The following is a 72,089-nucleotide window of genomic DNA, read 5'->3' as shown; positions in this document are numbered from 1 at the left end:
AATAATGTTTGTTTGTCGTTGTTTGATTTTGCTGTTCGTCTTAATTCGCTTTTTTAATATTGGCATATTCTGATCAATCTAGTGAATCATTTTTTACTCAACTGAGTTATTTTGCATTGGAGACTGTCTTTTCGTTCATATACTATTTTTTTGAAAAATACTTCTTTTTTTTGGGTTTTCTGAAACCCCAAAAAAAAATTTTTGGGTTTTTCTGTCTGTTCCCTTTTTGGTAGACAATTATGCCAAAATTGTTGATCAGCGGGGTCGGAACCTTATGTGCGATCGCACATTACCGAGCCTCCGTGTTTTATAAGGAAGTTCATGTCAAAGAATTCTTGTTTTTTTTTTAAAAAAATTTGGGTAACTTTCTCTCGGCGTAAGAAAATGCAAGTCAACAAGTCTCTAGCAGTTTTTTTCCAAACCCTATAGGATTTTAGAATTGTTATAGTTATAAAAGTTTTCTAACCCACATTTCAAGTTAAAACCGTAAGGTACGAATTAGGCAAAAACATCAAATTTTTTTAATCAAATTCAATAACAAAATTTTAATTTGTTTCCGAAATTTTTGAAGGTCAGTATGTTTATCGCATTGTTGAAGGTTTTAAATCTTTGAACACCCGCTTTAAAAAGGAATATATAAAGACTTATTCAATACTTTTTCAAGACAAGTTTTTAAACGTGTCTCTACGTTTCCTTTCTTTTTTTCCGTACTCTTTGCTAATTTTACTACAACTAAAAAAGCTGGTATCTCCAGTCAACCGGCTGAAAAAATAAACACAAGCAAAATTTTCTACAATAATCTCCTCTACAAAGTGATATATGATGCATTTTATGCTTTGAGAGCATTCTCTGCCACTCACAGAGTTCTGTAAGTCTTCTTATCTTATCCCAATTATCCAAAATAGTAATTAATGATTTCTTATAAATTCTTGTTAATTAGAAGAGCCGACGTAGAAATGTATATGTATGTTGCTTCCTTGTCCTCTGTTGACATATTATTGATCCTGTATTATCTGGCTATGTTTGTACTTAGAAATGGTGTCAACTGGAATTCTTAATTAAGCCAAAATAAATTTTTATAATTTTTGCAACGTTCAGGTCTTATAGATGGCGTTTTATCCTTTAGAATTTTTTTGTATTCAACTGAAATGAGCATAAATTGACTTGGCAAAATGTCATAATCTCTCGCATGGAGGTCGGATAGTTTTATATGGCGGTTATATTTATGCGTTGATAGCATCTATACATCACTTTCAAATCACTGAAGTAATTCACAACAAACTGATGAATTCCCCTCGCTATGTTTGCTCTATTGATTTTTATAACTGAATGTAGACGACTTTATAATGGTCAAATTGATTGCATGAAATCCTGCCTTTCTGTGTTTTCCCTTTAAGCATTTTTCATGACGTCATAAATGTTTAATGAGAACCGATGGCAATTTTCGAGTGTTTTTCCAGCATTTTTATGGAAATTTTGTACTTGAAGTGAAATTGAAAGATTGAACGAGACTAACATAGTTCATATTACATCAGAATGGTATTAATTTATTAATTCGTCCTCAAACCTACGCACACATTTTTTTAGTCAGAAGTTGAACCAGACGCAGCTATACACAGATTCTTCTCTGACCCGGGCCGAGGTGTCAACGCTAAAAAACGCAAAATTATGTAAGATTGGCGTTGAATGCGTAGAATTTATGTAAGATCTACGCTTGAGCGTAGATCTTACATAAATTCTACGCATTCAACGCTAATCTTACATAATTTTGCGTTGAATTTTGGCGTAGATCTTACATATTTAGCGTTGAATTTTAGCGTAGATCTTACATATTTAGCGTTGAATTTAGCGTAGATCTTACATAAATTCAACGCATTCAACGCTAATCTTACATAATTTTGCGTTGAATTTTGGCGTAGATCTTACATATTTAGCGTTGAATTTAGCGTAGATCTTACATATTTAGCGTTGAATTTAGCGTAGATCTTACATAAATTCAACGCATTCAACGCTAATCTTACATAATTTTGCGTTGAATTTTAGCGTAGATCTTACATATTTAGCGTTGAATTTAGCGTAGATCTTACATAAATTCAACGCATTCAACGCTAATCTTACATAATTTTGCGTTGACTTTTGGCGTAGATCTTACATATTTAGCGTTGAATTTTAGCGTAGATCTTACATATTTATCGTTGAATTTAGCGTATATCTTACATAAATTCAACGCATTCAACGCTAATCTTACATAATTTTGCGTTGAATTTTGGCGTAGATCTTACATATTTAGCGTTGAATTTAGCGTAGATCTTACATATTTAGCGTTGAATTTAGCGTAGATCTTACATAAATTCAACGCATTCAACGCTAATCTTACATAATTTTGCGTTGAATTTTAGCGTAGATCTTACATATTTAGCGTTGAATTTAGCGTAGATCTTACATAAATTCAACGCATTCAACGCTAATCTTATATAATTTTGCGTTGAATTTTGGCGTAGATCTTACATATTTAGCGTTGAATTTTAGCGTAGATCTTACATATTTAGCGTTGAATTTAGCGTAGATCTTACATAAATTCAACGCATTCAACGCTAATCTTACATAATTTTGCGTTGAATTTTAGCGTAGATCTTACATATTTAGCGTTGAATTTAGCGTAGATCTTACATAAACTCATTGCATTCAACGCTAATCTTACATAATTTTGCGTTGAATTTTGGCGTAGATCTTACATATTTAGCGTTGAATTTTAGCGTAGATCTTACATATTTAACGTTGAATTTAGCGTAGATCTTACATAAATTCAACGCATTCAACGTTTGAAAGCTAAAAATCATTCAATCTTACAATTACTTTTTGAATTCCGTTTCAGACCACTTTATGATTTCAAAAGTTTTTCAAGTTTTTTTTTTCAAAAAGTCAATTTTTTCGCTGTTTCGATCCCTATACTTCACAGGTGAGAAAAGCAAAGTCAGCAAAAAAACCACTTTTTTGTGCTCTTTTATAGTGCAAAATCCATTTGAGATCATTTTACGATTTCAAATTTTTTCCAAGTTTTTTTTCGAAAAATCAACTTTTTACTGTTTCGACCCCTATGCTGCAAAGGTGAGAAAAGTGAAGTCAGAGAAAAATCATTTTTAATGCTCTTTTATAGTGCAAAATTCAATTGAGACCATTTTACGATTTCAAAACTTTTTCAAGTTTTTTTTCGAAAAATTAATTTTTTTTAACTATTTCGAACCCGATACTCCTAAGGCCTAAGGTGAGAAACAAGAAGTCAGAAAAAATCTTTTTTAGTGCTCTTTTATAGTGCAAAATCCAATTCAGACCGTTTGATGATTTCAAATTTTTCAAGTTTTTTTCGAAAAATTAATTTTCGACCCCTATACTGCACAATTGAGAAAAATGAAGTCAGCAAAAAATAAACATTTGCTCTCTTACGGTGCAAAAACCATTTCAGACCATTTTAGGAATTCAAAAATTTTTCAAAACTTAAAAAAATTTTAAATTTTTCCCAATACTTCTCACATGATAAATGCGTTGAATACGTTGAATTTATGTAAGAGCTCGGCTAAATTCAACGAAAAATATGTAAGATCTAGGCTAAATTCAACGAAATATATGCAAGTTCTACGCTTAATTCAATGCAATATATGTAAGATCTACGCTAAAATCAACGCAAAATATGTAAGATCTACGCTAATTTCAACGCAAAAAATGTAAGATCTACGCTTTATAAGGATTGCGGATCTTAAGGAAACCAAGGTACGGTGGCGCAATGGTAGAAGAGGCGACAAGTAAACAGGAGGTCAGTGGTTCGAGTCCCATACCCAGAGTTCTACGCGTTGATTTTTTGTAAGATCAACGCTAAATTCAACGCAAAAATATGTAAGATCTACGCTAAATTCAACGCTAATTATGTAAGATCTACGCTAAATTCTACGCTAATTATGTAAGATCAACGCTAAATTCAACGCAAAAATATGTAAGATCTACGCTAAATTCAACGCTAATTATGTAAGATCTACGCTAAATTCTACGCTAAATATGTAAGATCTACGCTAAATTCAACGCTAAATGTGTAAGATCAGCGGCAACTAGCGTTGACAAGTTGGAAAATTCACCGCCATTTCTTACATAATTTTGCGTTGAATGCGTTGAATTTTCGTCTTTAAATTCAACGCATTCAACGCAAAATTATGTAAGAAAATTGCGGTGAATTTTCCGACTTGTCAACGCTAGTTGCCGCTGATCTTACATAATTTTGGCCTAATTCCTCGGCCCGGGGAGATAAGATTATGATTTATATTATGGGCCAGTAATGAATCTCTATGAGGACACGCTCCGGGAGGCAGAATAACTCGAAATCATTGATCGATCTTTACCGTATGGTTCAATTGAACCCCACTTGCAGTCAATTTTACAATAAAGACCGGAACGTTGAAAGGGAAACAGAATATTGAGAAATAGCTGATATAGTGTAAAGGGTAAGATAATCTACCTGTACCACTTCTACAGAGACGATCAGGCCTGATTTTTAAAAAAAATCAGATAAGGTCCTGGGCCTGATTCAGAGTCTGATCAGGTCAAATACAAGGCTGCTAAGAGAACACTCCAGAGTTAATCTCTGAGGTTTCCTGTAACGGCTGCTCTCCTATCAAAATCAAGGAAAACTTTACACCGCCCAGTTCGTTTCAGCGGTTTCAAATCTGTCCGGATATTGTGTTTTTGCAGTTAGCTTTTGTGAACTGTATTATCCGCTATAATGTAGAATACCGTTGCATTTCTTGTTGCTCTATTACGCTTGATAACGAATTGCACAGCTTTGCTGTTATAACAAATTGTTTCTCTCAGAATATCAAAATAATTCAAGTCGAAACAATCAGATTTTTGTTGAGTTCTTTGTTAATAACTCAAGTTATAAACCGAATATAAGAATTCCCGTTCCTACAAACTGTAGCCCTATAACTTGATTATAACTATGCAAAGTTTCAACCTGCTGAAGTTAGCAGTTGTAAAACAGGAGGTCTTACCAGTTGCAAATCTGATAATAAAATTTTTCAAAATTCAAAGTTAACAAGTCTCTCTATTGGTTTCAACAACACCAATGTTGAACTAGAGTAGGCTTCGTTAAAGCCAGTAAGAGAAATTGTCTTTATGCTTTGCACAAAGTTTCTCTTACTTAGGAACTTCGTTCCTCAGAAAGGAAGTTTTGAGAATATCAAAATTAATTCTTTTTTCACAAGTCAAAGTAAAGTTAAAACTGTACAATCACTAATATGATATACAGAAACATGACACAGTAACAAGTAATTTACCGCTCAAGAAAATGTGCTTCAATACGCACTGTATGTAAGTTTAACATAACCAAATTTACGAGTTTCTTCTGATTTTTGGTAGTTTTTCAAACTCCTTTTATGCTGCTAGTCACGTGGATTTACATGTCAAATTCAACTGTTGATTGGTTGTAGATAAGAATGTCGACAGAATGTGAACATTTTTCTATAACGCCTTTTTTCACTGTAAATTTGCTGTCATGGGAAGTTTGTTGAACATGTAGAAGTTTTGTTGAATATTCTGTATCAATAACAGGTTGATTCGCAATCCAATCGTAAAGAATCTGATGCAATATTGTTAAGTCGCAGTATTGTTTTGCTAGTGGTTGAGGTAGTTAGAGTTTGGTTTTCATTTCATGTTTGACGATTGCGTACTAATAATAGTTGCTAAATATAAATGTTGAAGAAAGTGAACAAATCCGTATGGCTTCAGTAGAATGTAGCGTTAATTTTTGCTTGTCATGCAATTCTAAATTGAACTGCTTGAAATGACCTTGAAGCGCTATTCATTTTGATTTCTGAGTTGTTAAGCTCAGCTGCAATATCACCGGCCCTGTTTTCCATCGCGAAAACATCTTTTCCAGGTAGTACTGGGGCGATATTTACTACTGGTCTCTTGTACACTCCGTCGTTCGTTTGAACTATCACTGATCTAATCACACCGTCAGACCCATTGATGGTCTCCGTAACTCGACCTAGATTGTAACATCCACGCTTATTGCTGTCTTTGATCAACCAAAAAAGATCGCATTCTTTAAGGGTTTCGTTCGCCGTAGATCACCATTTTGCCGATTACTCAGAGTTGGCAGATATTCGTTACGAAATCTGTCCCATATGAGATTTGCATAGGCTTGAGTTTGTTGAAAGAGCTTTTGATGATCCACAAATTCTTCTGCGCATGGAAGATAGGGTAAGCAAACGCTCTTGTTGCCAAGCAAGACGTGATTGGGGTCAATGCTTCTAAGTCATTCACATCTGAGCTAACTGGAGTCAATGCTCTTGCGTTCAAAGTCTGCTCAAGAATGCACATCGTTGTTGAAAGAGCGTCCTCGGTGACTGATCTGTTCCCCAATACTGCATACATTGCTTTCTTGCAATTTCTCACCAACCGTTCCCATACTCCTCCAAAGTGAGGTGCTGCGGTTGGGTTGAACTTCCATCTGATTCCTCGTTGAACTTGATGTTCTTCAATCCCTTCTTGGTTCCATGCCGGAACGTACTCCGCAAACTCTCTTTCAGCTCCAACAAACTTTGTTCCGTTGTCACTGATGATTGTAATTGGTTTGCCTCCACGAGCAATAAATCTCATTATTGCATTGAGACAACTATCTGTGTCTATTTTGGGTACCCCTTCTATATGCACGGCTCTCATAGTTAGACATGTAAAGAGACAACACCATCGTTTTTCGTTTCTTCGCCCAATCTGCACAATGAAAGAGCCAAAGTAGTCCTATTCAACATTTGTAAAAGCTGTTGAAGCATCGAACCGTTCTTCGGGTAGATCTGCCATTACTGGTGCTATCGTTTGTGCTCTGCCCTTTCTGCAGTTAACGCACCTGTTCTTGATTGATCTTAAGGCGTTCCGTATGCCTAGAATCCATATCTTTTGCTGAACAATGTTTCGTACATGCTCAGTGCCCTCGTGTTGGTTGTCCTTGTGCTCGTTTCGCAAGAATAATTCAACTGCATGATGTTTCCAATGTAGCAAAATTGGATGCTTTGCATTGAATTCCAATTGACTTTTGCCTATTCTGCCTTTGGCTCGAATGATTCCTTCTTCATCTAGAAAAGGGGAGAATTGTATGATTTTGCTGCCTTTTGGAATTTCCTTTTCAGCTTTGAGAGATCTCATCTCTTCACCAAACTGTTCTTGCTGTAGTAGTTTGAAGATTGTTGCTTTTGCTTTTCCTCTTTCTTCAGTGCTGACTACGACTGTCGCTGGTTTGTGTTTGTTCAATGCTCGTTGTACGTATGCCACTCTATTTACTAGTCTGTTAAAATTACTGAATCGTTCCCACTGAATAACAGCTTCTTTCCTTCAGCCTGTATCATGAAGACTGATGAGGGTATATTCTCTTCATCTGATGCAAAGATTAGGTTCACTTGCTCTGGCCATTCGCTTTTTGGTCATTTCAACCAGGCCGGCCCAATGAGCCACTCACTTCGCTTGAGTTCCTCAATGTTGATTGCTCTGGTGCCAATGTCTGCTGGGTTGTTGATACCGCTGACATGTTTCCATTGTGAAACATCAGTTGTATCTAGTATCTCAGCCACTCGATTGGCCACAAACACTTGTTGCTTACGATGGAAACTGTGTATCCACTGCAATACCGTAGTTGAATCTGACCTAAAACTGCAGTAATTTATCTTCATTTCATGTTCCTTGACTATCTGTTCTTTTAACCTCACTGCCATGAGGTTAACCTCACTGCCATAGAAGTCGTCTCATATGAGCACTGAGCGGAGCAAACAATCAGATCGTGTCGAATACTGAAGATACCAGTGACAGAATCTTCCTCTGGGTTATAGGGGTTTCCACTTCCTTGTTGGTACCTCTACACACTTGAAGGCTGTCATCAGTAACGGTCCATTGTAGTCCTAGCATTGAGGATCCCTCCGTACTGGGTTCCACTTCGACTTGCTTCGTATTACTGATTGACTTCAAGTCTTCTGGGATTGATTTGATATCTGCATCGTTGTTGCTTATCCACTTCTTCAATTCAAATCCATGCCTTGAGAGAAGAGGTTGTAGTTGATTGAAGACTTCAATTGCTTCTTCAGGGGTTTCTACCGATTTGATGAAATCGTCCATGTAGAAGTTGTTTTGTATTGCCTTTGTTGCTATTGGATACTCTTCTTTGTTGTCCTGTCCCACTCGCTTGAGAGCATAGTTTGCGTAAGTTGGAGAACTCTTAGCTCCAAATACGTGACGCTGATATTTGTATATCTGAACAGATCCATTTGTTCTTGGACGTCATAAGAACCTCAAGCAACTTCTATCTTGTTCTGGAACTTGCACTTGTAGAAACATCGATTCGATGTCAGCGGTTAGGGCTATTGGTCCTTCACGGAATCTGAATATTGTTCCAATCAAACCATTTAGCAGATCAGGTCCTGCCAGTAGCTTATCATTTAGGCATATGTCTGTGTACTTTGATGCGGCAATGCAAACACGTCTTACTTTGCCAGGCTTGTTCGGGTTTAGCACTGGATGGTGTGGCAAATACCATTCCTTCCCGAAGGTGCCTTTCATTTCGGACTCGTCCAATATCTTTACGAATCCCTTTTCTACATCTGTATCTATTGACTGTTGATGCAAACTCTTCAGGTTTGGGTCCCTTTGGAATCTTTGCTCCAGTGAGTAAAGCTGACCCAAGGCTGAGCTGTAGTTGTTCGGTAGGTTTGACTCTGGTTCACTTCACAGCATTCCCACTTTGTAACGCTCGCCTGTAAACTTCGTCGTACTTTCTAGCATCTTTTGTGCCCGCAGTTCCTTCTTTGACTGACTGACGACGTTGATTTTGGAAGCATAGGTTTCTATGTCCCACTAGGCTTGGATATTCTCAGCCACTTTCACATCTTCAGTGAAGGCGAATTGACAAACATTTTGTCTTCTTTTGCCCGTCATGGGTCCACTGACTACCCATCCTAGCTCTGTTAGAACGGCGAACGGCTCACTTCGTGTTCCTATCTTGTAGTCCAATGGGCGTTTTAGCTCATAAGCATCTTGACCAAGGATGATGCCAACTTCCATCAAGTTGAAGCTTTTGTTGGGTAAAACACACAAGTGATTGAAGCCTTGCTTCTATTTGTTGTAGTTGTAGTTTGTGTTTCCCAAGGAGATTGACGGGTGTGCAAACGCTTCGATTGAATGCACCTTTGAATGTAGTCCCTTTATTTTGAGAGGAACCCTTTCTGTCTTCAGATCCTTCGCTCCATGTGTGCCAGCTATGTTGAGCGTCACATCGCTGCTTTGGGCCCGTAATTTCTCTTGCACACTTTGATCAATGCATGAAACTGTTGATCCACTATCGAGGAAAGCATATGTGTTCAGCCTGTTGCCTTCGCTCTGTATTGAGACAGGAACTATCTGAAGAAAGCAAGTAACTTCGTTACTCTTGTTGATTGTTGCTGCGCTTACATTGACTGCGTGATTACCCTCGTCCATTTGATTTTCTGAGTGTATCAATCGGTTGTGCTTCTTGGTGCATCCATTGATGCCGCACGCATTGACTTCACAACCTTTGATTGCATGTCCTTTGCCTAGACATCAGTAACATAAGCGTTGCCTCCTCACTGCTGCCTACCGATCATTCATACTCATGTTCCTGAATATTAGACAATTCCATATTTTATGAGTGCCATCAGCTAGCGGACAGTGATCACTTTGCGTTTGCTTCGTTTCTTTTACGTTCGAACTTGCACTGAAGTTCGATGTTTTCGAGAACCGTTTGTCTCTATTTGTGCTTCATCGGTCTTCTTCTCTTCGCTCTCCCTTGAAAGCTGAAAACCCTTCGTGCAGGAATGCTATCCTAGATAGCCACTTTCAAACATAATCAGATCAGGCCAATTTTCATCTTTATTATCAACATAGAACCACCACTTCCCTTTGAGAACTTGAGGCAGTTTATCTACTGCCATATACATTGTCGAGCTCGATTGCACATCACCAATCTGATTGTACTCTTTGAGCAAATTCACAAAGTTCGAAACGATAACTGAGAAACTGATCAGACCTGTTGAGTTGTGAGGTTTCACATGACTTGCTTTGCGAAGACTCTCCAGCTGTGCATCAATGATCACATGAGGCATTCCGAATTTCCTCTCCAGAATACTCCATGCAGCACCATAGAACTGTCCAGAATAGCCCATTCCAGAGATTGATGACCTTGCCTGTCAGTAGAGTCTTCAGATGGCTCATCTTCTCTGAGTCTGGTATTGGTCGTTGATCCACTGTAGCAATGAACATACTAGCCCACTCCGGCCATTCGAGGGTTTTCCCATCGAAGTTGTTCAATTTGAGCTTTGGTAGGCTACTGCTACCTCCGTACCCACTGTTGTATCGTAGCAGACCAGCTCTGGGGGAAAACTCCCGGTCTTCAACTCTTGAGGATCGGTCTCGTGAACTGCGATATCGTGAGAAGTGACTTTGCCTTTTCACTTCAGGGGTTACTTCGAAGCGAGCTGTTGATTGATCTGGTGTTAGAAGGTTATCGTTTCTGCTGGCCCAGTCAAAGACATCTCTCTTCTTGGGGTCCAATTGAAGGGTGATTTGTCTCGAGCACTGGTTGATTGGGAACGAGCATCATCGTTCTCTATTGCTGTTCTCTTCACTTTGCGCTCTAGCTCGCGCTCTTCCTCCAGTAGTTGATGCTGGGTTTCCAGTTCCTTCATTTGCATTTCCAGCTCTAGCTTCCTCCACTCAAACCAAGCTTGTTCCAGTCGCATTTTGGTTTCGAATTCGATATCGAATTTTTTCATCCTTTCCTCTCGCCTTTGCTTTGCTGAAGATGTTTCCGAAACATTCTCCGTCTCTTGGCCGCTTGCTGTTGCTCCATGTTGCACTGTTTGAGCAACTGGGTTGTCCGTTGGGTAGTTGTTGTTGCCCTCGCTGTCGTTCATTGCTTGGGCTGCGTTGCTTTGCTCTGCATTCATTTCTGGTTGCGTGCCTTTGCTTATATATGCAAGCCAATGATATTCCAAACTTGCTTTGCACTTTCTTGCTTCTTTCAGATGTTCTTCAACGAAATTAGCTTGATAGGGCACAAGCTTGTTTCAACGCTGCAGTTGCTTGGGTATTTCTTCCTCCAGAAGGTGAACAGTCTGTTGGCTGTTGGTAGAGGACCTTTAGTTTGTTGGGTCGATCTGATTCTTCATTTATTTTGTAGCCAATTCCTGTTTTAGTGTTAACTTCTTTCACTAACTCTTGAAGCTTCTTATCGCACCTCTGAGCTGTTGATTGAAGCTCCTCTCTGCTGGTTGTGGTTGACTTGCCTGGTTGCTGTTTGCTTTTGCTTTGTTGGTTTCCTTTGAACAGGGTTCGCACTTCAATTTCTTTATTGAATTGCACTCTTCTGTTCGCCTCGCTGGCTTATTGGTGTTGATTTGTTTGATTCTCTTTGGGGGTGCCTTTGAAACTCTCATCATCAGATTAGACAGCAGTTTGCCTTCAACTGTCCGGGTCGGCGGAGCAAATGTAACGGCTGCTCTCCTATCAAAGTCAAGGAAAACTTTACACCGCCCAGTTCGCTTCAGCGGTTTCAAATCTGTCCGGATATTGTGTTTTTGCAGTTAGCTTTTGTGAACTGTATTATCCGCTATAATGTAGAATACCGTTGCATTTCTTGTTGCTCTATTACGCTTGATAACTAATTGCACAGCTTTGCTGTTATAACAAACTTGTTTCTCTCAGAATATCAAAATAATTCAAGTCGAAACAATCAAATTTTTGTTGAGTTCTTTGTTAATAACTCAAATTATAAACCGAATATAGGAATTCCCGTTCCTACAAACTGTAGCCCTATAACTTGATTATAACTATGCAAAGTTTCAACCTGCTGCAGTTAGCAGTTGTAAAACAGGAGGTCTTACCAGTTGCAAATCTGATAATAATATTTAACATATTTCAAAATTCAAAGTTAACAAGTCTCTCTATTGGTTTCAACAACACCAATGTTGAACTAGAGTAGGCTTCGTTAAAACCAGTAAAAAAATGACTGTTTTGCTTTGCACAAAGTTTCTCTTACTTAGGAACTTCGTTCCTCAGAAAGAAAGTTTTGAGAATATCAAAGTTAATTCTTTTTTCACGAGTCAAAGTAAAATAAAAATGTACAATCACTAATATGATTTACAAAAACAAGACACAGTAACAAGTAATTTACCGCTCATGAAAATGTGCTTCAATACGCACTGTATGTCAGTTTAATATAACCAAATTTACGAGTTTCTTCTGATTTTGGTAGTTTTTCAAGCTCCTTTTATGCTGCTAGTCACGTGGATTTACATGTCAAATTCAACTGTTGATTGGTTGTAGATAAGAATGTCGACAGAATGGAACATTTTTCCATAACGTCACTTTTTCCCGGTAAATTTGCTGTCATGGGAAGTTTGTTAAACATGTAGAAGTTTTGTCGAATATTTTGTATCAATAACAGGTTGATTCGCAATCCAATCGTAAAGAATCTGATGCAATATTGTTAAGTCGTAGTATTGTTTTGCTAGTGGTTGAGGAAGTTCAAGTTTGATTTTCACTTCATGTATGACGATTGTGTACTAATAATAGTTGCTAAATATAAATGTTGAACAAAGTGAACAAATCCGTATGGCTTCAGTACAATGTAGCATTAAATTTTGCTTGTCATGCAATTCTAGATTGAACTGTTTGGAATGACCTTGAAGTGCTATTCAATTTGGTTTCTGAGTTGTTAAGCTCAACCGCAATACTTCCATTGACAGAGGGAAAAAAGACTTGGGAGTCTCTACCCCGAGAAATTCCAGGTCTTGGGTATCTCTGCCCAAATCTTGGCAACTCTCTGCCGAGACTTGGCCTCTGGAATGTTTTCTAAATCAGGTCTGATAGGCTCGGGGGTTAGGTATGGCTATCTATGCTGATCTAACAATAATGTTCATTCATAAATGCAATGCTTTGTCAAAATTGTGATATTATGTTCCATGCGAAACTATTGTGGAGGTAACAAGGAAAGCACATAACGACAAATGTTTTTCGTTACTTGTGCTTTCTTTAAGAATAAAATTTTAAAACAATTTTGAAAGTAAATTTCATAGGAAATAGTTTAAGAAAGAAAATTTTTGAAGCTCCTTAAGAGGCTTCAGTGAGTGAATATAGATAGAATCACGAATTTTAATTTTACTTACAGAAAAGATCACAACTTCTACTTGAAAAAAATGGTTAAGCACCAAAATTGATAAGTTTGAAACAAGTCTGAAGAAACCTGCTGATAAAATGGTCCCAAACAAAAAAGTTTACAAAATAAGCAATTTGAATCAAAATATTTTATTTGAAAAATTAATGTTAGTTGGAGTAATCGCTCCCAACTCATTTGAATGTTTTAAGCTAATTGAAGCCCCGAAAAACAATTCAAAACTCTCTTTTAGACTAATTGTGTGTTTTGTTGAGAAAGTTTGTTCAATATTACGAAACATTGTCCATTAGATATATCTTCAAACAGAGGTTTGCCTTAAAGATTGTGTTCCCTAATGGTTGAGCTAGCTCCTAAAGTTTTGTTTTGACTAATCAATCAAGGACTGCGTTGTCTGGGTTGCAAACAGGTTTGTCTCGAACTGTTTTGCTTGTTCAGCAATAAAACGCATTGAAGTTTGTTGTCTAGAATTGACATAATTTTAACAAACCTACTGTTTACAGTTACAAAAACGAGGCTCAGTAATGTGCGTTCGCGCATATTGTTCCAACCATGCTCATCCAATTTTTCGGCTTATTTGACTACCAAATGATGAAGGGATAGATAACTTTCAAAACACACAAAACAAACAACAAAATCGATTGGCAATAAACATTATTAACATCCAAAACTCGATTTCTACTTGTACAAAAACTTAATAACAAAGAACAAATAGAGTCTGATATGACCTAAAATCAAAAAATAACTAGTTCTTTGTTAACCACTGGGAAAGATATCAAATCAGTCCTTAATGAGACTCGGTAACATAAAGGCAAAACAAAACAAGAAACGCGGCTCATCAAAAAACAACAAACTTAAAAATTGCGCTCACAAACAAATGGTTCCAAGGTAATGAAAACTAATAGAGATGATTTGAAATCGTTAAATAAGTTTTTATTACGACTTTTCATAGTTCCATTAGATGAGACATCGGGACCTGTCAAAATTAAAATTTTTTCACCCGACTTCAAAAAAGACACAATATACAGAAAAACAAAATACCAAAAAAATAGAGAGAAAATGGTGTCGAAGTTGTTCCGACCCTAATCTTTGCCGTAAGAAAAAGAAATGTTTGATGGTGCGTCTTTTGAATGCCAATGAAGTTTTATGTGACCACTCAATAATGATACTAATAAGCAGACATTAGAAGAGGAAATTTGAAAACAACATTTGTATTTTTCCAAAACAATCAACTTAGAGGTCATGAAAATCGTTAGCTATAATTTGAAGCAAAAAATTAGGTTTTGTCATTCCTATAAACAAAACCCCTTGAAATTTTTTTTGATCTTCTGTGCCATTAACCTGATATGCAAACTCTAATTAATAAAATTATGTAACAATTAGCCAAAAAAAACAGAAGATGCAAAGTTAAAAAATATTTTTTTTAAAAAAGACAAACAATTAATTCGAAATTATTAAAGCAGTCAGTAATAAAAAAGAATATTAAACAATTTCCTTGATTTGTCCAAAGGAAGCCCTTGAGAACATGTCAGTATTTGGAAAATGTTAAAGATTAACAATAATAACGCCAATTACAGACCAAAAACAAAGAAAATCCTATAACCGTTGCCGTACCCGATATAACCACAATCGATTCGTGAAACAGAGAGATATGTTCAATTGCGCATTTTAGACGCCAATTATGAGATAGGTAACCTGTAATTAACGAGAATAGGTAATTAACAGTAAAGACAAAAAAAGTACAGAAGACGCAAAGTCAAGAAATACTTAAAATTTTTGAAGATCTTACTCTTAAGAGTCATAAAAAAATCAGTAATCAGTTCAATTTTGTAACCCAAATGAATATTTGCTCCAATGGAAGCCCTTGAGAACTGTCATGAATCAAAATAGGTCATACGTCTAAAAAAGTTTTCAAAGTTTTGAAAAGTTATCAGCTGTAAAGGAAAAAATTTTAATTGTGTTTTTTCTTTCCCTCAAAGAAAAATCTGAGACATGCCACTGAGGAGCTGAAAAATCTGAGACATGCTACTGAAATCATAAATCTTGAACTAAAATTTAGATATCTCCAAATGCGCCTCTTTTTTACGCTAAAATGTGATATTTGAATAAATCGACTAAGTACCAAATAGAAAAAAAGTAAAAGATGAAGAACTTAAAAAACTTCTTTACTTGTCTTGAATACATTATCTTTAAGGTCATTAAAAGCATCAGCTAACAAATAAGATCAATAAACAGTCTCATCTAGTTGTCCACCACAAGCCACTAAAGTGGTATGTGTCCTTTCAAAAATTTGATAATGTGACAAAACAAGAAAAAAAGAACCTGAAAATGGGGCGAATGTCCACAAATCAAATTTAACTGCGAAACTAGTTGTTTTGAAGCCAGAAAACAATTTCCTGAAACGTAAAGCCGTAATAGAGATTAGAATTTATTTAAGTAAAAGATGCATTTTTTTTGTGATAAAACCAAAATTAGAATTTGACCGAAAAAGGGAGTAAATAGTGGCAAAGCTCTAAAATCACTTGTTTTTTTTAAAACAATTGATTTTAAAGTTAAAACGACAAAAAGCTTTCAACTTAAAAAGTAAACATTACCTGGTAATTGTTTCTGAAGCCAATTGGACCCGTAGTGAGTTGGTATTTCAAATCTAATATTGAGCCTGGATGTGAAATTTTCTATTCTGTAATAAAAAGAGGCAAAAATAATGTTTGAAAAAAGAGAGCCCTTGATTACAATCCCGATTCTTTTTGTTTTTTCGAGTTCAACTATCAGACCAAAACTGGCGCTACTAATTCTGTTCCATCATTAAGACGATACAATAATTCCCAGGGGAGTGGATAAAGATAATTTGACAAAAAGTTCAAAAGCGGCAAAATTTGAAACTTTTCAAAAAGTAAATTAGCCCGCTCATGAGTTCAAGCCAATTGTTTCAGCATTGTCCAGGTGTACACTTCCCACAAATGCAGGCAAATTTGACTAATAAAGTTTTTTTCTCGCAATTATCGATGAAAAAGGGCTGTTCTTTTTTTAAATATGTATCAAAAATTGGTATTCACAAAATTAGATGAAAAATGTCATCAACACTCTTCTATCTTTTGAAAAGAAACCAACAACACTTTTTCAAAGAATTTTAACATATATTAGCAAAACTGAGAAAAATATAGGCAAAAATTTCGGAAAATGTAAAAAAAACAACGAAAATCCGCCTTTTGCTCACAAAACTTTAAATCCTCGTTAATTCACTGAAAAAAGCGGAACTCAAAACAATCTTTTAATTTGCATGATCTACGCTGGACGGGCTTTCTATTGATACAACTCACATCTCTCTATGACGAACATATCGATCAGCTAATACTGACTGAACGAAAAAACTAATTGAGTATATAGTACCTCCCCCCACTAAAGTGGGTCGGAACAGAAATTGCATTGAAACCAAAAAGGAAACGACAAACTTAAATTATAGACCTTGAGTCAGTTAAAAATTCAACAATTAATAACCTAATACAAGTTTGTAACTGAATCGCTAAGTTGAAAATTTTATGGATATAATCTATATCATTTTTTATTCTTTGAAATGTTTTCAGTCAATTGATAATGCCAGTAAAAGAAGTGGATATAAACAACCATTTGTTCTCTAACAAAGTTCTTTGCTTTCCTGCAATTTTAATCTTTTGCTTTTGCTTTTTTTGCCATGTGAAGAAAGTTTAGATTGGTGTATATCCGTGCAAGGATTGGAAACATTTTCGAAAAATATTTTGAGTGCAGCGAATATTATCTGCAATCGAAATGAAAAAAAAGTGTACGCCGTATTGGCCGACAAGGTGGTTAGCCAACAACCAGAAAATGAGAAAGAGATATTTAGCTGACAGTTTACTTAAATTGCATTGGCGGATTAATTCTGAAGTTTAGCAATTGCTAATTTATCAGGGTATGTCGTAAACGGGCAAGTACACGGCACAGATTTTATCAATTAGCGTAACGAATGTCTATCCGTGGTTGCAACCCCCACAAACCCGCCAGGGGTGGGGGTGTGGCCACGGGTGCGGCCAGGGGGGAGGCCTTGTGGAACGCTACCCGACTGCACACCAAAAGACAATGGTCTACCGAACTACTGATTCTTTGACAAACAATGTCCAACTTCAATGGGATTTTTTGACCAATTATGACAAAACTGTCAGCTAAATTTCGCATTTTTCCATGTCGGCTGTCATCTTATCATCTTGTGGACAACTTTTCTTAACACCGTATAAAACGTCTTTTCTCACGAAATTTTGTTCCCATATTATCTTTGCTTGCTATTTTTAACGGTCAAACTGAACCCTCAATCTACAAACCAGCTGACAAAGTTGAAAAAAAGATTAGGACGAAAAGTATTACTGTTAAAACTAAGTGCAATTAAATTTTCGTGGCAAAGTAAAGCTAAACTCTAAAATTTATTGCATTTCGTTCAAGTTTGGACAACTACTATTACGCCTTTCTAACTGGAATCGGGCAATAGCTGGAATTAGTTCCACTTTTTTATGAGTAGATGGTAATGCGTCCATTGTGGATGTGCGTTTCATACGAATTGCGAACCCTGCAAAAGTGTGTGAGTTTTTCTCTCGAACTGGGCCAATATCGAAAGCAATTTGCCTGATAATTTCACGTTTGTGACGCCGCATGCTGCCTCGACGCATTAATCTGTAGAAGTGTTTACGAATTGGTTTCTGACTGTAGAAGTAAACAAAAGGGTTGATTGAGTTGTTGAGGGTTGCTAGGGCTCCACTGATCACCTGGACTTTGAGAAGAATTTCTAAATTTCGGGCACCAAAAAGTAGCGCAAGGAACACTGATACTGGTAATGAGTACGTCACGAATGTTGATCCGACAATCAGTGCGTAGCATTTGATTAGCTTCAAATCGTACCTAAAATTAAACAAAAATTGAATTATTCGCTTAGAACAGGTCATGGGCCAAAACTGATAGCTATCTTGTAAGGTTGTATGATCTTGCAAGTTTATTCTAAAGGGTGCCAGGAACCGGGTTGCTCACAAAACAGCTAAAAGGGAGGAGATAATGAGAAAATTTTTTCTCTCCTCGGTTAGTTTACCAAATTTTAAGCGTGGAATTGGTGAAATAACGATAAAAATTCACAGCGAAAAATTGAATAAAAAAAATAATTGTTGATTTAAAAGTGAAACTAACAGCGGAAACTTAATTTTTTTAATTTACACTTAAAGCAGAATTCAATAGTTGACTCCCTTTTCCACTCTTGTTCCCAATTTTCAACGTTAATTTTTAACGGTGGAAGTAGAGTGGAAAAATTGAGACATAAATGAAATCGAAGTTGAATTCCCTTGTGTGCTCTCATCCTCTCTTATCCCCTATTTTTAAGGGTAAAAAACTGGGCCAATTTTTAATCCCCGAATCTTCAAAATCTTGGATCGTAATGGTTAACTTCCAAAAACCTCCGAGTCATTGGCGATTGCGCTATAATGTGTTTTTATTCCGTTCACAATTACAGGAAGATCTCCTTAGTCTAGACCTCGACCTATCAAAAGACCATGTTTGACCAAAATGGGTACGATTAGACCCAAAATAGCTATCAATAGAACTTTGCCAGACTTTATTCTCACCTGGACTCTGGCACCCTGGATATTTGCTCTACCCAAAATTTACGCTGGAGTTCTGCCCAACAAAAGTTTTGTCAATCTGGAAATAAGCTCGACCCAAAAAAAGTTAAGCTGGAGTTTTGCTACACCAAACTTGAGCTCTGGACTTTTCCTCGACCAAAATTTTTTAGGAGTAAAAATTACGTCGAGCAAAAATCAAATCATAAGTCAAGAAAACGTCTCTTTACATGGGTTTTTTTGACCAGATCAAATCAATTGTCAGGTCATGGGTGGAGCGAAAGTCTTTTTTTTTGAGTCTGCATTTTTGCCTCAAAAATTTTACACGCATCCTTGTTGCTCACTATTGCATAAAATGTAGTCATTTTTTATGCGATTCTGAAAAACCATCAACCTGTCAAAAATATGTTTTTCTAAAAAAATTGATTGTTCATAAATTTGGAAGACCCAAGTTTTGTCACCCTGGACATTTGCTAGACCCAAAAATTTGAGATGGAATTTTGGTGGACAAGAATTGGGTTCTGGAGTTTTCGTTGACCAAAATTTTGGAGTAGAAAAAATTGCTTCGAGCAAAACTCAAATCAAAGTTCAATAAACAGTCTTTTGTTAGTCTTTTTTTCGTTACCCGACTCTCTCAATATTGAAATCTTTTGCAGGTATTGTCATCAACCAACCAAAAAGACGCTGAGCTCTAAAAATTCATTGATACAGTTGTGTTGTTTTTCTTTAAATTAAGACCAATTCTTTCGTAATATGTCTCAAAAATAGATTAGCTGTTAAATGAAATTCAAAAAACAAAATGTTTGCGGTTTAAGTGGATCAAATAAACCTAATTAGACTCAAAAGTGCTAAAAAAGATTTTTACTGGACCCAAAAGTGCAATGAAAAGATCAGGCTCGACCCAAAAATGCTAAAAGAAGACTTTTGCTTAACCTGTGAAAAGACCATGCTGGACCCAAAAGTGTTACGGAAACACTTTTACTCGACTCATGAAAAGAGTTTTGATGGACCTTTGCCAGGAAGCTCGACTGTGTAATTTTGATCATTTTTCACCCCCTACTAGACTATTTGGGTCTTTTCATAAGTCGTGGTCTGGTCTAGGGCTATTATATGATCAACTGGGATATTTTTTCCAGTCATTTTTGCTTTTTGACCCACCAATTTATTTATCGTAAATAGATCTGAGTTGCATCACTAGAAATAATGTCAAGCGTAGAGTACCGAAGAAATCTATTATTTTGAAAGAAAGATCAGCCTGCACGAGGAGTTATTAATGTTTCAAAATATTAAAGACATATAACTTCACATTTTGCTCAATTGTTTTAGTATTTTAAAATTTTTGAAGTTTTAGTAGCCATGAAACCATAACCAAATTTTTATTGGTCTCAACGAGATTTTTCTGTAAAAAACATATTTGTATTTAATTCTAGTTTTTTTTTATTTTCAGAGCGTTTCAAGTGAAACCATTCATTTTTTTCCTTTTGCTCGTTAGTTTCCAACACAGAATATAAGTCAGATCTACATGGCTTCATGGTGCTTGATACTGTTGTCTGTATTGGTCTGTTGGCAACTAAGGATCTTTTGACTGTCAGACTTTGTGTTTTCAAGAAGACTTCAGAGTTTTGCTGTTTAACTTTTTCATTGTTTTGTTGTTGAGTCTCATACATGACTGAGTCTTTTTCAATTTCTGCAAAAACTAAAAAAAGCTAAAAATATCTTTTTCAGTTAGCAGTATAGGGTATTGATTAATGAAACTATTTCTTTCCGTAAAAATAATTTACGAATAGTTGAGTGTTGACTGTTGGTTTTTTTGTAGTTTTTATCGCAGTATGGGTAAGAAAAACTCCCGTTTATTGCCAAATTGTCATAATTGAGCACTTTTGAATGTTCTAAATTCATATAGTTAATCGTTTTTAAGACTGCAACAATTTAAATAATTTTTTGAACCCTTTTCTCAGTTCCGTCTGAAAAATTTGGCTGAATCGATGAAAATATCCCGCTTTGAAGTCCCTGGCAAGAGTGACCTGTGATCGGAGCAAAAACAAACACAAAAGAAGGATTATTGACTTTGAAAAAATGGGGTTTCCATCTCTATCCCAAAGCACAAAAATTTGCACACTACTTTGCATTACTGAGTCTAATAAGTGATCACATCAAGCTCTCAAAAGTCTAATCGGGCGTGATTTCAAACGAACAATTTGATCAAAAACTTATCAACCGCAAAAAAACAGAGTTATATGTTGCCATTTTTTGTAGGAATGTTGAATAAACAATAATGATCGAAAAAAAGCGAAAGCAAGAAGTGCACATTGTAAAATCCGACCATATTTGTTGTATCTTTGTTAATTGATATTCATCGTCTATAAAGCCTAATTCCACATAACGACGGCAAAATTTATCTCTAAAAGCTTAATTTATATATATTTTGATTTGCCTTTTCTATCAATGAAAAAAAAAATTGTGTTCAGCTCAGAAAAAAACTGCGCGCACAAAATCTTGGTTCAGTAGTCTGCCCGGGTTGAGGTATCACTGCTAAAAATCGCTAGAAGAAGTAAGATTTGCGATGAATTTCAATAAAAAGTGTAAGATTTGCGCTCAATGCGATGAATGCGGTGAAAAAACTTCTAAGCAGTGAAAAATATTTATTCACCGCTTATGCGGTGAAAAATATTTTTTTCAGCGCTACCAGGATGCGTTCAAAAAATATTACCACTAAAATTGCAATTCTTACTAATATTCAACGCTAATTTCAACGCTCTTCTTAACGTCACAGAAAAAATCATTAAAAGTACCTGACAGACGGAGCAGAGGAATAAGAAGTTGCTAACATGTACGTACAGAGATGTTCGAAACCGTGTGCATGAGTTTCTTTTTTGCATGAAATCCGACGAGTGCGGCGACAAAAATTTTTCACTTTAATTTTTTGTACATTAAGTACAGGTGCCTGCTAAAATTTATGCCAGGATGCCATTTGAATTGCGCAATTATCAAAGATGAATTGACCGATTATGTTAATTGCGGTACGTGACCCGCAGAGACAAAATCTCAATCCTTCGCAATAAAACTCACATTTATCAGGGAATTTTAAGATTTTGACTTCCAACTCGGTCGCAAAGGGGTGGGCCTTAACACTGCTCTTTTCCCACTTAGGACAACAAATTGGATTGTTATCCATAAAGTCACTTAATCCCACGTCTGACATTTTCTGGAGTTGAACATATCCTAATTCCACATATCGACGGGAACGGCGCAATTTCATGACTTTAAACCAGTTGTCACGCTGTGAATTGTTTGCATTTTTATGACGTCAGAGCCCAGAGTTTACAAAGCTTAGATCTGTGCTTTGAGACACAAAGTTAGATACGTTAGAGGCCTTTTGTAAAAATACATTATCAAGGACGTGTTAGTTTAGCTAAATTGTTCGGCTGTCAATTAGAAGAAAATCCAAGTTCATGAAATGTATCTTTATGCAAAATTTAGGGTATTCGAGAGATTTTCTGTATAAAATGGAATGCGCGTGTTAACCTGTCAAACATTCAGAGCAACCAGATTATAATAGTACTTGTTTTGCAGGGTTATTCCAGTCTAATAACTGTACTGCTCCCTAAAATGCTTAATTTTGAGTGAATTATGACATTCCTACAATAAGTTCAGTTGAACTAACGACAGGGGCAGAATCAGAACTTAAACTGGTCTCTCATTTGAAGCAGAATCCCTTCCCTAATTTCAGGAGCACTAAAATTGTTCATTCTAATAAAAACTTTCAACAAAAACTTGACCAGTTCTAGATATGAACTATTTAACAACGTTCAATTTAATCATGATGATTTAGTTAACTTTAAGAAAGAACAAAAGCATGAACTCTGTCGTCGTCTATAAAACATTCTGGGGACTGGTTGTCTTGTCTCCATTTACCAGCAACTGGTTTGCACTTAGAACCTTGAGCCCCAACAACTTATAGTGAGTATAAAATGGTGTCAGGACAAAATAGCCAACGCCAATATACCCATTGTGATCACCAAGACTACCAAGAATTCATACAAATCATATATGACCTAGTATGATTAGTAAGAATCATATATGACCTAGTACGAAATCAAAGAAAATTGTATGATCGTTGACCCGGGGACAAAAAGCCCGAACATATACCCAATTTTCACCGCGTATTTCTTACATCTTTTTGCGGTGAATCGCGGTGAATTATTTATTTTCCGAAACAAAAAAGCGCCTAAAAAGCCGCGGAAGTCCAATCCTATCCTATTTTTGTAAAAAAAAAACAATGTTCCTATCCCAGACCTAAGTCTTGTGAGAAGAAACTCAGGAAAGCAGATAAAATTTTATTTTCAAAGAAACAACACAAAAAAATTAATAAACACATCACATCGAAAAAACCGATCTAGCACAAGAACACAGCAGGCAACAGACGACTCTCTTCGCTAATCTTCTTTTTTTCATTTTTCTTTGATTTTTTTTTCAAACAGTTTTGTTTCTTTTCATTTTCATCTTGCAAGATTAACAGTATTTTGCAATAATCTTGCAAGATCTTTCAAAATTAACATCCTGTCTCGACTAGGGCGCTAATTAGGGGTGGATTACGGGTGAAACAACGGCCCGGTTTTTTCTGGGTTTTCGAGGGAGTTCAGAAAACTCTTAGGAAAATAAATGTTCTAGCCGAAATCATGTATTACCTAGCTTAAGGGTTATTAATGGGGTTCACCAAGCTTGTACAGGCAATATGGTCGATGAAATGGTTTCTGAAAAGTTTTTGATCAGTGAGGAATGTTTTGGGGATTGAAGCAATATTTTGTGGTGTTCTCCTACACATAGTTGTGATTTTTCCCTGAAAATTTACCTTAGAAAGCGGGGAGATTTTTTTGTTAAAAATGCCACGATATGCGAATGGACAGATAAAAAATTTTTCAATAATCACTGTCTCACAAAAATCTCTCCGTTTGGATACTATTACCTCAAGCAACAGGAACAAATTGAAAAAATTTGCAAATGAATTCGAACTTTAACATAGCTTTGATATTTAATCTTGATTTTCCGACGCCGAATATGAGTTTATCTTTTTAAAAACTGCAATAATTTTTATTTTTTCAGGCGTATTTCTTTTTGTGTGAGAAAAAAGTCAACAAATATTGTGGAAGCAAAAACTATTTGCCACCTTTTAGGCGGAGTTTTTCTACATGAACATGGTTGTTATCAGTCAAAATAATTGCCTAAGTATTGTGACTGGTTTGATCGTAATATTTTTACATGTTTCAAATCAACTTAAATCAGAAGTTTTTAAACATTTTAAAAATTGAAACACGAAAGATGCACAAATTGAACTTGTATACCATAGATTTCGATCAGATTAAGGACAAACAGAATGTTTGAGATATCATAGCAGACAACAATTAAGGTTAAAAGAGGACATCCCAAAATTACGAAACCCAAAATACCAAATTTTAATGTTAATTAGATTCGTTTCGGAATAGTCGGATTATGTCCACTTCAATTGCAGGATGAGTACTAGATACAACTTTTCGCAATCAACGGGTATCAACCTTGGTGTAAAAGTTTTCTGTTTTTCTTGCATTCTTCAAAACTCAAGTTTTCCAAGTTTCACCTAATTTTTTAAACAATTAAATCAACTTCAACTTAATTTTTTGAGTTTCATTATTGTTGTTCTTACTCTTCTTGAAGAGGGGGGAGGAACTTTATACTCAAATGCGTCTTTTTGTTCAGTCAGTTTTGACCGATTGATATATTCATCGTAAGTTCTGAGTGGTATCATTAAAAAGCCCGTCCAGCGTAGAGTATGTGATAAAAAAGAACTTCTAGATTTTCTAAAAAGATTTTCAATTTCGTTTTCTAGAGCGAGCTGTCGATGTTTTATGAAAAAATAATGAAAAAACTAATGTTGAATATTCTGATTTAAATTTTTGTTGGGCTGAAGTATCGGCTAAATACTTCAAAAATTACCATTTTTCATTAAGAATTGCCCGAAAAAAGGTTCTTTAGTTCACTTTATTTAAATTTGCCAGAAGTACACACACAAAAAAACTAAAACACCCTTTGTAATCTACAACTACACAAATGCAGCTAGTGCTATTTCCACTTCAATTGAGAATAATCTACGTTTTTGCCATTTTTTGCCGTTTTTTTGCTAGTTTTACTCTATGATTATCAAAAACGCGGCTTTTTTGATCTTTTAACAAACAAATCATCTAGATTTAAAACTTTCTCAACCATTAAGTGTTCTCCTTGGACAAACAGCAATAACAAGGCTGGTTTTGGCATAATCTTGGAATTTTGAAAACCAAAAATAATTCGAACAGTAATAAGTCGGTCTTTTTAGAAAAAATTTCGATCCTTTTTATGTTAATTAAAGATTAGAACAACTCAAATCAAAGCCCACTGTTGATAGATCCAAATAGATTCCTGGGCAGTTCAAAACTAAGATATCTTAAATTATTACTCGAAAAATTATTGTCATTTTGTCTTTAAAGAATGTTTCATTTTTGAACAAACAATGGTTTATTGAAGTTTGCCACTTTTTTCTCTTAATTTGCTCAACTTGTAGCTTTGTGTCAACAAAGAAAGAATGCTTCTTCTTCTTCCGCTTTTCATAGATTTAATTTTTGTCTTTTTTGCCATTTTATGCGTTAATTTATGGTTATCTGGCTCTGATACTACTAGATTTTACAATATTTTTTTTTACTTTTTAGGCATTGCATCATTTTTCACGTTCTTTCTCGTTTTGTTGCTCAATCACATTATTGACAAATCACATATTACATTATTAGCGTTCAGAATAAGGGACAATTGGACATTTAAAAGTCTTGAATGGCATAAATTAAGATTTTAAGAGCTTCGACACCCCTTTCTCTAGAATTCAGTTGATTTTTTTACATTTGTCTTTAACTATAGTTTTTACTTTGTCTTCTTAGTCGTATGAATTTTCCTGGATAATGACAGGTCTCATTGTCATCCATAGAGGAACAAAGTAGTGACCAAATGGTTGTTGAAAGGTGGATGTGTACAAAATGTTTTTTTAAAGAGTTCGTTATGAAGTTACTGGCTTCGACAACGGTTTTTCCCAAAAAAACTAATTTTTGATTTTTATCTATATTTAACGTTCTTTTTGTCAACGTAAGACATATTCCGAATAATTGCAGGTCTCAAGCGCGTCCTCTATACGAATAGAGGATCCGTTTTTAATTATTTATTTTTCGATTTGTAGCGAATGGCTTTCAATTATTTGAGAATAAGAGTTTTCGAAAAAGACAAAAGTATTAATTAATTTCGCTCATTTGTTCTTTTTTTTCTAATTTTTACATAATGAGAGGCCCTATTCCACATTATTGCCATTCGAGAACGTCTCAATTGAACGGATTTTGAGGGGCAAATTATGGCTTGACGGCTTGGACAGCATTTTCTCGCAAGTTTGACCTAGTACGAAATCAAAGAAAATTGTATGATCGTTGACCCGGGGACAAAAAACCCGAACATATACCCAATTTTCACCGCGTATTTCTTACATCTTTTTGCGGTGAATCGCGGTGAATTATTTATTTTCCGAAACAAAAAAGCGCCTAAAAAGCCGTGGAAGTCCAATCCTATCCTATTTTTGTAAAAAAAAACAATGTTCCTATCCCAGACCTAAGTCTTGTGACAAGAAACTCAGGAAAGCAGATAAAATTTTATTTTCAAAGAAACAACACAAAAAAATTAATAAACACATTACATCGAAAAAACCGATCTAGCACAAGAACACAGCAGGCAACAGACGACTCTCTTCGCTAATCTTCTTTTTTTCATTTTTCTTTGATTTTTTTTTCAAACAGTTTTGTTTCTTTTCATTTTCATCTTGCAAGATTAACAGTATTTTGCAATAATCTTGCAAGATCTTTCAAAATTAACATCCTGTCTCGACTAGGGCGCTAATTAGGGGTGGATTACGGGTGAAACAACGGCCCGGTTTCTTCTGGGTTTTCGAAGGAGTTCAAAAAACTCTTAGGAAAATAAATGTTCTAGCCGACATCATGTATTACCTAGCTTAAGGGTTATCAATGGGGTTCACCAAGCTTGTACAGGCAATATGGTCGATGAAATGGTTTCTGAAAAATTTTTGATCAGTGAGGAATGTTTTGGGGATTGAAGCAATATTTTGTGGTGTTCTCCTACACATAGTTGTGATTTTTCCCTGAAAATTTACCTTAGAAAGCGGGGAGATTTTTTTGTTAAAAATGCCACGATATGCGAATGGACAGATAAAAAATTTTTCAATAATCACTGTCTCACAAAAATCTCTCCGTTAGGATACTATTACCTCAAGCAACAGGAACAAATTGAAAAAATTTGCAAATGAATTCGAACTTTAACATAGATTTGATATTTAATCTTGATTTTCCGACGCCGAATATGAGTTTATCTTTTTAGAAACTGCAATAATTTTTATTTTTTCAGGCGTATTTCTTTTTGTGTGAGAAAAAAGTCAACAAATATTGTAGAAGCAAAAACTATTTGCCACCTTTTAGGCGGAGTTTTTCTACATGAACATGGTTGTTATCAGTCAAAATAATTGCCTAAGTATTGTGACTGGTTTGATCGTAATATTTTTACATGTTTCAAATCAACTTAAATCAGAAGTTTTTAAACATTTTAAAAATTGAAACACGAAAGATGCACAAATTGAACTTGTATACCATAGATTTCGATCAGATTAAGGACAAACAGAATGTTTGAGATATCATAGCAGACAACAATTAAGGTTAAAAGAGGACATCCCAAAATTACGAAACCCAAAATACCAAATTTTAATGTCAATTAGATTCGTTTCGGAATAGTCGGATTATGTCCACTTCAATTGCAGGATGAGTACTAGATACAACTTTTCGCAATCAACGGGTATCAACCTTGGTGTAATTGTTTTCTGTTTTTTTTTTGCATTCTTGAAAACTCAAGTTTTCCAAGTTTCACCTAATTTTTTAAACAATTAAATCAACTTCAACTTAATTTTTTGAGTTTCATTATTGTTGTTCTTACTCTTCTTGAAGAGGGGGGAGGAACTTTATACTCAAATGCGTCTTTTTGTTCAGTCAATTTTGACCGATTGATATATTCATCGTAAGTTCTGAGTGGTATCATTAAAAAGCCCGTCCAGCGTAGAGTATGTGATAAAAAAGAACTTCTAGATTTTCTAAAAAGATTTTCAATTTCGTTTTCTAGAGCGAGCTGTCGATGTTTTATGAAAAAATAAAAAAAAACTAATGTTGAATATTCTGATTTAAATTTTTGTTGGACTGAAGTATCGGCTAAATACTTCAAAAATTACCATTTTTTATTAAGAATTGCCCGAAAAAAGGTTCTTTAGTTCACTTTATTTAAATTTGCCAGAAGTACACACACAAAAACAACTAAAACACCCTTTGTAATCTACAACTACACAAATGCAGCTAGTGCTATTTCCACTTCAATTGAGAATAATCTACGTTTTTGCCATTTTTTGCCGTTTTTTTGCTAGTTTTACTCTATGATTATCAAAAACGCGGCTTTTTTGATCTTTTAACAAACAAATCATCTAGATTTAAAACTTTCTCAACCATTAAGTGTTCTCCTTGGACAAACAGCAATAACAAGGCTGGTTTTGGCATAATCTTGGAATTTTGAAAACCAAAAATAATTCGAACAGTAATAAGTCGGTCTTTTTAGAAAAAATTTCGATCCTTTTTATGTTAATTAAAGATTAGAACAACTCAAATCAAAGCCCACTGTTGATAGATCCAAATAGATTCCTGGGCAGTTCAAAACTAAGATATCTTAAATTATTACTCGAAAAATTATTGTCATTTTGTCTTTAAAGAATGTTTCATTTTTGAACAAACAATGGTTTATTGAAGTTTGCCACTTTTTTCTCTTAATTTGCTCAACTTGTAGCTTTGTGTCAACAAAGAAAGAATGCTTCTTCTTCTTCCGCTTTTCATAGATTTAATTTTTGTCTTTTTTGCCATTTTATGCGTTAATTTATGGTTATCTGGCTCTGATACTACTAGATTTTACAATATTTTTTTTTACTTTTTAGGCATTGCATCATTTTTCACGTTCTTTCTCGTTTTGTTGCTCAATCACATTATTGACAAATCACATATTACATTTTTAGCGTTCAGAATAAGGGACAATTGGACATTTAAAAGTCTTGAATGGCATAAATTAAGATTTTAAGAGCTTCGACACCCCTTTCTCTAGAATTCAGTTGATTTTTTTACATTTGTCTTTAACTATAGTATTTACTTTGTCTTCTTAGTCGTATGAATTTTCCTGGATAATGACAGGTCTCATTGTCATCCATAGAGGAACAAAGTAGTGTCAAAATGGTTGTTGAAAGGTGGATGTGTACAAAATGTTTTTTTAAAGAGTTCGTTATGAAGTTACTGGCTTCGACAACGGTTTTTCCCAAAAAAACTAATTTTTGATTTTTATCTATATTTAACGTTCTTTTTGTCAACGTAAGACATATTCTGAATAATTGCAGGTCTCAAGCGCGTCCTCTATACGAATAGAGGATCCGTTTTTAATTATTTATTTTTCGATTTGTAGCGAATGGCTTTCAATTATTTGAGAATAAGGGTTTTCGAAAAAGACAAAAGTATTAATTAATTTCGCTCATTTGTTCTTTTTTTTCTAATTTCTACATAATGAGAGGCCCTATTCCACATTATTGCCATTCGAGAACGTCTCAATTGAACGGATTTTGAGGGGCAAATTATGGCTTTACGGCTTGGACAGCATTTTCTCGCAAGTTTTAGTTGAATTTTTGTTGGTAGTCTCTATTTGTTGTTTTTTTTTGAAAAAAAAAATTGAATAATGACAGGTCTTAATGCCCTCCTACAGAGTCATATGTGACCATAAATACGTTAGATGTTTTCAATTGCCATCTAATGGTTTTCATTACTTTGAAATTAATGGTTTTTATAAATATAAGCCAATCTCTTAACTCTCTTATCTTTTCTAGTGAAGTACAAATTATTTTGCTTAGTTTCAGTATTATCTGACGCTATTTTGACCTTTTTAATATGTTTTTGTTTTGAAAAGTGACATAAATTTTGGATGAATTTAATGTTGGTTGTTATTGTTGTTTGATTTTGTTGTTCGTCTTGACTTGCTTTCTTAATAATGGCTGATCTCATCAATGTAATGCGGCATTTTTACGCCACTGAGTTTTTTGCGTTGAAGGAGATCTTTTTGTTCATACACATTTTTTTGAAAAATACCTGAATTTTGGGGGGTTTTCTATCTGTTCCTCATTTGGTAGACATTTCTATCTGACACGTTGTCAAAATCTAGAGAGGAAAACGGTGACAAAATCGAATATATTCGATCCAGTATATTTTACATTTTACGGCAATAGGGTCTAATATATAAACCATCTGACAAATTGACATATATGTCTACGTTTCGTGGGAAAAATTGATTGAACAGCAAAAAAATCTTAGTTTTGGAATAATTGAGTTTGTCTCAAGTTTCAGCTACTTTTTTTGAGAAAAATTTTTACCTCCACAAGTGCATTTGTTAACATCTCGCTTAATTTTTGGGTTAATTCCTCTTGTAGCTCTAGAAATTATGCCCACCCCTTTATTTGAATTTTTTAAGATGACTGCAAGGTGCAATATGCTCTAGACGTATATCTTCAATTCTGTATTTTTACTCTGACCAGTACTATGATCATGTCATTTTTTAGACTTTTCATGGTAAAATTCAGAACAAAAAAAGGTTCTCTGAGTTTAGTCTGAAACATTATAAATTTTCAGCCTTAAAATACTCTGAGCCGTAAGAAAATTCATTCTGAGTTTAATCTGTTCCTAATCTGTACATGCTGTATCATCCTATTATCACCGCTTGATTACCCAGATTCGATCGATCACGCAGAAAGCAACTTTTTACGCAAAATAACAACCAACCCAACAAAAACAACAAATGCTGATAATTAGATGAACAATTTATTTCATTTTTTTAGAGTTGTTTGTTGAGATGTAGCATCATAAAGGTATGCTCAACATTGAAAATGGGCAAAAATTGACGTCTCAACCCACTCCAAAGTTAATCATAGCATTAATATGCTTTTTCATGTAGTCACTTTGATAACAAATTTTGCATAAACATGAGACAGTGGCGTAACACACTTATAACGTTTATATGTAGAATCATAAAGTGTTGCTCGCCCTCCACATTGAAAAGCCATTTTTGAGTAAATTTTCTACTTTTGTGGCAAATTTTACATACACATGGCATGGTTGTTTTGAAGTTACTTGAAGGTTAAAATGTCAAGGAACCTTGAAAGTCACAGCGTGATTATGCAAATCAAATCACCATTGGTCAATTTAGCCACACACCTCCTCAGACAATTGAAGAAAAAGCTTTTCAATCTGTTTTCGTTCACGCTAATTAACTTCCGCTTGTAACTGAGCAAAGTAGACAAGTCTAGGGTTTTACCTGAATTATAGAGGAAATGAGAGTGGGGTGCGTGATTCGATGTGATTAAGATCAAATTTCACATCAGGGCCAGTTTTTCTTACACGCGGGTTAATTTTAAGACAGAGAAGTTGAGCTAATGGTACCGGCTACCTTGAAAATGACACAGAAAAAATATTGACGTTTTTTAACGTCTCATTTAATGTTATCTAATTCGTACATATTTAAAAACTTATTAAGTCAAGGAGGCTCGGTAATGTGCGTTCGGACATAATGTTCCGACACCGCTCATCCACGTTTTGATTTAATTGTCTACCAGATGAGGAAGAAATAGAAAAAGTTCACAGCGTTCAGCAGACAACAAATTAATGATGGTTTAGAGAGCCGATGAGACTTGCCATTAATGAGAGTACAGGACAAAACCAAACATTAAAATCCAATAATTGCAATTTTTAGTTAAGGTCAGAAATCGATGTCAATATTTTAGAAAAACGCTCCATAACAAAAAGAAAATGGAATCAGATAAAACTTGAACTAAGCAAAACAACCTGTACTTCATTAGATAAGATATTTGATTCGGTAACAGGTCGACAAAAACGAGCAAAGAGGGCAAATTTCAAAAATACGCTTCGAATTTCGAAAACAACCAATTACAATTTGATTGAAGCCAGTACGTATCAAGTAGGCACATTAATACGGTTAAATTATACCTCATAGGAAGCAAGCGAGAACTGTCCTTATCCGTAATACGTCAGACGACTAAAAAAGAGAACGGCAAAACGACAAATTTCAACAAAATGTAACAAGAAAGCAGTGTTGCAACCGTTAAACTATTCATGAAGAACAAAAAACATTGTCAATTGCGCCTTGTTCAACACCAATTGGGAAAAAACCATTGGGGTGATAATGTGGCAAGGAAACAAAAAAAAACACAGCGAGGGGAAATTCTCAAAAAATCACTGTTTTCTCATGAAAATGTGTAGTGCCAAAGCCAGGAAACAATTCATTGAATATATATAAAAAAATTTGATCATAGTCACCAGAAAGAGGATAAGCTTGCCGTTACAGAGACCAAGTTTAAAAAAATTGACAGAAAAAAAACAAAAGTAACAAAGCTCAAAAATCCACTCGTTTTTTATAAACTATTTTCAAAATTTCAAACAAACCAAGAGCTTTCAACTGAGAACAAACACAAATCATTTTGAAATAACTCAGGAAGCCAGTTTTGCTTCCTATTAGTGGGATCGACTGATTAAGACGACAATAAATATAACAAATACGGACAGAATTCAAAATTTGTTTAAAATTTATCGAAGCCACAATGTTTCAGCCATTAAAACAATCGGATATTGGAAAACATTAATAACTTTAGAGTAAAAAAGCACGTGCTTGATTTCTCGCATAGTTTTATTCGACGTTAAATGCGTCCTATTTGTGAAGATTTTTTGTGAAAAGGACAAAAATAGAATCACAAATATTGAAAAATACCGAAAAATCGTATTGAAAATTCTTATGAAAACAGACTTATGAGCTCTAAAGACATAATTCAAAACATAATCAACAGTAAAGTTTTTTTTGGAACAAAAAAATTGATGAAGTCTATCACTAATGAGGCTAAGTAACTTGTCGACGACAAAGAGAACAAAATTTGGGAAGTACAAAACTATATTCTTTAAATAAAATTAATTACAGGTCATTAAAACTCTTAGCTACAAATTGAAATCAAAAACTAGATTCTTTCAGCATCCGTAGAAACATTTAAAGCTTTTGATTGTCAACTATCAGCCGTACAACAAAAAAGAACGACAATTAGCGAGAACAATTGAAAATAACTCTATTGAAATTTTCAAGAGAACCGTTTTGCAGCCGTTAAAACAATAAACTTTTCACTGAAAGCTTTTAAATTATTATTTACGCATTTTTTCTATGCCAAGTGATGATTCGTAATGCGATTTTTTGAAAAGGTAACAAATATCTACCTCAAATATTGCAAAAATGCCAAAATCACAAAACGTTTATGAAATTTTGTGGCGAGAAAGCCAAGAAACCATTAGTTAAAAACAATACCACTATCAAGAATGAGAGACAAAGCTACATGTGGAGAAAAAAAGATTTAAAAAATGTTCACTGACATTTTTTTTAAAAATGTTGTTAATGTCAAAACAGACAAAATTTTGAAAAAGAGCGCCCTCAAATGTAATCCGTATAGTTCTTGATTATATGAATCCAAGATGATTCCTTACCTAGCGCTGAATTTGCTGCTCTTCCAACACAAACTTTTAATTATTCCGTTTAGTTAGAAAATGAATCAATTAGAAAAAAATAATTCAATAAACCAAAAATAAAAAATTTCTTTTGTATAAGTATTGTTTTTTTTTTAAATATTGATTAATTCAAGAAGACTCCTTTGGAAAACAAAAGTAGAACTAGTTTTCTTGAAATTTTGAACGGTTGTGACAGCAGATGTTAGGTCTATACTTCTGACATACTTCAACAAATTGAGATGAAAAAAGCGTACTTGGAGCCACTTTTCACACAGAAAAGTCTCAAAATCGATAAAGTTAGCAGGAATATCAGCAAAATTGTCGGAAAATTGGTTAAAAATGTGGAAAAACTGATTAAAAACAACGGAATTTTGTCGACTATTCACAAAATTAAACCTCGAGAAATCTTTGTACAAAATTAATTTTTTTGAATTCTACATTCAACGCTGGACCGGTTTTCTAATGATATCAGTCTCAACTCCCTACGAAGAAATATTCGATCGGAAAAAATTGACTGAACAAAAAAAACATATGAGTATATAGTCCCCCCCCCCCAAAAAAAATAGGTCGGAACAAAAGTAGGGATTTGCAAAATTGCACAAAATAAAGCGTGAAATTTTGAAATTTTTAGTGTATGAGCAGTGCAAAGAATGTGGTGCCCAATATTGGAAAAAAACAAACGGTTCCAAATGTGTTTTCCAAGTTATCCATCAGAAGTGCATTAGCACTAATATACAAATTTAGTGTTTTTTCGTAGAACCCACTGTGGCTAATCCAAACATTATTTTCAGTTGTTTCTCAGCTGAATTTAATTACCGATAATTTTTTTTCAACCACACTTTTATAGACTGTGGCTATAAAAAAGTACCAGATGACACGCCAAAAATCTGTTTGAGGGTCAAACTAATTCTCATATTTTTCTAAATTGCTAAAATTTGACAATTAATTTTGTTTTCCGTATCGAATACTTAATGACAAGATGCCATAGCAAAAGATTTACAGCTATTCTGCGCAAACATGCGCCTCCATTTTGCAATCAAAATACATTTCATCGTGTATACCTTTTCTTTGCAATATTTAGCATGAAAAAAACACTTGACTTTGTTAAATACGGTTAATTGATAATATAAAAAAAAACTAAAAAAGAAAAATGAAACAAACTTTTGATAAAAACAACGTTCTCTTAATTCTTGATATTATAAATTACCCAGTCAATAAATTCAAAAAAAAAATTGAAAACTACAAAAACAATCAATAGAACACAGTCTAATATCTAATAGGTACTGATACTTCTAAAGCTTGTTAGCAACGATATTTTTTCCCTTGAAAAACTCTGGCATAATTGAAATACAGTTCTTTCACAAATGAGCAAAAAGAATCAAAATTAATGGAAAAAGAATTTTCTTGCGAAACCAAGATAAGAAGATATCAATTTCGGTTCTTATAACATCATTTTATTACAAATTTGAATAAACCAGTGTTTTACCCAACAAAGCTGATTTATTTTAAAAGGAATTAATAATTTAAATTACGATGCACAACCAGCTGGTTCTCACTTGAATGTTTTTTATGTGAAAATTAGTCTCATTTCTTTACTACTTAGTTTAGGTTGCTCATAGTGATATAACAAGCATGCCTTAGGCCCATAAGTGAGATGTAACGTCAAGTTTTTTGTAATTTTTTCTCAAAAAAATCAATCGTATTTAAAAAATGCAATAGGAACTTCGGTCTCAAGGTGTTGTTCAATGTTAGCCAAACGGTTTTGGTAACGCCTCCTATCCATAGGGATGTTATAACAACATGATATTTTTTTTTGAGTCTATACTAAAAAATTGTTACTTAACACAGGTGTATGTCGGAAACGCTAAGTTTTCTATTGTTTTTATGTAGAAAAAAGTCTCATTTCTTTACTACTAATTGTAGGCTGATAAAAATTATATGAAAAGCATGCGTTAGTCTAATATTGGTCATGAACCAAGAAAATTTGCCATAAGTGATATATAACGTCAAGTTTTGCGATCTTGACAATCTTTTCTCAAAAAGTCAATTGTATTTAAAAGTTTAACAGGACCTTCTGTGTCAAGGAGTTGTTTAATGTTACCCATACTGTTTTGGCAGTGCCACGTGGACATCAAGTTTTTCTGGGCGTCTTCGTTTAAATATTGGTGAGTGAAATTTTTTTTTAAATCAGTTTTTTGTTAAATATCCATCCCTTTTGTGCCCTTACAGGGAACTTCTCCTATAAGCTGTATTTTAATTGTGTTTTGCTTTGCTATTGTGATGTGTTATAAAATTTCCTTGCCTATCCGGGATTATAGAAGTTAGCTATACATACATATATTTATATATATATATATATATATATATATATGTCTTGGAAAAAAGAGCGTCCATTTTTGCATATTCTCTAAGAAAAACAGTTAAAGTGCTTTCCCTTGTATTTCAAAAAGCTCACAAAGACTCACGAAAACCAAGAATATTTAAATGCCTCCTCTCTGTTGTTATGGAGAAGTGGTAATCATAGAACTTCCATATTATGGAAAAGTTGTGGTCATAAAACTTCCATTCATGGAAAAGTTTAGTCATAGAACTTTTATTTATGGCAATGTAATCGTTTTACCAATTTAAAAGCAACAAACACACTTGCAAACTTTTCGACGCGGTCTGCCATTTATAGTTGGAATAAATTGCCTAAGACGCTGAAATTTCAAGGAAACTAGAAAAAATATTAGTTAGTCATTTTAACAGTATAAATTAGATCCTGATTTCCAATTCTTGGTATGACTTTATGCTCAAAACATTCTGATTTTCTGCGTATTGGTATTATTATCGTTGATTAACAAACAAATGTGTCTGCTGCGTTAGACACACCGGGTTTATCACCCAGAGTATTTCAGTACTGAGCTAATATAAATCCAGAACTGTATATATTCATTTTTATACTTGTACATTCTAAGTTCATGTCAAAATATAGGTAATGCTTAATTTAAACTAATTTCAATCTGTGAATTACTATTATCGTGCAACTATCAGCCTAAACAACATTTCTGTATATTTATTATCAGCCTATATAACATTCTGTTTATTACCGGTTTCAGCACTGATTTGGCATCACTTGCCAGGCACATTCACGAAATAATTATGCAATTTAATTAATTAATTTGTTAAAAAATTTAACAGTATAATGTCATTAAAATACTATTCCGGTTTGTGTAATTTTGCTGCAATTAAATACTCTCGGAACCTGAATATTTTCTTAGGCCGGATCAATTATTTTTGGACGTGAACGGTTCGGTAATGGACATTTGCTCCTGTAATTTCTTGCGTTTGAAAAACATAAGGTTTTGACCGTTTTCTTCTATAAATACTGATCAAAACCGATATTTCTTATGATTATTCTTGAGACAAAGTCTCAACTAGGGTACTTACGTCACACTTGAATATCGTCTCTGTTTCCGTCTATAACTGGCCGCTTCCTCTTCATCAATAACCCCGTCATGTTTCAAGGCGCCTAGGTTGTGCACACTGCTTATCAACTGTTTGTTCCTCTGATCAAATTCCTGAAGTTGTTCACGTGCGGTTTTGAAGACTGAGTAGAAAAGGATGGCGACTGTAACTGCAGACACGAGAAGGTATGATGCGAAGAATGAGATGAAAAATGTCGGGAATATTCGCTGGCAGTAGAAAATGTTAACCAGAGGAATGAATAGAATCGATGGCACCAACCTAGAGATAAAGAGAAAACACTTTCTTTGCAGGTATTATTGAGATATAAAAATTGTTAATAGTATTTTGGCCCCGTGTTGGCCCCGTGTTGGTGTTGTAAAAGTTGTAGATACAGAGAGCTGCAACTTTCAATTCATTTCCGCATCTACAGCTCTTTTTACATTAAAATACTTCATAGGACATAAAGAATGTTTCTTGGTACTTTTCACTAATTAAAAAAAGACAAAATGTTTAGAAAAGTTCATAAACTTATATTATCAAGCTATGATTGATGTATAAATAAGCATATCACAGTTAACTTTTTATCAAAAAAATTGTAGCAAATTTTTTACCGCAAAAAAAAGCTTGTAGTAAAAAGCAAAAAACTCAAAAATATGTGCATATGTATATCAATCCCAGTGTCAATGGAACTCAATTGGGAAAATCAAATTTATCGAAACTTTTTGAGCAAATACAAAACTCTGCCCCTGGTTCATTTTTTTTGAAACTTGCATTGTTTTAGCTGGGATATAAAAATTCAGTCATTAAAATCGGGCAACTAAAACATCAGAAAATGAAGCCTCAAAAATCATTGTGGCTGCTGCTGAGACAAACATCGTCTTAGAACAATTCGATTGTAGTTTCTCAATGTATAGCAAAGTTGCTTATAGTCAAGATAACTATAGAATCCTTTAAATGAAAAAAAAATGAAACGGCTTCAAATTTATGCTATCAGTCTTCAAATAGACAAAAAATTGCTTTAAAATTTCAAACTGTTACAAACTTTCATCAAAAAGTAATATGCAGCTTTTTGAACTTCTAAAATTACTGTATGATATTAACCAAATTTTGAAAGAAGGACTCTCTCGTCGCGGAATAAGAAAACCTTAGTTTTTCCCGGAATGCAAAAATGCTAACTGGACTTTGTTCAGCAAAATGAAAATTTTTACGGTATCTCAATTTTGGACACAATCCAGACCATTGTTTTTCTGCTTTTTTTCTCACATTAAATCAGAAAGTTTGAACAACTTGAAAAATTGAGAGAAACAAATTGTTGGAGGCAAATTTGATTTCTGCTTCCAGATTCTATGTTCAATAAGGGTCAAAATAAACCACTCTAATTTTTATTCTGTTTAAAAAGAGACAACAATGTCTACTGTTAGACTATTCAATCCCGTAAGTATATTGTGATCATAAGATGGAGCTTGAGTTGATAGCTCAATATAAGAGTGCATGGCAAGACTCTCGCATAGTGGACCAGTTGGCGCACTGGAGGGCACTGGATTGCAATAAATTAAGAGATTGTGGGTTGTAGCCCACAAGGTTCCGAAACTTTACACTCCCTACAATAGTGTTACCATTGAATCAACATAACGGGCAAAACGATGCTCTAATATTTGTTTTCTTAAAAGTAAACATTGTCACTCATAAGTTTAGTCCTTGGAATCAAATTTGAGCATTAAAATTTTGCTCAACATGCTTGCAGCAAAAACCGTAGAGAAAAACAACTTTCTTTTTACTGGGGCATCCATCTTAGATCAAAAGAAAAAAACATTACATGCTCATAAGAAGCTGAAATGTTGAAAACGCTGACTATGAGCTTCTTGAATAACATCAAGTCATACTTTGTTCTACTTTATTGCACAGCAATTCTTTTAACCCCGCACACACAGCGTATCATTTAAATCCTGTATCATTTCACCCCTATATGATTTCCTCCCTCCAATTTCAGTCAACATTAAAAGCATGAATCGTCATAATTAAGCGGATAACTTAATCCAATGTTTAGTTGAGATAATTTCATATCGTCCCACAGGCCGGTGAGGCATGGGCAAGCAATTAGTTTACTGATTTAATAGTCCTTATTTTATACAAGATTAAGGTCGCGGTAAACTGATAGTAGGGTGGGGTTAAATAAATTGGGTGAAAAGAGGGACACTGTCATTCTTCAACAGTTTTATATTGAATGCTTTCTGTCGTTGAATCAGTGTTATTTCTTGCCAAAAATAGTAACGTAAGACAACTGGCATGTCCACATAAAAGTGATGACAATTTAGTTTACCGTTGTTGTTGAGTACTATAAATGAATAGATAATGCAGTCCGAAACGAGCAAAAAAAATTATATCCTTTTATATAGGCAGAAAAAGAAGTTAATGCGATTTCCGCCAGCCTATACACTTGAACAAATAAACAACAACAAACTTTCCGCAACTGGACCAAATATTAAAGTGAAATATATTCAGCGGATTTAAAAGCAGAAGGAAAGATGGTAAAGCCAAATTCCTGCTTCACTTTGTCTGTTGTAATTACGCAAGATTTGTAGGCCAGATGAAAAAGTGGATATCCTTCCTTCTCCATTTTCTCCAAAAAAACTGATAGAAAGCGGTAAAATTTCTAAATAATGCTGGCCCACTGAGCTGGTGGGATACCGGAGAATCGGAAATCTATCATCTCTTTCAGTTGCTTTCTTAATTTCCATCAAGCTGCCAACTTTGCAAAATAATTATTTGAAGTATTTTACGAATTTGAACATTTTTTGATAAATATCGAAACTTTTCCCCAAAAAATGGGTCTTGAAGGTACGATTATAATGGACCAATAACAATATATACTTATTTTTGTTCTTTTTCTTTTTCAGCGCCAGCTCCTGTGGTTTTTCTAAAGTTATCACCTTTTCAAATCAAGTTTTAAAAACGCAAAAAAATCCTTCCAAATCGTGGCGTGATAGCCGAGAGGTAAGGTATGCGATCCATATGACAATGATCGATAGTTTGATCCCCTGCCTCCATTAAGTTGATGGAGTGAGAATCGAGATCTCACGTATTCTCAGCTCCAAGTTGACAGTAGCCTGACCAATACTGGCGGCAACGATTGTACCACGTTTAAATTTCAGACGCTAAAAATTGACCATAGTCACCAATAAAGAAAAAGCTCACAAAATGAACAGTCTGAAATGCGGGAAACAACTGCTAATGCCCCGCAGACTAAAAACTGAATGCTTCTCCGCTGCAACAAATGAGGAAAAAAATGATAAATATTAACATTATAAAAAATGATTTTTGAGTTAAGATTGGGAAATAGAATAGAACGCATGTTAATAGAAAACAATGCCTTGCTTTATTTGCAAAATTGTGCAGAAGACAAAAACAATTTTGGGGACAAAAAACAAACCCCGTCAATAATGATTGACAACAATGAGCTTAGCAATAATATTTAACTTCTAATTAGGCGAGCTAAATATAAGGAAAAATGTTTGCAGCTTTGACGCTTTTAACATAATTAGACATCCTGTCGACAAAAATAAACTCATAGATATAATGTAATATCTAAAAATGATTTTAGTTTGTAATCCTTTTTTCGTAGATTTATGCTATACCATTACTGATTATGGCAGAAAAGACGGTTCTCTATTGTTGCAAAATATTACGATGAATTTGAATTTTGCCCGTTTGACTTTGTATGAAAATTTCGTTGAGTTTCGGTGTTAAAAAGTAAGTCTTTTTTTTCTTAAATAGTAAATATATTTTCTTGGGGAAATCTAGGCACCGTTACAAAAAAATCGATTGCAAATAAAACACAAAATGTTGTTTAAAGCTTATTACTTTCATCGATAAGAAAAATTCGATAAACTCATGGACTTTTGTTGACCTTTGCAAAATTGATCAATTGCGTTTGACTAAAACAATTGTTAGCAGTATTCCGATACAACCATATTGCGTGAACAAGTTTTGAAATAAGTGTCATAAAAATCAACAGTATCTGTTGTAACTATTTTCCGGAGCGCAAAAAGTTTTCCTGAATGCCATCATCAAGTGCAGCGATATAATGATCAGAAACGTGAAAAGAGTAACTCATAGTGAATGTGGGCAAATGGTCTTCATCAATCAAAAAATTTCTTTACAGATCGATCTTATTTTCTTGGATCCGAAAAACAATCAGTTAAAGTGAAAAAGAAACGAAAAAAGTTAGAAGCTGAATTCCAGCAACTTGTACCGTACTGGTGACAATTAAATCAGATATAGAGAAGTCAGGAGGTTAGTGTACTAAATTAACAGCTTAAAATATTTAAAAAGTGAAACTTTAACCCTAGCAGATTTTTTTGCAAAAATAACAATAAGTAAACAATTTCCTGCAAATGGTTGTCTATCATTATGACTGGTCGCTATCAGCAAATTATCAACCACATATGGCCAGAATAACCTTAAATTTTTTTTGGGTTTTAGATGGGTTTTTGAGCCTTAAAAAATTTACAACAACGGTACATTTCAATTTCAAATTTGACTTGTGTTCATTTTTCTGTATAGTTTTTCCATCATGCTATTATTAATATCCCTAGTCAAAAACCGACGGTTTTCCTGCAAGATTAGCACTAAAGTTTGGCAAGATGATACATATAATCACACCAGGGTCCCATCAGATTCCAACAATATCATTCAAAATAATCGTTTGCCAGATAACCATCCTTGAAAAACGCTTGCCAGATAACCATCCTTTTAAAACAATGAAACTTAAAGTTGATACCAAATTATTTAGCTGCGTTTAGGATAGTTGGTGCCATTTTTATCAATGTGCCACACCAAAAGTATCACAATTCAGCTCTTCTAATGTGAAGAGCCTCAAAAATAAAACGATTAGTGAGTTACTTTGAGCAAGAACTTTGTCTATGTCACAGTTTAAATAGACACAGATATTCCACATTCCTCCACAATATTCAAACCAAAATGGCTGCTGCCATAGAAAATTTCAATGTTCTATGGAAAATTTTTATCGACTAATTTTTTTAAAAAAGAGTTAGTTCCAATATATATAGTGTTTCAAAATAATTTCCAATTTTTGACGCACGCGTTCCTGTCTCTACTCTGTAGACAATTGATGCGGACTGGTCAATGGTGAAAGACACAAACATCTTGCAAGACCGTCGCAAGAATGATGCAGGATAACCGTCATCCTAAAATACCTTGCAAGCTAAGTCAGGGGAAGGGTTTTGGGAAGTTAAAGTTAACCTCCAAAGACTGCTAAGAGAACTTTAATCTACCACTTAAATTTGCAGTTTTTCAACGTTTAACCACGTATGAACAACAAAAAAAGATAACTAAGGACAAACATTTCTACAAGTAAATAGTTAGTGACGTCTTTTTTGAGACCTATAATATATAAGGCCCAAGGATATTGTAGAGATGATAGAGGTTCTGAGGCTAAAATAGCGTAAAACTGTGTTCCATTGAATCAAACCGCAGTTAATTTTTTTGTGAAAATTTAATTTGCCCTTTTTTGTTGTTCACTAAAAAATTTTGATGCCAGACACAGCTAGAACAACCTAACTTAAACAGTCGAAATTACCTAGATTGATAAATACCTTGTACATCACTGAAAATTGTATTTAACAACTACATATACGGTCGAGGAAAAATTTTGAAGAGAAAAGTGATTTTTTTCGGATAAGGAGACTAAGGTTATAAACTGACCATAAGATGAGTAGTCTAAGTTATTTTTATAGAAAATTCTTCAACTACACAAATGCCTTCGAAAAGAACTTTTGCGCAATCATTTAATCAAGTTTCATTAGTTTCTAGAAAATTTATCAGTGTTGATGAACTGAGGAAGAACGTTTACCATTAATTTTGAACTTAGAGGACTTCATATTCTGAAACACAAACTTGAAAACTCTAATTTCAGCCAGCAGTGGGGCAGTAGTTGAAAACCATTTCCAATTCTTTGAGCAATAAGCTGTTTTCTTAATTTTTGGAACAAAATTTCAGGAAAAGCAATTCTATCTAAAAGCTGAAAATTTGGAAATAAAGTTTACGGCAAAACGACAAATATCTTCGGCACTAATATACAATTGAATCATCTTTATCAAAATTTGAGATTTGATGTCATGCGATGAATAAAATCAACGGTAATTTTTAATTTGTTATCCTCTAGCAGTAATTGCTTCTGTAATTACGTGACAAATGTACTGAACGTCAAGAGTACGTTAGCGCCCCTAATTTTGTGAAGTAAGAATTCTTTTTTTGACACAATATTACTCCACCTTTCAATCAAATTTCGTAGAAAATTTTTACACCATTGACGCCCTACACTAGACCATCTACCTACATATGAAATTCACATACAACGCAACGTCCACTTACCGGAAATCACAATGTAAATTCGATGATCGCCTTCCAAGTTTCACAATAAAACGATAGTTGTCAAAATATAAAAATTTATTCACATCTTTTCTCTAATGTTTAACTCAAGTGCAAACTTGATCACAGTTGAACAAAACTGAAGACATATCACATCTGGCGACATCTTTCGTTTTACTTTGAAACGTGGATGGAGCTTACTGAACGGCAAAAGTAATTAGCACCCCCATTTTCATGAAGTAAAAAATCAATTTTTGAGGCTTTAGTACCCCATTTTGAAATCAAATTTCGAAGACAATTTTTACACCATTGAACTCTAGTTCTCTCATCTACCTATTAAATTCAGAAAAAAAACACATTGTTCACACTTACCAATAATAACAATGTAGTGTTCATGAACTTCTTCCAAGTTTCACAAGAAAAAGAAAGGTGTCAGGATAGCAATTTTTCTTCACATCATTTCTGCCTCTAATGTTTAACGCAAATGCAAACTCAATCACAGTTGAACAAACGTGAAAACATAATACATATTGAGAGGATTTTCTTTTGACTGAGAAACTGGGATAAAGTTCATCAACTATACATTAGGATTTCCGGAAAATTGTATTTTATCTTAATTTAATAGGTCGACGAGAAGACTAGTGTATGGGATCAATGGTGTAAAAAAGTTTTCTAAAGGTGATTTGGAATTAGAGTACTAAAGCTTCAAAAATAGAAGTTTTAGTTCGTGAAAATAGGGGGCGCTAACTTACTTTCGCATTGAGATAATTGAGATAATTGGTAAGTGAGATAATTGGTTAGTGAATTTTGCGTTAGATCTGCGTTTCATAGGTATGCGAGGGGACTAGTGTAGGTTATGAATGATGTAAAAATTGCTTTCCACGTGTGATCTTAAGATGGTGTAATATTGTCCCAAAAATTGAATTTTTATTTTGTGACAATAGGGGCTGCTAACTTACTTTTGCCGTTTAATAAATTATTCGAGTTTCACAGGTAGGCAGGACCACTGTCGTAGGGGATCGATGGTTTAAAAAAACTTTTCCAAAGTCTGATTATACGTTAGAGTAATTTTGAATCAATAATTGAACTTCTACTTCGTAAAACTAGGGGATGCTAACTTACTTTTGACGTTCAGTATATTTCTCATTATTATGAAGGTGATGATATATAGATGAAATTGACAACAAAGCACCTATTCTTATAGGTCAATTCATGAGTAGCAAAACGCTTGACAATTTTTTTCATGACTCTGGTTTCGGAACTCATGAACCAAATCTTTCGTTATAAGGATTTTGTGTGTTACTCCCCTGCATAGGTGATAATAGTTTTATATCTTGATTTTCGCCCTGAGTTCATGATAGAACTGGGGCAATTTAAACATAAGCATAATTTTGCTTGCCAGTACTGTGCAAGTATTCATAACACCACTTCAGAATTCATGCACACGACTTGAGCAACACGCGCAAATTGATTCTCAAACCGAAACCCATTTTTCAAATAATTTTGAGTTGAAAATTGGGATTCACAAACACTTTGCATCAAGCCATGCTGATACTTAACTTTTCTAAATGCTCTTTCGCAGGTGGCATTTCGAAATGATTTTGTTTCAAAACGTTTCAAAACGAATTCTTGACATTTTGTTTTTGAATTCCGGAAAAATTTTATGCAACTTTAAGACTCGACTAGACTTTTCAAAAACTTGGAATTAGACTTGTCTTGGTCAAATCCTGCTGAGTATATAAAGGTGACGTAAAACTAGCCCTTAATCCCAGTACTGCATTGGATCAGCAAGAAGTCTTGCTTAGAACTGAAAATTACTTGGCATTATTCAGGGATAGCCTTGTAAGTGTTGTAAGAATTAGCTATAACAGTTTATAGCTTATATATACACCAAGATGAAAAAATCAACTATAGACAGCCGCATTCTAGGGGGGGGGGGGGGGGGGGGGGGGGGAATCAGTTCCAAAAAAACTAACTGAAACCATTGCCTATTTTTATAACCACAATTTTTCCAGTTCATGATCAAACATCAGTTTATGTTGACTTCAGTCATTTTCGAATCGGTTCAATAATAAACGCAAAAGCGCTTAATACATTGAGAAGGCTGTGCTCGGTACAGTTTGACATTTTCAGTAAAAATGATTGAAAATTTTCAGTTCATGGCGGAAAGTGTTTTTATGGTTAATTATAGGTTTGGTGGTTTCAGACTTTCCTTTCAATATAATTTTATAACCCTATTGGCAAAAATTTCGATATGTCTCTCAATCACTTCGCTTTAAATTGGACATTTTTAAACCAATTGTCTGCGTCAATACTGAAGTTGATGCTATATTTACTGGAGGACGTCTGTGGAGCCAAACGGGCGCAGAGCAGAATGCCATAAAATGAGATTTTAAGCTGAATATTTCGAAACTCATTACTTTAGAGGCATTTTTTGTGAACAAAAATAATAATTACAGCGTACCGAAGGTCTATCAGTGGTCGCAACAATCCCCCCTCCGGGGGGGGGGGGGTTGCGGCCATGGGAAAGCCGAGTGGCGCGGAACCCGACCGCACACCATAGATAATCCAGCGACAACTAATTAAATCGCCATTGGTCGTACTTTAATTTGAACCATTCAGATTAATTGGCCAATCAAATTTAAGCATTCAGCTCTATATTCTCATTTTTTCGCATTCGGCTTTGCGCCCATTCGGCTCAAATTCCCAGCTCCGCATATACTATTATACAATACATTATAGTAAATCATCCTATAATAAAAAAAATTAAAGCAAGTAATTATAATTGGCATTATCTTTTATTATGCTTTTGGTAGCAATAAATTTTGCAAATTAGAGCAATAATAATTGTAATCAATTTGGTAGGCGCGCTGTTTCGGCCCCATTTTTAAAGGTGTCTTTAGCTACAAACGCATTGACAAAAAGCAATAATTGCTAGTGAAGTGTGTGTGAAAAATAGAGCCGTTTCTTTTAATCAATGACCCTTTTTAACTTCAATTTTTTATTTGCTTTCCGTCTGTCGCTTCAGAAGCTAAGACAACCCAACCACCCCCTTGCACCCCCCCATCCTTTCTCTCCTACCCACCTAGAGTCTGTGCGCAGCATAAACGTCTCAGTCTCGCCTGGATTGATTGAAGGATATTTGTTGTTTACTGCAAATGGTTAGATCAAATAAACAATTGCTGCGAAAGAACAGGGAAAATGGTTATACAAAATGAAAGGAGCGTTTAAAAATTGATTACAAGTAAAAATAGGAGTCTGATATTCCAGATAAGTCCTCTGAGTTGAAACAGAGAAGCCTCATTTCAGCATATACTTTCATCCTTTTGATTCAAAGTTAGCGGAACCGTCATATATTGCTTTGACTTCATGTTGAAAACACATTTAGGAAAGCAAAAATTGCAGGTTTCAAAACCACACTTCTTTTCCCCTCGTCAATTTTTATCGTCATACAAAAAGTAAACAATTTTTGAAAATTTTTTAAATTTTTTTGAAGGGTTTTAAAAAATTTTGTGAAAGTGTAGAAATATTTTCATCAAAAACTCTGTGAAATGTAGCGACAAACTTTCCGTTCAAAGTTGATCATTTTTAAGCGTTGCCAACAATTAATGCTGAAACAAAACATTCAGGGTGGGGTTAGGAAGATAATCGTACCTACTAGATCGATCAACACAAGCACGATTAACAGCCACGTATACCAGGGCTTTTCCCCCAAAATAGCCTAACTATCTTATCGAAATAGTCAGCGATATCAGTCCATATCATAAACTAAATTACTCGAAACATCAACATGCATCCCTCTCTTGAAAAACACACCCATATTTTAAAATACCAGATCTATTTAAAACGCCAGATTTTCCTACATGCAGTGATGGATTTCAAACTTGAAATATTCATGTTACCAGCAAGGTTACAAGACTCCTGCATAAATCAACTCAATACACTGACTTATATCTCGAGCCGTAGCGATTAGTGCCAGATTTTCTCAAAGACTTCTATATTTTCCATAATACAATACATATTATTTGACAAAAATTCATTAATCAATTGATGATCACTTAATTGACAAAAATTACGGAAAAATTGAATAAAACATAATTTAGTTTAAGAGAAATTCTTCAGCTCGGAAGAAGTGCAGATGATTCACGAATTCAACAGACTTGTCGGCATTATGTAAAACTAAATTATCATAGAAATGACATGCTTTAATGACCTTTTTTCCAATTTAAACAAAATTGTTTTTTTAAGTTTTTTGCAGCGTGTGCCAATTTAGTCAATTCTTCCAATATTTTCATCATAAATTGCAAGCGAAGGAAAGAATGTACAAGACGAACAAACCAGCCTCATCATTGACTGTGAAATTTTTCACGTATTATTTGAAAATTGAAAAGCTAAGTTTTAAATCAGTGTTCATTTACTACATTTCAAAGACTCTTCTGTACTCCATGGAATATACTAAATAAATTAGAGGGAAAACCGAGATAATAAAATGTTAGCTCACAGTACATGAGCAGTTAAATATAATTGTTCCCCTTTCACATTAAACAATGGAAAAGGACAAGTTTTTTTTCGGCGGAGAATGAATAATTCGTAAAATTTTCATCGTGAAAGTTTTTCAACGTACAGAAAAATCACTAAATTGATTTCTAAAATCACTAAATTGAGGCCTTTTCAAAAAGGCTGAACAATTTTTATCATGAATTAAAATTGGTTTACAAGTTTCAAGAAGGAGTACAAAAACGTTCAACAAAAATGTTTGGTCTGAGTAGATTATGTGACAAACTGAACGACAACGTCAACATCTTTTTTATTTTGTTCTTTCAACAGAATAAACAATTCGATGAATCAATCGGGTGAAAAATAATTGCCAGATTGAAAAGTTAGAAGACAAGAAACTCCAAATTTATTGATCGAGTGCCTGACAACTGCTAATATTTTACAAAAGACACTCTTTCAGTTCACTAGTATGCAATGCAAAAACTCTAACAAGATGCTACAAGTGTTCACTGAACTGGTACGGTTCTCTAGAAAACAAAATTAGAAGCTAACAGATTCTTGACGACAACATTAATTCAAAAAGGATTCAAAAGTTGGAGCATAAAGCAATTTATTTCCGTACCCAAATCCTAGTGTGTTTCAGTACTGGGCCAGTACAAATGCAATTCATCATCATTACGGAATCCTAGACCAATTCATGTCACTTTTTTGACTTGTCAGACTTGCGTTCAGTCTGATGTTACAATGGTCAAACTTGGGCCAAGTGCAAAAATAAAATTTTGTACGTGAGATTGAACCCAGCATCTCCCGCTCCCTAGACGTTTGTTCTTCTTTCTGCGACTGTTGAATTTTGTTTTTTGCGCCGTTAATATACGCTTGAGAGAAGCAACTTTCAAGCGAGAAAGCGAGTAAAATATATTCCATCGCAAACTTGCATTTAAAATTGCCTAGTACAGTTTTACACCTGGAGTTTGGAACGGGTTGCTCTAGAATGTATAAATTATGATCTGAGCTATCTGCTGTTGTTTTTTGTCACTAACTCAATTTACGATGATTGACAAAAATTCTGAGTGTAGTGACAATGGAAGAGTGAAATTGCCATCAGTAACGCCAGAGAATTAAGAATAGAGTACACCAAAGGAACTGAGTGGCTACAATTTTAATTTCTCTGTTCCTGATACCTAATTTTTTTTTTGCGAAACCAAAAAAAATGCAATATGTGTTTCTAGAACTCTATATCTAAACTATATTAATTTAAATTAAAAGCTCATTGAAGATTTGTTGTCAGTGCGCAGTAAGCAATAAATTTAAAATGAAACGCAAAAACTGACCAAAAAGGCTGATAAGTGAGAATTTTGTAATTATATATACTGCACCAAATAAATAACAAAATCTCAGAAAAAATCTAATGATGACAAAAAAGATAAAGTATTAGTTCAAGCATTAATGTACTACCATCTCTGTCAAGTTGTTGCTCAAAGATCTGAGCTGTCCCCTTCTGTACTTTATGAACTAACTTTTATTGTCTTTAGGAAAATGGACTAGCATCTTGTTACTCCCATTTTAATCGTTTGTAGCATAATCAAATTGGGCAGGGCTAAAAAATTGAGCAAGTACAACAAAATTTCAATGAAAAGCAGTCAGTAATTTTCGGTAGCCTAAGTAGAATTATTAATAGGCTGTACAGAAAATATGGCACCACATTGTCATGGTTAATCATGATTGAAAAAAATTTTAGAATCAAAATAATTTTAAGGCTTTTTGACAAATTTGTTTACCTGATGTCATTGCTTGGAATGACAAATGACTCTTTCTGTTTAAATTTCCCGAGTAACACGAGAAATGTTTAATAACAAGAATAAATGGTTAAATTTGGTGTTTCAATATTTTGTAGGAACTTGTTAAAAAAATTGTTGAAAATTGACTATTCGATATTTTTGTTGTTTGTAGTTTGAAATACCCAAATTATTTTTGGGTCTCAGTTTTTTTGCCATAATTACAATATGATGAATCAAGATACAAAAAAAATGTCACATCAAATTTTATAAAATACATACTCTGTTACATGGTATCGATTAGATTAATTCTGGTTTATGCTCAACTCATTGCCGTTTGGTCTGGCAAAGCGAGGCAGAACTGAGCTTAGGTTAGATTGGTTCAATTTTTCTTGTTTGGATGGGTCTGGGAGTTAAATCAGCCACCTAATTTTGGAAAAGTCTGTTTACTATCAGTATTGCTTGCAATGATTGATTCAACCCTCCATTGTTTGGAGGTTAAAAATTTTACGTTGACCTGATTTAATTAGTTTGTTGATTTGCAAAACTTCCCGGGAGACATCAGAGTGATATCATTGAAAACTTGAATGAATACTTGAGTAGACGTTTACTAGCTTTTGTATCTCTAAGAAAAGTTGGAAATCTTCGTGCTTGAGATAAACAGAGAATTTTAGTTTATTCAAAGTTTTTAGACTTTACTTTGTTCTGAAATTTCCAATTAGCTTGTCTATCAAAATATAATAAATAATTGGGTCCATTAGTTTTTCAAACAAGGTACTTGAATTAAAGAAATAGATATCCATTGTTGTGATCACCAGCTGGATATGTAATTGAAGACAGGCCTTTATAATAATTTTGTTGAAAATTTACGTTATTGATTTACTTGAGAGCATTTATATTTTCAGGTGGGTTTTTCAAATCGGTTCTGTATATCTGTGATTGAACACTCTCACTAAGACATCTTTAACAATGTGAAACGGAAGTGGTTTCTGAAGATTATGATTTGCCGTGTTAATCAAGAAAACATTTTTTCAATAAAAACGTTTTGAAATCCCTGAGATTTATTCCAAAATTTTAGTTTATCTTTTCAGCTCTCGATCAGCAAAGGGAAACTATAATCAATTCTAATTTCCAACGTCCGTTGATTAAAATAAAAATCGGTGCATTGTTTTTTTTATTTTGCAAGTAGTCCGTTCAATTTCAGATTTTCACAAATAAAATATCTGAATGTTCTCTACCTTTTATCAAAACGGATAGATATCAATCCCATAATTATGGTGAAATTTTTTATGATTCTTATTCCATTGCCTTTTGCTATTGTGTTGACAAATATTGAGGTTGTTGATGAAACGGCTCTCTAACTGAAACTGGGTGCTGGGAAAAGCAAAGTTGTTATTGCACTAGTGTTTTCTTTCAAAATTTGAACCATTATTTTACATATAACATTTTTCAACCTTATAGCACAATTGCTGTCCCCGGAATCAAAATGTTTTTCTAGTCTCGGTGATAGAAAGGCGTTCAAAAACATCTTTTCACTCAATTGTTCCAAAAAATAGACTCCGATTGAAATCTGAATTCTCAAAAATTACAACTTCGACTTTATGATTTTTTACAGTAGTTTTGATCAAAATTTTTTGTAATTGTGCAGTTTTCAGATTGCAACTAATTGTTTTGTAACCAACAATCAGAGCTCTCAAATTATTTTCCAAATGCTTAGCTTAAAAAAATCGAAACAGCACCGGTTCCGCCTCGCGTCCATTAGGGCACGTTTTGTTGGACTATGTATATATATATATATATATATATATATATATATATATATACATATATATATATATATATATATATATATATATATATATATATATGAAGTCTTAGCAGTCATACATCGACCATTTATGAGTTCTTGGTAATCATACAAGGACTCATATGACTAGCTGGGTTCCATGCAAGGATTGTACTGGGAAATACGTTATGATCTCTATGACGTCATACATGATCATTGTATGACTACACAGAATGTGCAACCCGCTTCATCTTAAAAACCTTGTATTTTGTTTATTTGTCAACCGGGAAGCCACTAAATGGTGTAAATGTTAGCCCAAAAGGAAATTTTTAATGTTCCAAAACTATTTAGAGCTCGTAGATCTGGTTAAAACATGTTAAAGTTTATTCAGTTCAGGCAGAAATTGTAACAATAAACCGATATTTAGGTTCTCGATCTTTGTAGTACTAGGTTATCGATATATTCATTGTAGAGAGTTTTGAGCAGTATTATTAAATAGTCCGTCCAGCGTAGAATATGGAATGAAAAGTTTTTTAAATAAATTTTGTTCTCTAGAGCGAGCTATCGACGTTTAAACTTTGGAGAATATCGAGACTGATTTGCGTTATTTTTATTCGCATTTTCCGGATTTTTGCCCATAAATTAGTAAATTTTGCTGAATTGTGTTAATCATTTTAACAATAGTGTTGTCGACTTGATTTTAAAGAACAAAAAGTATTGTTGACAATTCGACCTTACTTCAACTTCCAACGGTAGTGCTCTGGAAATAAAGTCTTGCCGTTTTTTGCTAACTTTTTTCGATAATTATCAAAAACGCAGCATTTATTTTGACTTTCTTTCACTGAAACTTTATTCATATATTTTTCATAACATTAGATTATCTTATTGAACGAACAGCAATAGCAAGGCTAGTTGTGACTCAACCTTGGACTGTTACTATCCAAAAATAAATCGTATTGTAATCAGTCGGTCAGTTTTTTTAGAAAAGAATTCGATCTCTTTCTAAGTTAGTTGAAAAACAAAACAATTCAAATCAAAGCTCTTGGCGATAGGACCAATTGGCTTCTTAAATTTTCCCAAATTAATGTATCTAAATTTTTACATAGCACTTGGTCTCTTTGACTAAAAACAGTAGATTTTTAAACAAACAATGAATAATCGAACTTTGTCAATATTTTTCTCTCAATATGGTCAAATTGTAGTTTATTGTTGGCAGAAAAAGAATGCTTCTTTTTTCTGCTGAATTAAAATTTAATCTCATATGCGTTTTTATTTCTTAAGTTATGGTTTTCTGGCCTTGATACTACTAGATTTCACAAAAAATTTTAATTGTTAGGCATTTGCCGAATTTTCACGCTTTTTTCTCGTTATCTCACATTATTACGTAATTAGCAGTTCACACATCACATTATTGTAGTCCAAGATAAGGCATAATTGACAATATCGAATCTTTCAAAGGTAAAGATAATGGATTTTACGCCTCCGACACCACTTTCTCGAGGAATTTATATTCTTTTTTTTTTACTTTTGTCCTAAACTGTCGTTTTTACTTTGTGTTTTAATTGTATTAATTTTTCTGGAGAATGACAGACCCTATTGCTTTTTTGATGAAGAAATAGATGATCCGAGATTCTGATTTGAGTAGATAGCTGACGGCTTTCATGACTCTGAAAACAATTGTTTGAAAAAAAAAAACATTTTCTAAATTCCCTTTTTTTATATTTGTTACTTAGTCTTGTTAAATACGGATGAGATCTGACACTATTGGTGGCGCGAAAAAGCGCAGGTGTTCAAATTTTAAAGTGCATAAAAAATTCGCAATGACATTACTGGCTTCGACATGAGTTTTTGCAAAAAAAAGTAATTTTTTTTCTTTATTTGACATTCTTTTCGTAAAGATAAGACAACTTTTGAATAATTACAGGTCTCAATGATTTCCTTCGCATGGAAAAACGAACATATTTAATTATTTAAATGTGTAGCTAATGAGTTTTATGACTTTGAAAATTATTGTTTTCGAGAAACATAAAATTATTTCTTAATTTTTCCTTTTTGTCAACTTTCTACCTGGCCTCATTAATGAGGGAGGTCACATACCACATTATTGGCAATCAAAAAGATTTTGAGAGGAAGAATAGGGCTTCACGGCTTCCACAGCGTTTTTTAACAAGTTTCATTTGAATTTTTATTTGCTGTCTTTATTTGTTGTTCTTTTTGTAACAGCAAAAGTTGAATAAAGACAGGCCTTAATGCCTTCCTATATAGGCATCAGTGATATTAAAACAATTGGATATCTCCAGATAATATCTAATGGTTATAATTACTTTGAAATTAAATTAAAAAAAATTTATTAACTTATTAAGCGAAATTATTAACTTTGCTGTTTTTGTTTTTTTTTGTCTAATTGTAACCGAGCCTCATTATGGGCTAGTCCCATTTTTTCTCTAGTATTGTAAAAGGTAGTTTTGTTCAGTTTAAGTTTTATCTCACGCTATCTTGACTTTTTAAATAATTTTTGTTTTAAAAATGGACATAGAGTTTTCGATTCAAATAATGATTGTTGTTGTTGTCTGATTTTGTTTTTCGACCTGCCTTGCTTTCATAATTATGACAGATCTCATCAATCTAAGGCGGCATTTTTTTACTCCAATGAAGTATTTGCGTTGTAGGCGATATTTTTGTTCGTACACCATTTTTTTGAAATACTTGAACTTTTGGTGCTTTTCTATCTGTTCCTCATTTGGTAGACAATTGTGCCAAAAATGTGGATGAGCGGGGTCGGAACTTCATTGGCGAACGCACATTGCCGAGCCTCCTTTTTTATCTGACAAAATTTAATTAATTTTCGCAAACTCACGGGTTAGAACATTAATTGCAAACACAGATTAGCAATCCTAATCGTTATTATGCCCGCCAATACGCAAAAGGTAAAGCTGTCATATTAAAAGTTTTCTACTAACCAAGACGCAAGTATGAGGACATTTTTCCATCGATACATAAAGTCGTGATAATGTAAAGGAACACAAATGAACAAACATCTCTCGCCTGCTATAGCACAAACTTGGGTGATGCTGAGGGCGGGCAGGACCATTCCTACGCTTTCCACAGCACAGGGAACAGAACTAGTAAACGACTCATCATAGAGACGTGAAGTAATGAAAAACAAATCATAAAATAAGGAAAAAGTATCAGTAATTGCCAAGTTAAACAGAAATAAATTTGCGTGTGTGTTCATAAGTGGAAATTTGAAAAATAAAATAAATAATAAAATATTTGAGGTTAAACCACAAATCGCAATTACAATTCTGGTTATATCAATTGCAAAAATAAAACCATCTTCAATTAAAGGTTCGGATATATTCTGTTCCATAACTGTTTCTTATAATTTTTGTAAGTAAATTTTGAATTTCAATTTTCAAGGGCAAAACAGACGTTGTGATTAAAAATTGATTCTTAAGACAAGCGAATGTTGCTTGAGTGCAAAAATATCTTCTAGATTTGAGGAATAAACAAATTCTCAGGAGAAAATTTGACAGCCTTTATTTAATACCTGCTTTTTGCACCAATCGAAGCGTAACAAGGATTGTATGCGGTATGCAATATACGCGAGGGGACGAAAAGCCATTTGAAATACAAAATACATTCGTATTTTTTTTTCCCTAATTACCAGCAAAATATATAAAACAAAAATGTTGCGGTGAATTTCAGTAAAAAAAAGTCTGAGCTGCTTTTTATCTACACAGACAGCGCTCTAAATACTTTCAAAGTAGGTAAAGGATGTTGTCAACATCAAAAATAAACAAAATTTAAAATTTGATAACAATATGGGAAGAACGCTGCTCGTTTTTATGAATTATTTATACATAAGAGAGGAAAAAGAGTTTTGAAGTGGATTTGAGGGCAAAAATAACATTTCCTATTTAAAGTAAACAAAGAAATGAATACAAGAATGTTTTTGTTCATAATTCAACGAAATGTAAACAAAAATTAGTTGCTTTAATTAGCGGCTTTTAACAATTTTTCACAATACATTCAAAAAAATTATTCATTTGCTTTTTTGTCAAATTAGTTTTGGAAAAAAAACTCAAGATTATGTAAAACCCTTTTTGAAAGAAATTCAAAACGGTCGTTCAATAAAAAATTCGGTTAGTTCTTATCGATTAGAAATATGAATGAATCAGCTTAAAAATTTACATAAAATTCACCAAGTTTGAAATATATGAACGATATTTAAATTGATGTGATTAAAAAATGCGATTTGTTTACAAAAAAAGGCGTTTATATGTCAAAATGACACAAGTGAACAAATAAGCGAGTGATATAAATTGAACAATTTTTCTTTTCAAATTCGCAATTTTTCAGATTGATTTTTTAGATTGCTCACTTCTTAGTTGGAATTTTTTGCGACAAAGAAATTTTGATTTGCCCAAAATGGGATAATATAAAATTATTACCCAGGGAGCAATTACTGTATAAATTCAGCTTAACTGTCTTTCTAGAAAAAAAAGGTATTATGCATTGTAAAATACATTTTATATTGGAAAAGGTCTGAAAAAAATTCAAAGCAGCATAAACATGTAAACCACAATCAGGTTATTCCTTTGAGCCAGTTTAAATTATTGTGTTGTTTGTCTGCTTGTGTGGGAAAAAGAAAAGATTGCAATACCTGTAGTTGTTTACAATGTCCGCTCAAGGAAAAACGGTTTCAAATAACCCTAGGCTAAAAAGGGTTTTGGGCAAATCACAAACAGTATTTGTGTTTGTTTTCACAAAATGTTCTTTAAAAGATGCTACTAGCAATTACAGGGTCAAAAGGGAGCAACCAGATTTTCGTCTATAACAACTATATAGAGGGCAAAAAGTAACAAATTCCTTTTTGTTTATTCTTGTTTATTTCTGGACATAAACAGTTCAGCTTGGTCGCTTAGATTGTTCAACCTTGGCGTAACAAATCAGCAAAGCTGAGAGAAAAACAAATTCTGTATGGTAAGAAAAACAAATTGCTTTTTTGGAGAATAATTTCTCAAAGGAAAAGAAACTGCCTTTAAATTGATATACGGCGCCTTTCAAATCGAAATAAATCTAAATTTCGCTCGTTAGTCAAATTAAGTAAACAAATGTGACTTCACCATAAAAACAGTATATTTTAGATTGAATTTAGCCTGATTTATTGCTCGATATGGCTTCGCGTGCTGTGTACGGCGGCACTTTTGGCTGTTTTTTTCAAAACAATTTCTTTTAGATTTAGAATTAGCAGCCGCTTTTTGATTGCGAAACTTGGCAAATAACTTTTCAGGAAATTAAACGAGGGATTATTTTGGTTCAAATCAAAAACTAAAATAATCGGTTCATTTTGGAAAAACTTTCCCTGACAAAGCAAAAAATGAACTGATTTTGAATTTAGTACATATATATATATATATATATATATATATATATATATATATATATATATATATTTATATATATATAGCAAAATATCGTAAACTTTTTTTAAATAAACCTGTTATGGTATTTTTTTAAATAAACCTGTTATGGTATAAATAATTGGTTATGAAATATAAGTTTTTCTAAAAAACTAACTGTTCAGTTAAAATTTACAAAAAAAATATATTTTCATCTTAAATTTGATTGAACTTTAAAAAATGTCTAGTTAATTTACTTATTCATCTGTAAACTTTCAAAATCTGATTCAAACTAATATCCGTTTTTTTGCTCTACTAATAAAGTAGGTTCTGACATATATTTGCCATAGGTAGGTTAACAATAAAAGAGCTAAATAAGTTTTTCCCACACTGAATTCAACCAATGTTTATTATTAGCTCGTCCAGATTCCTGAACTCAATTTCGTAATTCCTTTTCCATTCGGCCAGTCACAGTTTGGACGCTTTTTGCGAGCAGATCAGCGTATAAAATTGATTTAAAAAATGAAATCGAAAAACCACAATTTTGCTGGATCAATTTTCAAATGGTGAAAGCAACTGTCACAAAGTTTGAGCTAATAAATTGGGCTGGTTAATCTTAATGAATAAATTTAGGAAATCTGAATGAAGAAAATATTAGATCTGGACTTGGGCTTAGCTACATTTAAAAATGAATTCTACTAAAGACTGTGGCGATCAGTCTAACAGATAGGCAAGCAAGCCGATTTTTGAATAAGAGGCCAAGTAAGCCAAATTTTTTGGCGATAGACGTATTAATAGTTGTCCCTGGTGGCCAGATAGCAATCAAGTTGACTTGAGCGATCACCATAAACATCTGGCGAAACAGACAAAGACATAAGAAAATTCTGAAAAATAGATAATTCTGATTAGTTTGCGATGGTTGACACTTAGTTCAAAAATGTAAAAAAATGAATAATTGCTGATATATTAAAAAAATTCATCAAAATTTCAAAAAAAGTAAATTCTGTGCCAAAGTAAGAGAATCGTAGATTAAACAACCACCTCGCGTGGCAGATGAACATCTTATTGTTTGACGCACGCTTGAGTTGGATCAGCCTTTAACTATTAGCATACTTCCCAACTATTTTTGCAATACAATTAATTTAAAATCAACAAATTTATAATTTCCAACTTTTCTGATAAAACTAGTTAGAACATGAAAGAGAAAACTAGTTAGAATATGAAAATGAAAGAGTTAATTAAAGTTTTTCCCAAAATTGCAAAACGAGTGTTCTTTTGGATAAATATAGAAATTTTTTTAAAAAATGATTCTTTTGTTTTCAAATGAACATATAATTGTGATATTCCTTGAATTGACAAAAAATAAAACAAATTGCTTATTTCTGCTTTGAAGAATGACCTCATGCCTAATCGATTACAACAGAATTTTATTGTTCCAAATGTATATTTGAACGATTTTTATCCTGGAACTCTCGGCCCGAAATATATAAAAAACGGGAAATTAATCTCTCGATTGACTAAGATCTTACAAAATAGCAAAGATTTTTTTCCGACCAGATTTTACAGAATATGAACCTTCTTTAAACTAGGGCTTAAATTTCTAGTCTCTCCATTCTTTAAATCAGACTTTTTGTTCCGGCCCCTGTTGAGGGGGAAGGAACTATATACTCAAACTGTTTTTTTTGTTCAGTCAATTTTGGCCGATCGATATATTCATCGTAGAGAGTTGAGACTGGAATCATTAGAAAGCTTGTCCAGCGTAGAAAATGGAATTAAAAAGATTTATTTTATTTTCGTTTTTACAAGGAGTTATCGAGGTTTAAATTTTGAGAAAATAGAATGAATTCAGGTGAGATTTTATTCACATTTTCCGGAATTTTTGACTAACTTTTCGGCAATTTTGCTAAAATTTGTTAATTTTTTTAGAAAATGTTGTTGATTTTTTTTTGTAAAGACGAAAAATTTTATTGTCGGCTATTTTAAAATTTTTTGTCAAAAATTCTGGCTAAATATTTCAAAATTAAAACTTTTTCATCAAAAACAACAGGAAATAAGTCTCTTTAGTCCAGTTTGATTAAATTTACAGGAAGTACAGACCCAAACACCAGTAACACAATCCTTTTTGACTCAAAATGGGGCTTTTTATAAATCAAATTAAGCCTTAAGTTATGTTTTTCTAGCTTTGATATTACAAGATTTCACATTTTTGTAAAATTTTTTAGGTATTTGCTCATTTTTCACGTTTTCTAGTTTTTTCACATTATCACGTTACTGAGAGTTCGTATATCACAATATTGTCTTTCAAAATAAGGCATAATTGATAATATTAAAACCCTTGAAGATATAGATCATGATTTAAACGGCTTCGACACTTTTTTCTCGAAGAATTTATTTGAACTTTTTTTAATTTTGTCTTTAACTGTCCTTTTCACTTTGTCTTTCTTTCGTATGAAACTCCAGTCCAATGACCCGGTTTCATTGGCTTTTCATAAAAGAATAGATTATCCGATATTCTGATATTGGTAGATTGCTGATGGCTTTCATGAATCTGAAAACAATTGTCAACACTAGAAAAAATTTACATTGTTTTCATGACTCTGAAAAGAATTTAAAAATAGACACTTTGTAACTTCGCAATTTCGCTCCTTTTATTGTCTGTTTATTATCTAGTCTCGTTAATTACGAGTCAAACATAACATTATTGTTGTCAAAGGATTCTTTCAAGAGGGATTGGTGTCACACAATCTAATGTTTTTAAAGATTTCGTTGACTTCCCGGTCTTCGACACGGAGATAAAGAAATTTAATTCTTGATTTTTGTCGCATTTGACGTTTTTTGTAGACGTACAACATAGTATGGATAATTTCAATTCTCGAGGGCTTGCTTTGAAAGAATAAACGAACCTATTTAAATATTTCATTCTAAAATAAATGCCGAAAAAAATTAAAGTGTTACTTAATTTTGCATTTTTCTCATTTTCATCTACTTGTTTCTTAGCTTCATTGATGAGAGGTTGCATAATACATTATATGCTCGCAGAAAGTGCAATTGAAAATATTTTGATGGCCATAGTAAAATGGATAGGCTTGTAATATGGCTTTACGGTTTTGAAAGCGTTTTCTGCCATGTTTAAATTGATTGTTTGTTTGTTTTCTTTTTTTTTGTTCTTTTTTGTAATCCCATAAAAATGTTAATAACAGCAGTTCTTAATTCATTCTATAGAATAATTGCTAATCGTACATCTATGGGAAATTTTCGTTGATTTCTAATGGTTTTCATTACTTTGAAATTAATTGTTTTCAAAAAAATAACCAAAATTCACAACTTTACTGTTTTTGTTCTTTATTGTCTAATGGTTACCAAGCCCTTTTTAGTGGTCCCATATCTTTTCTGGTGTATTCAAATTTTTTTTTGTTTAATATCAGTTTTATCTGACGCTATATTGACTTTGTTTTTAAGTTTTTTTTAAAAACGGTCATGAAGTTTTTTGATGTAAGCAATTTTTGTCGTTGTTGTTTGATTTTATTGTTCGTCTTGACTCGCTTTCTTACAATTTGCACTTCTCATCAATCTAGTGCACCAACATTCACTCCACCACTGAGTTATTTGCTTTGGAGGCTATCTTTTCGTTTATACGCCAATTTTAAAAAAAAAATATTTGAATTTTTGGGTTTTTCTATGTTCCTCAATTGGTAGACAAGCATGCCGAAATTGTGGATGAGCGGGGTCAGAACCTTATGTGCAATTGCACATTACCGAGTCGCCTTGTACTTTTTATCACGTCACAAACTATAATTTGAAATAAAACTTACAGTCATCTTCTATACACATATGGTATATTATTCGCAGTAAAAAAAATATCCGTTCCACTATGACTGGAACGGATATTTTCAATAAGACGTTTGCGTTTTCTCCAAAAGCATATTTTTCGATTTTTGAATGAAAATGTGCAAGGATATTGAGTTAAAAGCTCATAATGATTTATTTTCTCTGTCAGTGCAATTATTGTATTAAGACACGACTTTTGTTATTGGAACCCAAATTGATTTTTGTTTATTATTTTATTCATATCTAAATGTTCCGACATTTGCTCCAAGAGAAGTCTTTCAAACATTTTTCCTAATGTTGGAGTGATCTAAGTTGGTCGATACTTTTCAGGGTTATGCCTGTCGCCTTTCTTATAGATGGGAGTGACATAGGCTTCTTTTTAAAATTTCTGGGAATGTGTTTGCGTTTTTTCACTCATAAATAGCAAACTGTAAATCGGTTCCAATGAACAATCTACAATCTTTCAGTGCCCAGGATGATATACACCCTGGTCCAGCTGATTTTTGTGTTGGTTGTTTGTCATTAACTTTGTACAGTTCTTTCCTGATTACCGGCCTGAAATTGAATTCTTTTCCCTGAAAATTAAAAGAAGGCAACTTAGGAGCAATTATTTCGCCCTTGTAAAGTCCAAGACGGCAAAACAATTATTCAAACAGTTAGCAATGCTTTTTTTCATCCAATATTACGTTATGGCCCTCTCTCAGCTTTGGATTTCTTTCTGTCTGTTTATCTGAGTTAATTTAGTTCTTGATAAACGTCCATTGTTCTTCTGAAGTTGGGAGATTCTTGAAAAATTGTTTTTTTGTATAATCGCTAGATGCTTTACCTAATTTTCCATAACATTGTTTCTTAGTACTTTGTAACTGTTAAAGAGCTCTTGATTAGGATCTTTTTTTCATTCATTGAATACACGATGCTTTTCATTAATGAGACTACGCAGTCCTTTTGATAGCCTTTTTTATGATCCTTTTTTGTTTTCACTTCTGTTTTTTTTCAATGGTGCGTGAATGTTTAATACATCTTGGAAAATTTCAAAAATTTTATGAAAAAATTCATTTGCTCCAATTTTTTTGTACATTAGTGACCAGTCTTTCAATGCAATATCACGGTTAAACTTACTTCTTGTGTATCTCCTTTTATCTCGCATTAAATATTCCGTCTTTTGCTGCTTCGATTCTAATTTCAATGATGATTGATATACAATAATGAAATGATCATTTTCAAGTATTGACTCTATTATATCTTTTTGATTTTTAGAAATAAAGCAGTGGTTGATTAAAGAAAATTTTTTCCATTTAACCATGTTGTTTTTTTCGTGTTCACGTACTGAGGCCCGTTATCTGCAATGAAGTTATTTAGTAATTGTTTCCCAGCTTTTTTTAAATATATCTATGTTGTAATCTCAGGACAGGATTAGATTGTCAGTGCTGTAGTAAACATTTGAAATTTCTGATGCCATTTCATCAAGGAAGAATTTCGAAAGGTTTTTGTTTGAACAATACGCGACATTTATGAGCAATTTTTTTATTCAGAGGCTCAGTTACTTCTATCCAAAGTGATTCAAAAAAACTCCGGTTGATGGTGTTCAAGTCATTTCTTATTTTGATTGAAAGCTGCGTGGATGTTCATATGCCTACAACTCCCCCTCTTTCCAATTCAGTTAACTACAGTCCGATAGAAATTGTAGTTAGGGATTCGTGGTGCGAATCCACACTTTTACTAATGAGTGGGATTACCACTTTTAGATTATTCTGACAAATGAGCTACGAATATAGCCGCGTTTTATCCGCTATGGATATCCTTCTCGAATCCACTCGGATTCTGCTTATTGGAAAACAGAGTAGAATGAAGCAACTGAATTTAGTAGTGAAAGTTAAAGGAATGACAGGATGATGAAAATGGGTTGTGTGAACAAATGAAAACTTGACTTATTAGTCGGAGGCAAACTTAGAATATGTGAACATTGACTTCTAATCGGGAAAGGGCAAACTAAAAGAGAGCTAGTACATCAGTGCGACAATTTGAACTTAATAAGGTACAATCGTACCACATATCCTCCGCTTCAAATAATTTTTTTTTAGACTGCAACAGCGTAAAATTTAAAATATTAATAACATATCGACTGGTTATTATAAATACTAAAATAACAAACAGTATTGATTGAACAGATAAGTGCAGTGTACTTGAGAAGCATACCCACATAAATTAGAATGAACACAATTCCGTCATCTTTACACTGAATTCAAAACAGACAACATGAATTAACGCACAATTGAGATAAAAATGCAATAAATTAAATGTGTTCAATGAACTGCTACATTAGCAATTATTTAATGAAAGGGCATTACTTGAGAGACATTCACGAATAATTGAACAATAACATCTAAGAAAATTCGCAATTGCATCGCCAATCCAGTTGAAATTAACATACTCACAAATTAAATTAATTTTATGCCACTACTGTAGCACGAATCCAAATCATAATTAACTATTGAAATAACCAGAAGCAACAAATGTAAGTTTTAAAAGTAAGTTTAAATTTGGTTCTCCGCGTCAAATACGCTCATGCTTATTTCACGAGCATAGTCCTCGTACTCATCGTTTTCGGGAGACCATGTCCCAACTGGAGGTGGAGCAGGCGGACTAACAATTGGTAAATCGAAAGGTGTCTCCACTACTGGAGGCTGTGATGCCTCTTCTTGAACGATGGTCTCGATTACCGAGTTGGTTGTTCGAGGAAGTTTAGGTGCAGGGACAGCTGCGTCATCACTGACCGAGCACACAGAGCTCTCAAAACCGAAATAGTCTGAGCTCGACGATTTCTTTTCGCTTTGGTCGCGGGGTTTCAAGTAGTAGACGATGCGGCCGATGATGCAGCGACTGAGGAGGCGTTCGAAGCATTCAGAGTTGTCGATGATTGTCGCGAGCGTTTTCCTCCTGCTTCGAGCTTTTGCGGTTTCCGCGATGTCATTGCTTTTGATATATCACTGTTCGCGGAGGAGACGCCCGAGGCTGCATCGGACTGCGTGGGTCTATGGCGAATCTTAATTTCTCTCCTGTATGTCTTCTTTAAATCCTTGACGTGTTGGGAAATCTTTTCCTCCGTGGTTTTTTTGTAGGGTAACGGTCGTTTTTGGGCATATTGCCACAGATCTGTTTTCCGGTCAGCTCGAGTGCCAAACTTCGCAATATCGCTATTGCGAACTCGTACCTCGGCCACTCCAGGTTCTTTGATCACTGTCGTTGTGTCGGATGTGCGAACTACTGCGCTGCCAGGAGCCAAAGTTTCCCATAAACCACGAAGATATCTCTTTGAGCGTTTCGTCACATTCCGTGCCAACTTCAAATCGAGTGACTTCTCGGATCGTGGTATGGGTTGTTTAGCTTCGGGTGCGTGATGAACCTGGAGACTGACTTGTTGCATTCCCCTTTGTACCGGCGTCCCGCATCCACCTGCGCCTTTTGCATGGCCTCTTCGATTAGCAAATCACTTCGATCACCGCTCACCCAACCATTATCATCGAGGTAGTCTTCAACTGGAACGATATCGGCATCTAAATAGTGGTGAAGGATGTTTTCATATGAAAAATTAGTTGACTTTGGATTTGTACTTATATTACTTAATAGTGTGTTAGGTTTTCTTCCGAAATGTGCTTGGGAAGGTGTTACATTTGTGGTCTTTTGTTTGCATCTACGCAATTGATATACTATTGACTTTTTTGCTTCTTTAATTGTCATTGTGTTATTTCTACTGTCTAATTTCCTGCAGCCTAAGCGTCTTTTAATAGTTTGTATCAAACGATCCACTAATCCAATAGCTCTATGGTCATTTGCAGGGGCAGTGATTATGTTAATAATGTGTTGTTTACAGTAATTCTTTACTTTATAACCTATTAAGCAGCGTGCTTGATCTAATCTAATATTACGTGGGACACCGTGTATGTGCATTTAGTCGTCTAAGAATTTAATGACGTTTGGTCCATTGGCTTTTTCAAACACTTGCACAGTTGGATATTCTGAAAAACTGTCAATGCATGCAAGGAAATGTATATCTTGATCTTTTTCATTAGTAATTGGCCCACCAAAATCAATTTGTATTTCTTCATTAGGTTCTGAACAGTTTATCAAAGGTTTCCAAATTGTCGCTGGAACAATTGGTTTAACATTCTTACCAATATCAGTGCAGGGTTTGCATTGGGCAGCCTTGTTCAGTTTTTCCCGATGCATGTATGGTCAGAACGCGTACTGACCGAGAGATATCAAACCCCAGCTGCCGGGGTTTGTGAGATGCGGGCTTTCAAGGACTGCTTCCTGTACTGAGTGTGGGATCGCCACCCGTTCGTCCACGCACACACAAGCCAATCTCACATGAAGATCACGCCAGTAGGAGTGTAGGTAGGGGTTTACCTCTTTGCACCGTTGGGGGTCGTTCCGTAAGATGCAATCACGCACCTCTTTAAGTACCGCGTCCTTACTGGTCAAAACAGCGAGAAATCCCTTAGTAAACAATTTATTTAAGTTGTTTTCGAAAATTTCCTCCCTAGAAAGTTCGAGATTGGGGAGAAGTCGGAACCTCGTTTGAAGACCTCGTCGGGTTGGCCGCCGAGTTCGGGGTCGATTGGAATGTTACCCTGATGTGGGTAGGAGGGGTTTGAGGGTTCGATTTTGTGCTGCTCATTGTTTTGGAAGAAATTGAGTGTATTTGCGTTGAGGCTGAGACGTTTTTAGAATTGGCATGTATTCGATTTGGAAGTGAAGTAAAATTTGTAGTATGGGGGATATGAGCTGCGTCTTCAGAGTTTTGGAGAAACAACTGAGTCGTGTTTCGATTAATGGCAGAAAGCAAATTGGAATAGTTAGTTGAAAGAGGATGCGAGGCACGTGTGGAATTTTGTTGTGTGGTGTTTACATAAATTGCTGCAATAGCGTCACCAATGCGGGTAATTGATGCCACCGCAAATTCGTCATCGTATTTGTTTGTAACTTTTGCTTCTGGATTTGGTTGGCGAGAAATATAATCTACCAGCCCCATTTTTGCCCCTGGTATATGTTCGATATTAAAGTCCAAAGGTAAAAGACGGTCTACCCAGCGGGTTAAACGACTATTATAGGATTTGTTGGACCGGTGTTCTTTCATAATTGAAAGTAATGCTCGATGATCAGTGACGATGGTGAAAGATTTGCCAAATAAGTAATATTTAAAATATTCAACGGACCACACAACCCCTAATAATTCCAGTTCATTGACACTATAACGTTCCTCATTTGAGTTAAGGAAACGTGACGCGAATGCTACTGTATGCCAATCGGTAGGCGTGCGTTGTTCTAATGCTGCTCCTAATCCCGCTCGAGATGCGTCGCATTTGATCCGCGTTTCCAAGTGAGGGCTACAATGCTTATTTTCCGTTGCGTTTGCAACTTTGCTTTTAATTGATTGAAAGTGAGTTTCATGTTCGTCATTCGAGACAAAATTTGTGTTCTTTTTAAGTAATGACCGAAGGGGATGGCATAACTAGGAGAGATTAGGGATGAATTTGCCTAAGTAATCAACGGAACCTAGAAAGGAACGCAATTGTTTTAAATTTTTAGGTGCTGATAAATTTAGGACAGCTGCTGTTTTTGATTCAAATGGTGCGATTCCTGATTGGGCGAATTTGTGTCCTAGCCATTCATTTTTGGTTTTTGCAAAGTGACACTTAGGTAAATTTATTTTTAAATTAACCTCATTTAATTTTTTTTAGTTATTTATAGACTAACTTTAGGTGTTCTTCCTTTGAACCAGGACTAACAATAATAATATCGTTCGAAAAGCAATGAGTATTCTCAAGTCCAACTAGCGTATACTGCTTTCTCGTAAGAAATGTATACCGATCAAAAGTGATGTTACGTTGTTTCGTAAACACTCTATCGAGACATTCCCAGAGATCTTTTGTTTTTACTTGATCTATTTGGATGTTCGGTTCTTGAGAACCGAATATTCGTCTGCCTTCCATTCCCAGACTAAGGTATGTCAAAGAGACCACTTTGGTATCATAGTATTTCCAAGGTCTCTCACCACACAATATGCCCACAAATTCTATTTTTTGACAACGATTCAACCAGGAGTTCTTCAGTTGTTCACTTTGGATCCTTCGGTCTCTTTCTCTCTGAGAAGTGCTGTTTTCAACGTCATCCTCGTATATGGGTTCAGGAGGGAGTGTGACCTTGTAGGATGTCAATCGAGATACCTTCTTTGGCCATGACAGCCAACTTCAGCATGATGTGCCAGCGGTCCCATTGCAAGGGTGGCTTCAGTGTCGGCTTGTCCCAATAGGGTTCAATTCCCAGAAGTGCTCCTCGTTCTTTGGTTGCTGGCTGCGCCATGTGATATCCTCGTTTGTGGGGATACGTATTTGAGCCACAAATCCGATAGAAATTGTAGTTAGGGATTCGTGGTGCGAATCCACACTTTTACAAATGAGTGGGATTACCACTTTTAGACTATTCTGACAAATGAGCTACGAATGTAGCCGCGTTTTATCCGCTATGGATATCCTTCTCGAATCCACTCGGATTCTGCTTATTGGAAAACAGATTAGAATGAAGCAACTGAATTTAGCAGTGAAATTTAAAGGAATGACAGGATGATCAAAATGGGTTTTGTGAACAAATGAAAACTTGACCTATTAGTCGGAGGCAAACTTAGAATATGTGAACATTGAGAAAGGGCAAACTTCTGATTGAGAAAGGGCAAACAAAAACAGATCTAGTACATAAGTGCGACAATTTGAACTAAATAAGGTACAACCGTACCACAGTTCTCTTTAATCCATGTTTCGGTAACAGCTAGGAAGGACAACTCGTCGAGAGTTGTCAAAAAATTTGATAACTTTTCGTATTTATTATTTAGGCTTCTACAATTCATGTATCAGAACTTGAGACCATTGTCTGTTCGGTTCTTTTCTTTCTAGTACTAGTCTATTGTTTTCAATTGTTCTAAATGAGCTGGGCCAGGGTTTGTTTCAATATGTCCACTTTTTTGCAGAATAATTGATATGACGGACAATAAGTACGTAAGATTGCTGAAACGGAACCCTAGTGAAAACAAATTATTAAAATAAATCAGACAAAAATTAAATTTTGTTTTTTAGTATGATTTGAGTGACTTTTGAAAAAGATTATTCCCCCCTTTACAAACAAAACCTATAAATGAAATCACAAACAAAACTGATGTTTTCTTCAATAGAAACATTCAACGTTTCTATTAAAGAACTAAGAATTAAGTCACCCAAAGGTATCAGAACTCATTGGGACTATTGAAGATATTCCACCCCCTTTTTAAAGCCAAAAAATGTGCGTATTTGTTTAGGACGCATTTGTCTCACCGATATATCGCTTGATGAACAGTTGCAGCCAATATTTTTCATAAGTTTCCGCAAAGTTGTAACTTTTTGAATTCCAAACATGTTTGGGTGCACACCATCTTGTCTGATATCATTTGCCTCAAGACCATAATTGAGGACGTATACATTGGACCACTGGAATTCGCCTCTAATTTGGTCAGCAATGCTGTTGATTTCTTCGTTATAAGCATCAATTTCTTTGTTGTTCGTGTCCCGTGCGTATAATCCATTTTTTACTTGTGGAATTTGGCATATAGCAACCTTATGGGGCTTGAATTTAGTTAAACATTTACTGACTATGTCACCCATTTGCTCAGCTGCCCTTTTTCCATCCGTACCTTTGTTAATTGCATTGTAAAACTGCCTTTTTCCATCCGTAAAAACTAAACTTATTAAAAATCTGATTTTGGAAACGCTTAATTTATATGAGATCTAAAATGGGCAATAAAAAAATTGGTAAGATCAGCTTTTGGTACCTCTAAAAATTACAAAAGGCCAACGGTCAAATACGCTAATTGTTGTAAGATCTGCGAATCAAAACGTTGAAAACTAAATAGACGCCAGAAAAAATTAAGTTATCAATATTACCTCCTACAACGCCATAATGAAGAAACGCCATAATTTGTCTAACTGTGCCTCTGGAAATTGCATCGTAGCAAGAGAAAGCATTATGAGCCACTCTAATGCGCTCCAGTGAGGTTTTGGGATCTTTCAAAACATCAGCATCTAACTTTTTTCCCGATTTTTGGCGGTTGCTTTTTGGTACCATAGTTTTATTCAATATTACCTCTTACGACCTGTTTGATTTTAAGAACACATTCTAATGCTACATTCAATAAAAAGTATTATGACTTCAATGCTAAAGTTCAACGCTGATATACACTATGGTACCAAAAAGCTACGTAAACAAAGATTTTTTAAAAAGCAAAACAAACATCAAATAATTTTACATTTTCAGTACAAATTTTGTTCTCTAATAACGCGTCATTACACCTTTAGCTTTTTTGACGTCTAGTAGACGTTTCGTATAGTTTTCATACAGGTCTCTCACGACGTCTGGGTCAATTTAATTCCAAATTTCATACAGTTTTCCCAAAAAAACTGTCTGTTTTCATAATCCTTGCTTCAAAATCGCCCATAAATTTTCAATAGGATTCAGATCTGGACTGTATGATGGCCATTCCAGTACCCTTCACTCGTATTCTTGGAAAAAATAATCTTCCATTTATGCACAGGAGCACTATCTTGTTGAAAAATAATGTCAAGGAAATGAATCTTTTTTCTTCGTAAATTTTCAAATTTTCCAAATAACCGACAGCGTTTAGCTTGTTTGGACACTTAACAAGCAATTTCCGTCCATCTGATTTTATTGCACCCCGAAACATATATATGATCCTTTGTCCGAACTCAAACTTTTTGTGTTTTTTCAATAAATCTTGTTCCATTTCTTCAAAAATCTCTAACAATTAAGTTGCTGGAGATGCGCAGCTTTGTTTCATCATTAAAAAATAACATTCTGCCAGAAAGTGAGCGGCTTCTTTAGCATATTGATACACCATTTTGAACGAAAACACTTAGTTTTTTTCAAACTGACTTTTGCAGCATTTCTTGAAGAAACGCCATAATTTGTCTAACTGTGCCTCTGGAAATTGCATCGTAGCAAGAGAAAGCATTATGAGCCACTCTAATGCGCTCCAGTGAGGTTTTGGGATCTTTCAAAACATCAGCAACTAACTTTTTTCCCGATTTTTGGCGGTTGCTTTTTGGTACCATAGTGTTATTCAATATTACCTCTTACGACCTGTTTGATTTTAAGAACACATTCTAATGCTACATTCAATAAAAAGTATTATGATTTCAATGCTAAAGTTCAACGCTGATATACACTATGGTACCAAAAAGCTACGTAAACAAAGATTTTTTAAAAAGCAAAACAAACATCAAATAATTTTACATTTTCAGTTCAAATTTTGTTCTCTAATAACGCGTCATTACACCTTTAGCTTTTTTGACGTCTAGTAGACGTTTCGTATAGTTTTCATACAGGTCTCTCACGACGTCTGGGTCAATTTAATTCCAAATTTCATACAGTTTTCCCAAAAAAACTGTCTGTTTTCATAATCCTTGCTTCAAAATCGCCCATAAATTTTCAATAGGATTCAGATCTGGACTGTATGATGGCCATTCCAGTACCCTTCACTCGTATTCTTGGAAAAAATAATCTTCCATATATGCACAGGAGCACTATCTCGTTGAAAAATAATGTCAAGGAAATGAATCTTTTTTCTTCGTAAATTTTCAAATTTTCCAAATAACCGACAGCGTTTCGCTTGTTTGGACACTTAACAAGCAATTTCCGTCCATCTGATTTTATTGCACCCCGAAACATATATATGATCCTTTGTCCGAACTCAAATTTTTTGTGTTTTTTCAATAAATCTTGTTCCATTTCTTCAAAAATCTCTAACAATTAAGTTGCTGGAGATGCGCAGCTTTGTTTCATCATTAAAAAATAACATTCTGCCAGAAAGTGAGCGGCTTCTTTAGCATATTGATACACCATTTTGAACGAAAACACTTAGTTTTTTTCAAACTGACTTTTGCAGCATTTCTTGAAGAAACGCCATAATTTGTCTAACTGTGCCTCTGGAAATTGCATCGTAGCAAGAGAAAGCATTATGAGCCACTCTAATGCGCTCCAGTGAGGTTTTGGGATCTTTCAAAACATCAGCAACTAACTTTTTTCCCAATTTTTGGCGGTTGCTTTTTGGTACCATAGTGTTATTCAATATTACCTCTTACGACCTGTTTGATTTTAAGAACACATTCTAATGCTAGATTCAATAAAAAGTATTATGATTTCAATGCTAAAGTTCAACGCTGATATACACTATGGTACCAAAAAGCTACGTAAACAAAGATTTTTTAAAAAGCAAAACAAACATCAAATAATTTTACATTTTCAGTTCAAATTTTGTTCTCTAATAACGCGTCATTACACCTTTAGCTTTTTGGACGTCTAGTAGACGTTTCGTGTAGTTTTCATACAGGTCTCTCACGACGTCTGGGTCAATTTAATTCCAAATTTCATACAGTTTTCCCAAAAAAACTGTCTGTTTTCATAATCCTTGCTTCAAAATTGCCCATAAATTTTCAATAGGATTCAGATCTGGACTGTATGATGGCCATTCCAGTACCCTTCACTCGTATTCTTGGAAAAAATAATCTTCCATTTATGCACAGGAGCACTATCTTGTTGAAAAATAATGTCAAGGAAATGAATCCTTTTTCTTCGTAAATTTTCAAATTTTCCAAATAACCGACAGCGTTTAGCTTGTTTGGACACTTAACAAGTAATTTCCGTCCATCTGATTTTATTGCACCCCGAAACATAAGTGATCCTTTGTCCGAACTCAAATTTTTTGTGTTTTTTTAATAAATCTTGTTCCATTTCTTCAAAAATCTCTAACAATTAAGTCGCTGGAGATGCGCAGCTTTGTTTCATCATTAAAAAACAACATTCTGCCAGAAAGTGAGCGGCTTCTTTAGCATATTGATACACCATTTTGAACGAAAACACTTAGTTTTTTTCAAACTGACTTTTGCAGCATTTCTTGAAGAAACGCCATAATTTGTCTAGCTGTGCCTCTGGAAATTGCATCGTAGCAAGAGAAAGCATTATGAGCCACTCTAATGCGCTCCAGTGAGGTTTTGGGATCTTTCAAAACATCAGCAACTAACTTTTTTCCCGATTTTTGGCGGTTGCTTTTTGGTACCATAGTGTATGCAAGGTTAACTTTTAAAAAATGCATCTGTGAGATTATAATCCACGCTGATAGAACTTTGATTCCTTTTCATGACCTCGCGCAAAACTCATTTCTTTTAAATTATTACCCCAAATTTTTGAAGCTCATATTACGCTGATGAGACCAGCAGTTGGTTATGGCGTTAGATAATAGGCTATACACAAACCCAAAAGTTACGCAATTATTTAGCGTTCAACTTAATAAGATGAGGGCTTGAATAAA

At 34.2% G+C, this 72,089-nt stretch overlaps 1 protein-coding gene across 1 annotated transcript; it reads right to left on the bottom strand.

Annotated features, from left to right (window-relative positions):
* Positions 1 to 17,585: 17,585 nt before the first annotated feature.
* Positions 17,586 to 67,042, bottom strand: LOC142352869 (uncharacterized). The gene is made up of 7 exons (XM_075405023.1): positions 66,883 to 67,042; positions 64,036 to 64,233; positions 63,241 to 63,437; positions 62,863 to 62,915; positions 39,929 to 40,036; positions 36,981 to 37,277; positions 17,586 to 18,124 (listed from the first exon to the last, which is right to left on the bottom strand). Exons 1-7 carry the CDS (start codon positions 67,040 to 67,042, stop codon positions 17,653 to 17,655), a joined length of 1,485 nt encoding a protein of 494 aa, XP_075261138.1. The 3' UTR covers positions 17,586 to 17,652.
* Between the last annotated feature and the right edge of the window lie 5,047 nt (positions 67,043 to 72,089).

The sequence above is a fragment of the Convolutriloba macropyga genome, chromosome 14 (assembly GCF_964194025.1).
Source record: "Convolutriloba macropyga chromosome 14, txConMacr16.3, whole genome shotgun sequence".
NCBI lineage: Eukaryota > Metazoa > Xenacoelomorpha > Acoela > Convolutidae > Convolutriloba > Convolutriloba macropyga.
Note: the sequence above shows the minus strand (reverse complement) of the source record. Positions and strands in the feature narration are given on the sequence as shown.

Coding starts and splice junctions, on each gene's coding strand:
- LOC142352869 (XM_075405023.1), bottom strand. CDS start 67,042: ATGGCGCAGCCAGCAACCAAAGAACGAGGAGCACTTCTGGGAATTGAA. Junction 62,916..63,240: donor CTCGTGAAATAAGCATGAGC/GTATTTGACGCG, acceptor TTTTGAATTCAG/TGTAAAGATGACGGAATTGT. Junction 40,037..62,862: donor TATGTGGGTATGCTTCTCAA/GTACACTGCACT, acceptor TAATGGAGGCAG/GGGATCAAACTATCGATCAT.